Below are 69,296 nucleotides of genomic sequence, written 5' to 3' on the forward strand. Positions count from 1 at the left end.
TTTTGAGCAGCCCCAGGTCTCCTATTTTAGGACAGTTCATCCAGGTGGACATGCCAGGTGGACCAGGGGTGGGAGTGAGGGCCTGAGGGAGGGCAGACAGGGCACAGCTGCCCAGCATGGCCGTGGCTTAAGTAGAAGAATGAGGTCCACTGTTGAGGGCAGGAAGCTCCTCCTACCCACTGCGTTTGTCATGGGGACTCGGCTTGCCCAGGGCAGAGCTGGGGAGGGTGAGCTGGGCCTCCTGGCCCTCTGGGAAATCTGTAAGAGCTGAGACGTTTCTGCGGAAGGTCAAGAAGGGAAGGAGTTGAGCCTAGAACCCAGGGAATGCCCCCATCTGGGGAGAGTGCCGGCAGGGTCCCTAGGGAGGATGGAGATGGAAGGTGGAACAAAGGGAGGAGAGAAGCCAGAAGCGGCGGGAGCAAGGAGGAAGAGTTGGGAGCAGGGAGGAGGGAGGAGGGCCCTGAGAAGAGGCAGACCAAGGAGAAGAATTCGGCAAAGACTTTGAACCTGTCAAGACAACCAGCAGAGATGCCAGGACAACCATCTGCCCCGCGACAGGCTGGTCACACGTGGGCTTTAGGAGGGAGAGGCCAGGGAGAGCCTCGTGCTGCTGCCCTGGGAAGGAGGGCCCAAGGTTGCTGGAGGGGCTGGGTCTCCTTCCCTGGGCTCCTGCCCAGGATCTTCCCTCCTTGGCCTCTCCAGGCTCGCCAGCTCCTCCCAAAGAATGAAAGTTCTTTTCTCTAAAGCCAGAAGGTAGACATTGGGGCCCAGAGGGCACCCTGTGGTCACAGGGACCCTGAGGGAGGCTGGGAGAAGGGGGCAGGGAGAACTCGGGCACAGGTCAGCGGCCCAGCCCTGGCCTGGCTCCAGGTTGGGATCGCAGGACCCAGGACCAAGGCGGGGGCAGCTTATCACAGATAAGAACGAGCCAGCTGAGACCAAAGTTCCCTTGGCCCTGCCCGCCTGGGACAAGGCAGTCAAAGAAATGGCTCGTCCTCCCCTGGCCTGTCCCTGCCTTCCTGCATCACCTCTTTGGAGCTACGAGGTGGGCTGGACAGTGAGCAGAAGGACACAGACAGGAGCCCAGATTAAGAGGCGGGGGAGGGGGGACATCTCCTGGGGGAAAATGAGGGGAGCCCGCTTCTGGGCACCGCAGAGGAGGAGGGCCCCGCTCCCCACTTGGCACCACTAGCAGCTCTGCCATGAATGTTTCCTGTCCATTTACTGGCCAGTAAAGAGAGGCTTTGGGCTGAAGCACTTTGAGGATCACTAAGCATGTCAAAGATAATAGTTAATCCTCATAACCACCTGTGAAGTGAGTGCTGTTATTATCCCCATTCTATAAATGAGGAAACTGAGGCAGACAGAAGGGACTTGCCTTACAGTGTTTGGGGTAGGATTTGAACTCGGGTCTTTCACACTCCAGACCAGTGCTCCATCTAGCCTGCTGCCCTGCTGCCTCAGGGCTCCCTGCGCTACATGCTGGGGTTACAAGGAAAAGCCAACACGTGGCCTCCACCCTGTCTCTTTCCTGCTGGCGAGGCTGCTCCAGGCCTCTCTCTGGTGGGCAGTGCCACCCGGGGCCCCTGAAGCCGTTGGCCCTGCTCTTGCGAGTTTGAGCCTGCTCTCCCGGGCCAGGGACAGAGGGTTCAGGGCTCCCTCCATCACTGTCCCCTATAAAGGCCAGTGGCCGATGCTCAGCCACTCATCTCGTTCGGTCGGGCCTGACTGTGACCCTGGGGGGGGGGGTTCTCTGGGCAAAGTGGTTTGCCATGGCCTTTCCCAGCTCGGTCTATAGATGAGGAAACCGAGGAGGCCAACAGAGTGAAGTGACTTGCCCAGGGTCTCACGGCTCAGCAGGGTCTGAGGCAGGATCTGAATTCAGGAAGAGCAGTCTTCCTAACTCCAGGCCAGCACTCTACCCACTGAGGCACCTCGATGCCCAGAGAAGCATTTACAAGATAAATACGAAGCAACTGGGTGGGGGGGGGGGAGGGGGACAGGAGAGCAGAATGCCAGGGAGAATCAAGGAAGACAGCCTGGGAGAGGAAGCCATGGAGCTGACCCTAGAAAGCAACTAAGGACTGACTGCAGAGGCTGGGGGAGGAAGGAGAACAAGGTAGGCACCAGAGGAGTGGGGCAGCCCATAGAGAGGGGGAGATGTGAAAGGAGAACCGTGGATGCACCGGCAAAACAGAGCACAAAGGGAGGCAAATGGTCTGCAAGGAGCCCAGAAAGAAAGTGGAAGCCAGCGTGGCTGCTAAATGCCTCACCAAGAGGTTTGAAGTTATCCTGGGGGGAATAGGGAGCCACAGAAGATGGCAGAGCTCATATATATTGGGGGTAGGGAGGGCGGGAGTGAGGAGGAAGAAGCAGAGACAGAGGGAGGGTGGGAGTCAGAGGAGAGAGACAGAGAGAGAAGGAGAGAGAGAAGGAGAGAGGGAGAAAGAGAATGCTCAGATCTGAGTCTCAGGAATGCCGATTTGGCCACTGAGTAGAGAGGAAGAGTCCGACCTAGAAGCTCTCACTCGTCAAGGGCCTCCCTGTGCCCAACCTGCGCTGGGCCCTGGGCTGGCAAATGTTAAAGGAAGCTGATCCCTGCCCCGGAGAGAGCGGCCTAACTGAAGACGGGCAGGAGGGGAGAGCAGAGAGCTTCTCTCAGAGAAGTCGAGGGGGCCGGAGGAGGCTCCTTGGAGGGAGAGTCTGCAGCTGAAGCTGAAGGAAATGGGGCAGCCAGGAGGGGAGAACAAGGCAGCAGACTCCCAGCAGGGGCCAGGCTGCCAGGCTACGGAGCCCCTTGTGACCCTGAGGAGCTGCCTGGGCACTGGGGGCCAAGAAGCCCAGAGGGGGGCCGAAGCCAGGGACCTTTAGCTTGAGTTTGGGGCTGGGGTGCTGGGAGCTGCCCTGAGAGGCTGCCTGGGGCTATTCCAGTGGCCCAGATGGCAGGGGGAGGGTCTGTGGCATGGTGGTGGATGTAGGGCTAGAGGAGAGGAGGGGGCAGGGATGAGAGGCCCTGGGCACCCCTCCTTACTCTTCCTCTTTTCCTCCATCTGCTCACTCACTTCTTGAGGCTCCTGTCGCCTTCCCTCCATTGAGGGAGTGTGAGATGGAGAGTGCGTGGAGAAAGGCCCCTTGTGCCAGAGCCCAGGGAGGCTCAGGCTTCCCCTGGCCTTGCCCTGTGCCTTTGGATGAGTTCCAGCAGCCAAGCGGACACCTGGCTCCCTACTGGGAGGCTGGAGATAATCATAACTGGCTTATCTGGCTGAGGCTCAGGGAACTGTGAAGTTGCCTTGGCCTAGAGCTGGGATTGTTTTTCAGGTAGGAGGGGGCCGAGGGGGTGGGGCTCTCAGAGCCCTGAGCTGTCCTGTTTCTTGGCTGACAAAGCAAGGGGCAGGCCAGTTAAGCTCTCCCCGCCCTCCAGTAATAAGTCTGGCACAAAGCAAGGCCGATAGGACCATTGAGATCCCAGACACTCTCTTGTCTAGAGGCTCAGCCAAGAACAGAGGCTGTGGGGCCACTTGGGCAGCACCCTAAGAAGCTGGTCACCAGGCCAGGGGCCCAGGCACACCTCATCTGAGACATTCCAGGAAGGCCTTCCTTGGATCCCAAATGGCCTCCTCACCTTCAGGAGCCCATGGGACCCATTTAAAAGGGCCCCATGTTAGTAACACCACCCTCCACCCCAGCCCTGGGCAGCCCAGCATACACCCTGGGCTCACTTTTCTTAAAAATCAACTTGGCAAACGCTCTTTGTGGTGGCAAAAAAATTAGAAAATGAGGGGGTGTCCCTCGATTGGGGAATGGCTGAACAAATGGTGGTATCTGCTGGGGATGGAATACTATTGTGCTCAAAGGAATGATGAACTGGAGGGATTCCATGTGAACTGGAATGACCTCCAGGAAGTGATGCAGAGCGAAAGGAGCAGAACCAGGAGAACATTGTACACAGAGACGGATACATTGTAGCACGATCGAATATAACTGACTCTGCTACTAGCACCAATGCTCCTCCTCCTGGGCACCCAGCTCTAGAAGCTCAGGCATCCTAGCCTTGCCCCATTCCCCAGGCCCACAGCCAAGCAGTTCTCAAATCTCCCTGGGCCATAGCCTCTATGCCATTCCCTCCCTTCTCTCTGCTCACATAGCCCCTGGCCCACTTCACTAGGACTATGCCCCCCCCCCCGCCCCAACCAGACTTGAGGCTGCACCCAGGGACCCGAATCTTCAGCCTAAGGCTGAAGTGGATCAAGTGGTTTCCTCAGGAACCTCCATGGTCTCAGCCCAGCATGTGGAGTCTTCTGGGCTGGGAGGAGGGGGGGGGCGTCATTTGTCCTGGGCAGGACTGTGCTAAGTTCTGCAGGTACAAACAAGTCAAACCAAAGTGGCTGCCCTCAGGGAGTTTCTGTTCTAGATGGAGAGGCACTCCTGGGAGGTAACAAAGCTGAGGGAGGATCCTGAGGCAGGTCCAGCTGTGAGTTGGGAAGAGGCCCAGCCTGCAGCTGTCCAGGAAGTCCGAATCTGGGAAGCTTGGGAGGGGCTGGGCCCACGCAGGTAGAGCCTCACCTGGGGAAGGAAGGGGAGGAAACAGGCAGCGGTGGGGCCCCAGTGCTGACCCAGAGAAGTTTCTTCAGGGTCTTGCCTGGCCCCTTGCTGAAGTGAGACCTCGAATCCGAGGCCAATTTGGAGAAAGCTGGCCAGGGGACCCTGAATCCAGAGCCTGAAGGCCGCCTGCCCTGGCTATTTTCCCAATGAGGAGCTATGTAGAGTGAGGGAGGGGTCAACCTAGATGGCTGGGGGGGTGTGGGAGGGGGGGGGTTCCTTCCAGCTCTAGATGCCCTTGAAATCCCCTGAAGCCAGCGGGTTCCTGGTTATAGCGCCCCAGCGGGGAGGACCCAGGTCAAGAGAAGCTGGGCAAAGCGGCCTTTGGGGTGGAGCTGGGCAAACTGAAATTTGCAAACAGCTTCCTTCCTAGGGAGGCCTGGACCAGCACAGCTGGAGGCAGGCTTCCTGTTCCAGCCCTGTAAGCATCTTAGAAGCCTATCTGTGACCTTCCCCACAGGCGCCTCGGTGGGCAGCCTCGCTCGGGGCTCATCCAGAATTGGGGGCTGCTACAGAGCTCTGGAGTTTGGCAAGGGGCCTCTGACCCCTGGCTAGCAAGACGGAAAATTTAAAAGTGAAGCGAGAAGATTGCAGGGGGCAGCGGTGAGGGGATCATGGGAAGGAGGGAGGGAGGGGGAAGGAGGGATTAGAGGAAGCACTCTGACAATCTTGGAGTGCTTTTTAAAAAATTAAATATATTTTAAATTTTCTTTATTTTATTCCAGTAACAAATTTATAGATGAGTTTTCCAGGGTTACATGATTCATGTTGTCTCCCTCCCCCCTTCCACAGATGCCGGGCATTCAAGCTGCGTTCTACATGTGTTATTACTCAAAACCCATTTTCATATTATTCATCTTTGTAAGTGAATAATCTTATAAAAACAAAACCCAAATCATATACCCAGATAAACAAGTGATAAATCATATGTTTTCACCTGCATTCCTACACCAATAATAGTTCTTTCTCTGGAGGTGGAGGGCATTCTTTTTTATAAGTCCCTCAGGGGGCAGCTGGGTAGCTCAGTGGATGGAGAGTCAGGCCTAGAGACGGGAGGTCCCGGGTTCAAATCTGGCCTCAGACACTTCCCAGCTGGGTGACCCTGGGCAAGTCACTTGACCCCCATGGCCCACCCTTACCGCTCTTCTGCCTAGGAGCCGATACACAGAAGTTAAGGGTTTAAAAATGTAAAAAATAAAAATAAGTCCCTCAGAACGCTCCTGGATCATTGCACTGAGAGTAGCCAATTTTCTCACATGTGATCATTCCGCAATATTTCAGTTTTCTATACAATGTTCTCCTGGTTCTGCTTATTTCACTCTGCATCAGTTCCTGGAGGTCTGTCCGGCTCTTTCGGAAATCCTCCAGTTCATCCCTCTTATAGCCCAATAGTATGCCATCACCATCACGCACCACAGTGTGTTCAGCCATTCCCCCAGTGGAAGGACGTCCCTTTCGTTTCCAAGGCTTTGCCCATTTTTGTACAAACAGGCCCTTTCCCTTTTTTAAAAATCTCTTTAGGCTACAACCCAGCAGTGGGATGGCTATCTTTTAGCACTCTTTGGGCACAATTCCAAATTGCCCTCCAGAACGGTTGGAATCAGTTCCCAGCTCCACCAACAATGCATCAGTGTCCCAATTTTGCATCATCCCCTCCCATTTATCACTTTCCTTTGCTGCCACATTGGCCAGTCTGCTAGCTTTGCGGTGGTCCCTCAGAGTTGTTTCGATCTGCATTTCTCTAATCGGGAGGGGTTCAGGACATTTTTCCACATCAGTATTGATAGTTTTGATTTCTTCATCTGAAAACTGCCTGTTCATATATTGGGGTGCTTTGAGAAGCACGAGAGTGCGGGGTTTGAGCCGTGGCCTCTGGAGGCCTGGAGCCTTGTGGGGGATCAGTGGAGGAGGACCCCAGGACCCTGCCCATTGCACTGCAGCGCCTAAGTGACTTGCCCAGGGTCATCTACTGCTTAGAGGCAGGACTGGGACTGAGAGCCAGGACTCCTGACGCCAGAGCCATGTTTTTTCCATTCCACTGCTCTCTGCCCCTCCACAATGTCAGTCAGTCATGGGCTGCCCGAGCTGGGCTGCTTGAGCCTAAGGAGGGAACCTCCGAGGGTGGGACTTCAGGAGGAAGCGGCCCACTGGCGCCTGGGTTGTGGAAGCCTTCTAGAGGAAGTAGGAAAGCTCCCGACAGATTAAACTGACTGGGGCCAGGCAGCCGAAGCTTTGGGAGGGTCCCGGCGCCCCCCATCCCCCCTCACCCTCTGACAGTTCAGCTGGATCCAGGGCATCCCTGGGGGCGTCCCTTACTCTAATCTAACCAGAAGCATCCCACCCCGCACAAACACTGGGCAAGGCAGGGCCCGGAGCTGACATACCTCAGGCAAGCCTAAGCCTAGAGAAGCCCAGAGAACTGGGCACGTAGGCCCCTGTACATCAGGCTTGGTCAGCTAAGAGTCTACCTTAAGAACAAGGTCATTGAATCCTAGAGGGCCTCAGAGGTCATTGGGCCCAATCCACTTGCAGATAGGGAAACTGAGTCCCAAGGGGGAAACTATGAAATCTCAGCTCTACAAGGGAACTCAGAGGTCATCCAGTCACATTTTACAGATGGGAAAACTGAGGCTCAGAGAGATTGGAGCTTTGGCCCATGGTCACACAAGAATGCAGGTATGATCTCTCTCTCTTGTACCCAATAGCCTTCTGGGGACTCTGTTCCCTAAGGACTTACCCAAGGTTACGCAGGCAGTGCGAGCTTACATGGAAGACTGCTTGGACTCTGATTAGAGCCATATGGCAGGGAGTAGCAAGGTGGATCAGTGATTGAGAGCCAGGCCTGCTCAGGAGGTCCTGGATTCCAATTTAGCCTCAGATACTTCCTAGCTGTGTGACCCTGGACAGGTCACTTGACTCCCTTTCCCAACCCTTGGCACTCTGATTCTAAGGAGGAAGGTAAGGATTAAATAAAAAGAACTACACAGCCCGATGGAGGGCTATGGCCAAAAGAAAGACAAAGCCTTGGACTCGAAGCCCCTTTCCCCAGGGGTGCTGGCCAGGTGCCCTCTGGAGCTCTGTACCGTCCTCGGTGACTTCCTCCGTCCTCTTCCACTGATGTGTGACTTAGAAGGTGGCCTCTGAGCACTGCTGCAGCCCCAAATGCCCCCCCGAAGCCATCCCGCCCACCCTCAGTCCAGGCCCTCCGTGGCCTGTGGTCGAGGCTGCCAGGGTCATGTTGCCCCACTAAGACCAGCCAAGAAGTCCCACCCCGTTGGCCCCTCTGACAGCTGGGCCCTTTTTACCCGGCAGCTTCTGACTTTCCCCGGAGCAGGCGCCTTCGTGTCATGACCAGCCTGGGTTCAGGGAAGCCTCAGGGCACCGCCAGGGGGTCCCCGTGCCGTGGGCTGAGGGCTCGGGCCCCCCCCGGGTCCCTCTGGGCCCCCCGCTGGCTCACATTGCCGATTCCTGGCTTTCTGAACAGGCCCCACGCGAGCTCCTTCACACTTCCCTTTCTGCGGTTCAAATGCCAACCTGGCCAGGATGCCCGTCTCAACGAGCCCAGGGCCCGGCCCTCAGAACCAAAGGAGAGCTGGAGAGCGTGACCTCACAATGGCCCGGGGGGAGTCTCCCCAGAGGCAGGCCAGAATAGGCTGATTCTCTCCCAGGAATCAAGTGTCTTCACCCTCACACAAGGTACCTCCTCCTCCTCCTCCTCCTCCCTGGGACCTCCTGCTGGCTGTCCCGATAGAGGCTGCTCAGCCCTAGAGAGAGGGGCCTCCCTGCCACCTCCCGCAAGGGCCAGTTGGGGATGACCCTGGGCCTCCCTCACAAGGAAGGCCCGAGAGGGCCTCTCCTGTCCCCTCGCTGGGGGCTGGGGGGAGGCTGGCCCTGGCCCCGGAGCCCAAGAGCCCAAGAGCTCGGGCTCAGGAGGAGCTTCCCCCATCTGTTTCCATTCCAGACACTCTTCTGGTCCCCGAGACCATGGTGCGCAGCCTAGGGAATCGGGTCACTTTGGACGCGTGGAGGTGGCTCCTGGCAGAGCCCAGGAAGCCCAGGCTCAGGTAGAACCCCTTCCCGTGGGCAGGAAGGGCACTCCTCACACGGGGGCAGAGGACATCAAGCAGGCTAGGAGAGTGGGGGCAGAGGTGCCCGGCAGAGGGAGCCGGTGGACCTGGACTCATTCTCAGCCTGCTCACTGTCTCTGGCCACCTGGGTGACTCTGAGTGTGTCCTGCCTCAGTTTCCTCCTCTGTAAAATGAGTGAGGGCAGTGGAGTGGATGGCCTTCGAGGCCCCTGCCGGATGTCAATAGACATGGCGCACGACCCCCAGAGTCAGGTTTCTCAGTCTCAGGGTCCTTCCCTTCTGAGCAGGGAAAACATTCCTCAGCCTCCGCACAATTTCCCATTCATCCTGAGACGACTGAGTGACCGAGGCCTTCTTGGACACCGCCGAGCGCTGTTGGGGTGCAGGCGGTTGGGTCTGGGCGTTCTGGGGACATGGGTGAACCGGAGGGCCCAGAGAAGGACAGCCAGGGCGGGGCAGGGGCTGGAGGTCACGTGGCGTGGAGATCCATCAAAGGAGCTGGGCCTGTGGAGCCTGGAGAAGAGAAGGCTCAGGGACAACTTCCGGAGAACCGGACACAAGCCCGCCCAGGCCTTCAAGCTGAGGCCCAGCGGGGCCCCTCCCACTGCCCCAGGGAGGCCTCTCAGGCCCTTCTAGCTCAGTCTGAGAATTGGTGCCTCTGAGAAGGGGCTCTGTTGACGCTTTTGTTTTAGAAGGAAACGCATCCTCCATCCCTCTTCTAGCCCGTCCCTCGGGGCTCCCCGGAGAGGGCGGCTGCAAGTCCAGTGTCCCTTCTTTTACAGAGGATGGAGCTGAGGCCCAGGAGGGTGACCTGCTTGCCGGTCGGCAGCAGAGGCAGGATTCAGGAGGCCTGGGCTTGAGCCCTGGCCGAAGCACCTCCTCCGGGTGACCCTGGGCAAGTCCCTTCCCCGCTGGCCCTCAGCTTCCCCAGCTGTAGCTAGCCGTTCCATCGCCTGGACCAGGAAAGCTCTCCTCTAGGAGCCCCGGCACATCTTCAGCCTCTCTGCTGACCCAGGAAGCAGGAAAGAAGAGGGATCAAAGAGCTCCTTCCCTTGGCGGGCTCAGGCTCAAGGCGATTCCCGCCCTTCCAGCTCGGAATTCGGATTTTCCCAGGAGTCTGAGCCTGCCACGACATCCCTAAGGAGGGGTCGATTGTCCAGCCTCTGCTGAGGGGCCTCCCCATTCTTGTGGATGGACGGTTGCCCCTCCGTTTGGGCAGATCCCCGATTCTTTGGAAGTCACCTCTTGACTAGCCCCAACGCTGTCTCTTTGCCACTTGCCCCAGGCCAAGCAGAATGAACATGAGCCTCGCACCCAAGACGTCCTTCAAGCACTTGATGGCACCCTCCCTAAGCTCTCCTTCTCCCAGTGACCCGCAGCCAGAGCTTCCGCCTGATTGTCCCAGGGGCCCCCTGCTCCTTGGCTGGCTGCCTCCTCGGGCTCTCTCCAGCCTCCCTCTGGCCTTCTTGAGGGGTGCTGCCTAAGAAGCGCGCAGAAACGCATCACCTGCGCTCCTCCTGGTGCAGCCCAACTGGCTGGCAAGAGGGCCCCGTTGTCTGGCCCCTTGTGGCTTCGGACTGATGGTCGCCATTCCACCCTGTGAGGGGCTGGGCCAAAAGTTCAGAGGGGGGAACGGAGGCTCCCAGGCCACCCAGCTAGCCTAAGTCAGTGTCCATTCTGGAACCCAGCCCTGAGTGCGGCTCTGACCTTGCAGGACTTCCGAAGGGTCTTCTCTTTGCTGGCTCCCCTCCCCATGCCGTGGGCCCTTCTCTGTCCTCGTTACCCCCTTTGGATCTCCATTGCCTGGAACACAGCCCTCCAGTGTCCTGAGCAGGAATTGGGGGGGGGAGGGGAAGATGACCTCCTCGCACTTTGATGGGGAGCCCAGGGGCTTCTCTCGATGCACCCCAACTTCAGCACCCCACTAGGGCCTCATGCTGAGCTTGGGGTCCACTAAAACCCTCAGGATTTCTTTCCTCAACAAAGGGACATCAGGCCATGCTTTCTGGGTCTTGTGCTCATAACGATGAGTTTCTTGAACCTTGTCCAAGTGAGCTTCATTACCTTCAGCCCCCCCGCTGGCTAGGCTGCAACATGCGAAAGGAAGGGCTAACCTCAAGGGTCCATTCCCTCAGCCATCACATCTGCCAGCTCTTTGATGGGAGTCAGAACGCTAGTTTACTCTCTCTCCTCACTTCCTAGTACAGGTACTTGTTCTGTCTCCTGTCCAAAAGCCATTCTCCTTGGCAGAGAACTCTCTGGGAGTAAGAGAACAGCTCTGCCTTCTCTCTGTCACCAGCTATCCCTGTCTCGCCCACCCTGGGCAGCGATCAATCCTTTTGCCTTACCATCCTCTCCTCCCTTTGTCCTCTGCCTTTTCTCACCAGCCTCAGCTTTTTTTTTTTTAAATTCAAAGATATTTTATTTGCCCAATTGTGCATAATAACCACTCTCAGCGTACGTTTTCTGAAATTATAAGATCCAAACCAGCTCCCTTCCTCCCTTCCCTTCCCCCTCCCAGAGATGGTAGGCAGTTTGATCTGGCTGGTACATGTGTTATCATGCCAAACATACTTTCATATGGGTCATTGTCGTCAGAGAATACTCAGAGAGAAGCAAACCCCCAAATGCAAATACAAGTAAATTAAAGAGCAAAATAGATGAGTGCATTGATGCATTCTGACTCCCACAGTTCTTTCTCTGGAGGTGGATAGCATTCTTCCTCCTAAGTCTCTCAGAATTGTCCTAGGTCATTGCATTGTAGTTAGTATCAAAGTCAGTTACATTTGATTGTGCTACAATGTATCCATCTGTGTACATGTTCTCCTGGTTCTGCTCCTTTCACTCTGCATCAGTTCCTGGAGGTCTTCCTGGCTCTCTCTGAAATCATCCTCTCATCATTCCTTATAGCACAATAGTACGCCATCACCAACATGTACCACCACGTGCTCCTTGTTCAGCCACTCTCCAGTGGATGGCCATCCCTTCAGTTACCTGTTCTTTGTCAGGTGCTCCTCTGAAGGAGCTCACCTATTTATCCTATCGTCGTGCCTTCCCTCTATCTCCTGTACATATCTTTTAAAAATCCAAGTACACCCTGCATGCGTACGCGCGCACACACACACACACACACACACACACACACACACACACACACCAGTCCACAGCTCTTACCCTGACAGATAGCACGTATCAAGGATGAAGTAACAAATTTGAAATCTGAAACTCTTGGGTATGCATCCTGTCACAGGCCAGAGCTGTGTGACTTTAGTATGCGAGTCACTTAATCTCTCTTCTTCTCAGTTTATTCATCTGTAAAATAGGTTGACTACAACACATATCTTGCAGTATAGTCATGAGCCTGCAATGGAATAACATATAGAAAGCCCGTTGTAAAACTCAGAGCGCCCCATCGATGCCAGCACCTCTCAGCTGGAAGGGGCTTCAGAGCTACGGAGTTTGGCCCATGCGTGACCCAGAATGCCCTCTCTAGTGTACTCAAATGGCTGTCCTCTGGCCTCTATTAGTAGTGGGAACCCAGCTCCTTCAGCTCTTGGACAGCTCCTCCAGCCACAGAGCATAGACAGGGGTCTGAGGCCATTCAGCCTCTTTGAAAGCTGAGGCAACCTTGCCTCAAGTGTCTTGTCCAGTAGGGTCAGTCCCAGCTAGCGGGTGTCTGAGGCAGGATTGTGAAACCAAGTGTTCCTGCCTCCAAGTCCAGTCCTTGACCCATGATGGTGAAGGGAGGGGGATGGGGTGAAGAGAGCCCCGGATTTTCAAAGCCACCCAGAAGAAGAAAGGTCCCAGAGGAGGAGTCCAAAAGCGTGACCCAGTCCTTTCAAAATAGCGACAGCTTCTTTGCAGAGGTGGGGGCCTATGGCTGGGGAACGCTGCATACTGCCCATGAGGTCAGCCTTTTTAGGTAGATGTTGCTTTGTCTTGCTGAACTTTTTTCGCTCTCCCTTGTTCTTTGTTCTAAGGGACTGGTCTCTGGAAAGGGGACATAGTGCACTGGGTAATGCCAATGATGGAAAAACAGTGGTTATTAGTACAGCATTTATTTTATTTGAAAAAGAAATAATAGTGCCAGCAATGCTAGAGACCGCAGTGACTTGCCCAGGGTAACACAGGGAGTGTCACAGGCACAATTTAATCCAGGTGTCTGACTCCAGAGGCAGCACCTTCCGTGGCACCATGCTGCCCGGGCTTGCTGGCTATTGGGAAGCTTTTCTGCCACCCAGCTGGACTTTGCTTCTTAGCCCTGGTCCTGCCCTATGAAGCCCAGCAGAGCCGCTCGAAGACAAAGCCCAGTGGCCGGAAAGGACAGACCCAACGTGGCCATGAAGGGGTAGAAAGCCGTGATGAGCAGGAGGATGTAGCTGGCGGCAGAGGCCTTTTCTGCGGCAGCCCCCGCTTTTGGGTGGCCACATTCCTCGGCTTTGCCTCTTAAAGCCAACATGTCCCGGGGTCCAGGGGAAACACGGCTTCTTGTCAGATTCCCGCGGGGCATTCAGTGCCCCCTGGGAGGTGCCTCGTGGCTTCCGTGACCCTGGCCCCTGGCCTCTGGCCTCTCATCTCCTCTGACTCCACAGGCATCCCTCCTCCCTCCCACCCCAGACGTCCTCGGATCCCTCTTGGCTCTGCCCCTTCTGCCCATGAGCCAGCCCCTCTTCCCAAGCCTCTCTGCTGCCATCTGCCGAGCCTGGCAAACCTCAGCTGGTTTGCCCTCTGCCTGCTGGCCCTGGAGGCGTATGTGAGGTGCGTGGATTGATTGAAATATGGGAGGAAACAAAGCGACTGATGGAGCCATTGCTTCCCAGCTTGATGCTGGCCTCGGGATACAGAGTTTGATGCATTAAACCATAAACCCGCCCGGATGGAGATGAGGCCATCCGAGCTGGAGGGGGAGGGCAGCAGACGGTGTCCCCCTCCCCCACGTGGCTGTGGTCAGTCAAAGGAACAAGCACACGGGGCCGAGGCCCTAGTGTGGGGCCCGTTTTCGGAGAAGCCATACAGGCTGCCGGGGATACCCAAGTCTTCGCCTCAAACTTCAGGCCGGCCTGGCTTCGGGGTCCCCAAGCAGCAGCTGGCGGTGGGCTGGGGCCACCAGTGCGGGGAGGTTGCCTCCCACTTCTCCTCCCTGGAGCACGCTTTCTCGCCATTCAACAGAAGACGGAGCAGGCCTATAATGGAAGGGAAGGGGAGCTGAGCTGGCCACGGAGTGGAATCACACGATGGAGCCCGTCACCACAGAGGCCCAGGCTCTTGCCTGGGCAATGGATCCAGGTGCCTGGAGAACGAGGCGCAGGTGTCTCTAGGCAGAGCGCCCTCTCCGGTCCCCAAGTGCTCACATGGGGCCAGTCTGGAAGGTGGTGTTAGCTGACTGACCGACCGAGATGGTCATCCTCCTCGTCCTCGTCCCCCCTTGCTGATAATGCTCCTCAATAAAACCAGAGGGTTGGACTAGCCCCTGGTTTCTCCTCCTAGCTGCACTGGGCCCCTGGGGCATTTAGGGTGGCCCTTCCTTCTCAGAATCCCATTTTAAAATGCCTAAAAGAACCCACGAGGATTACCTAGGAAACCAGAGGCGAGCCAGCACAGAAATAGAATTCTTCCCTCATCCTCCCTCCCGCAAGTGAATCCCCAGGCTCGTTGGTGGATGGTCTCCAGGCCCAAGAATCACAGTGGCTGGAACAGATGGCCCGAGCTCCAAATCTCTGATTCTCTGACCAGAGTTGGACCTTCAGTTAGTTAAGGGAAAGGGTTACAAGGGCAGGTAATGAGTTCCTTCTCAGGGAAGGTATTCCAGCAATGGCACCTCTCTGGCCCGAGTGGCCTTTTCAGTGCCCTCCAGCTGTGAACACGTGGGGTTCTGGGCCCAAGATGGCAGAAGGGCCCATGACCAGACCTTGCTCACACCATGGGGGGGGGGGGCTTCTGCTGCTATTTCTAGTCTTTGTTGAATTTCCTACTTTTCTCCAACAGACTAATTTCTTCTTTTTATTCCGCACCGATCCAGAAGCCTGATTTCTTCAATGTGAAGGTGAGCTCAGATTCCCCAGGTGGCTCTGCCCCTTGCTATGAAACTGGTGAATGTTTTGAAAATGCCGTTTCCAGAGTGGCTGCTGATTTGGGCCGTTTTTGTCTTTTTGGTCTGACCTCTATGAATGAGCTTTCCTCCATTTAAGAGGAGGGAACTTCCAGTGTGAAAATGCCACCCACCAAGGCAGAGTCCCAGCTATTCTTGTGACGAGGAAACTTCCGAGAGGCCTGGTTCTGGGCAGGGAAATCCACTCATTGATCAGGCTAGCGAGAAGCACTAAGTTCATTGGTGGCTGAGCTCTCTCAGGAGCCGAGGACAAACGGCATCTTGAGTCACTGAATACAACTTTGGAAGCTCACTATCCGGGCCTCGCCCCAGACAGCCGCAGGCAGCTCTACTTGCCAAAGAGCCAACGAAGCTCATGTGAGCCAGCGTTCTCTCGGGCCCTCCCTGATTCCTCCACAGTATGATTGCAAACATCACAGGCCTGTCGTAGGGTGCCAGTGCCTAGATGAAGAGGTCAGGGCCAGCCCAGTGAAGAGCAACGTCGTCCAGCCACTCCCATGGAAGGCTCAGGGATGATGTCCTCTCCCCAGCCGGCCCAAGCCGGATCTTGGGTACCAACAAGATGGAGTCCCCAGTGTGCCACTGTGATCCCCCCACCTTAGAAAGGGCTCTGGGCAGGGAAGGGGAAAGCGCTCCTCAGCTCCATTAGGAACAAAGCAAAGAGGACCCAGGCGGAGCCAAGCCTCCACTGGACACTTTGAAATGAGAAACAGACCTTCCCAGTGGGCAGCGTTGGCTCAGAGAGTGGCCAGGGACCCTCGGGGTGGGGGGGGGCAACAAGGCTCAGAGGGAAGCCTTGAACTTGAGGCGCATCTTCTCAAGTCCAGGGCTGGCCCTCTAACCAATGGGCCAGCCAGCCGCACTGGGCCAGTTGTGACTGGATTCCTTAGCGGCAAGGGTGTGGGAGGAGACGGTCTCGTGTGTGTGGAAGTATGTGTCCGAGGACAAAGGCAGCGGTTGGGAGGGAAGCAAGATGGCAGGCCAGGGGACGAGCTCCTGGGGAAGGACACTGCGGGGAGCTGATGGAGATCAAACCAAGAAGTCCTGGAGCTCCAGCTGAGCTGAGGAGACTTTGAGCCAAGATCCCCTTCACGCCGGAATCCCCAAGCGAGGAAGCTCCCAGGGGAACTGGGAGAGAAGCCCCTGGCTTGGAGCGGCAGGAGGGCTGGCTTGGAAGTCTCCTGCGGGGAGCTCCACAGAAGCAAGAAGAGCGGGGCGCCAGGGGCCTGGGGAAGTTCCGGCCTCGTCTGGGCCCGGCTAGCCCCATGTCGGGCTCAGAACCTCATAGTCTGCCCCCACCCCCACCGGCCCACTTGTGGAACTTCTCCAGGAGGCGCAGCCACAGCCAGGGGCTGGAGAGGGCCCCAGGCGGGCAGCCTTCCTTGGGGTGGCCTCAGGTGCACCCTTGGGGGCCATTCTGGAGATGAAGGGGGGGATGAAGTGTAGACGGGCCCCAGGCGCGTGCTTTCTTTTTCCTTCTTCCCTGTCTGCCAGGAGGCTTTGGGACTCTTTGCAGGCCTTGCCCTCCCCTGACCCTTCCCCTCCCCCCAGGAATCGACCTCCTTCGTTTCGAACATTTTCAAGGGAAAAATTGTCATGAAGGACGTGTTCCCCTTCCCATTAGGTAAGAAGTGGAGGGGGCGGGGCGGGCCCTTGGGGGCCGGGGTGGCCCCCCGCGGCTGCCTCACCGCCTCACTTCTGTCCCAGTTCTCAGTGAGGAGCAGTCATCCTTCCTGAAGTCGCACTACAATTCCTGCAAAGGCTTCTTTGAGGTGAGGCTGCCTGGGGGCGAGCGGCTCTCTCCAGGGTCCTGGAGGGAGGTCTGAGCCGGGCTCCTCCCCTCAGAGGGTTGGCCAAGGGGACAGATGGGGGGAGATGGGACCCCAGTACAAGGGGGCCCATATGACATGTGTGGAAACTGAGGCCCCGTGTGAACACGGCTTCTCTCTTTAGGAAGGCCTTGCTAAAAAGGCGGGCCGGCCTCGGGCGAGGTGTCAGCATTCTCTTAACCCTGGGGAGGCTGAGCCCGCTCGAGGGGAGACAGAGGGGCCACGGCCTGGGCAGCTGCTCCAGGCAGAAGGGGCCGGGGAAAGGCAGGCAAGATGGGGAGAAGAGGCTTCTCTCCACACATCCTTCTCTCCACTGTGGGACCGCCCTGACAGCGTGCCTTGAGGCTCTGGGGCACAAGCAGTTATCCCGGCTCTCAGATGGGGAAACTGAGATTCGAGGGGGGGAGCGACTCCCAAGCTCTGACTCTGCCCAGGCCCAGCGCCCGGGTGCTCACCATTTTCTCTGCGCAGAAAGTGAATGACATGACTTGGAATGATGAGAATGAAAAAATTGAGGCGGAGACTCTGAAAGGACTCAAGGGGCTGAAGCTGTTTGGGTTACAAGTGCCCGAAGAGCTAGGAGGCCTGGGGCTGACAAACACCCAGGTGGGCAGAGGGAGGAGGGCTGCTTCCTGCCTGGAGGAGGGGGCCCCAGAAGCATGGGGTGGGGGCCAGGCTAGAGCTTGGGAGCTTCAGGAAGCTCCAGGGGCCGTCTAATCCATTTACAGATGAGCAAACTGAGGCCTAAAGGACAAAAAGGATGACCCCGAAGTCCCCTCCCCCAAGCAAAGCTGAGACTTGCATTGTGGTCCCTCTCAGGCTCCAGATACCGCCCTGGTTCCCTCCCTCGGCCCCTATGGCTCCCCCAGTCTGGCTGGAGTCCTTCCTTCCTCGCTGGAAGGGTCAGTGGGCAGAGGAACCCCTAAAGTGAGAAGCAGACCCTGAATGCTTCAAGCCCCTCCCATCCTCTTCCCCCTCAGCCATTCTGGGGTCCCCTCCCCACTTCCCTGGAAGGCCAAAAGGCACCACCCAATGGGTGACCCTTTGTGCCGCTGTCACTCTCTGGCAGTTTACTCGCATGGTGGAGATCTTGGGCTGGCATGACCTGGCAGTAGCTGTCACTCTGGGGGCCCACCAGGCCAACGGCTTTAGGGGGATCCTGTTGTTTGGAAACCAGTATCAGAAAGAGAGATATATCCCTGACCTGGCCTCTGGTAAGGAGCTTGCCCTTCTCTCTCCTAGCCCAGTCCGAGCACCTCTCCTCTCCCCAGGGGTCAGCGGGCCTCAGCCTGCCATTCAAGGCCCCCCTCCAGTTCAGTCCCAAACTAACCTTTGCTTCTTTCGCTCGCCACCAAGACATCCAAGCTCCATGTTTCCCAAACATGCTTTACTCCCTCCCAATGGTCACCCTCACTTGTGCTGAGCTTCTCACCTGGGGCACTCTTCCTCCTCCTCTGTATGGTCTGGTCCTATGCCTACTTCCTCCAGGAAGCCCCTCTGACCAGCCCAGTCACCAGAAAGCCAACTCCTTGTTGTTTTCCTTGACTTTTCATTCACCTCAGCCTTATCTCCCGCCTTAGAGTATAAACTCCCTGAGGACAGGGACACATGGAGCTCCCCAGTACTTCCCTTGGGTCTATGTACCTAGAAGGGGCTCAGGAAAACCTTGGTGAGTGCATGCATGGGTGCAGAGTCTGCATGTCAGGGGGAATGACTGGAGGAGTGGAAGAATAGATGGAAGGATGGGAGGATGGATGGATGGAAGGATGAATGGATGGATGGATGGATGGATGGATGGATGAATGGAAGGATGGATGGATGGATGGATGGAAGGATGGATGGAAGGATGGATGAATGGATGAACGGAAGGATGGATGAATGGAAGGATGGATGGATGGGTGGATGGGTGGATAGATGAATGGATGAATGGAAGGATGGATGAATGGAAGGATGGATGGATGGGTGGATGGGTGAATGGATGGATGGATGGATGGATGGGTGGGTGGATGGCTGAATGGATGGATGGAAGGATGGATGGATGGATGGATGGGTGGATGGATGGATGGATGGGTGGATAGATGGATGGATGAATGGAAGGATGGATGGATGGGTGGATGGATGAATAGATGGATGGATGAATGGAAGGATGGAAGGATGGATGGATGGGTGGATGGGTGGGTGGATGGATGGATGGGTGGATGGAAGGATGGATGGATGGGTGGATGGGTGAATGGATGGATGGGTGGGTGGATGGCTGAATGGATGGATGGAAGGATGGATGGATGGATGGGTGAATGGATGGGTGGATGGATGGATGGGTAGATAGATGGATGGATGAATGGAAGGATGGATGGATGGGTGGATGGGTGGATGGGTGAATGGATGGATGGATGGATGGGTGGATGGATGGATGATGGATGGATGGGTGGATAGATGGATGGATGGGTGTATAGATGGATGGATGAATGGAAGGATGGATGGATGGATGGGTGAATGGATGGATGAATGGATGGGTGGATGGATGGATGGATGGATGGATCTCAGGCCAAACTTCAGCCTGGATTTTGCAAGTCCCACTAAATATTCAAGTCCAAGGAGAGTGGATGCCAGGAGAAAGGTGACCATAAAGAAGCCAGGAAAACACTAAGCCCTAGCCACTGGCCAACCTGCTCATGAGCCCTGATCTGCTCTATTCCCAGCCACCTGGGATGGCCCAGCCTTTGGCTAACTCTTGTCCTTAGCTCTTTCATTCACTTGGAATAGTCTGTATTACTGACTTAGCCAAAGGAAATGGATGGACTCTCCTTGTTGGGCTTTGAATACCTCCCAGGAAATTAAAGCCTTGAAGCTGGAGAGGCCAGGCCCAGATTCCCAGGATGCACCAAGCCTGTGGGCCATCTTCACTCTTCACCAAAAGCTGGGCCAGAGTCTCCTGAAGCACCAAGAGTCGGCTTGCTCGGGGGCCCCGAATTGCTTTCTAACTGTTGACTAAAGGACAAGGGAACCCCAACCCCTGGAGAGCACTGGCTGCATAGACACAAAACTGAGAGTAAAAGTCTAGATGACAAGGCACTCTCGAGCCACCAGCGGCACCCTGGTCCCCTTTACCTAGCCCCACCACTGTAGACTAGTCCCTGGAAGGGGAAGCTTTGTGCCTTTGTGGGGTGACAGATGATCCCCCTGATTTGTGTGTTCAAAGGAAAGTCTCTGGCTGCATTCTGCCTGACGGAGGCAACGGGCGGCTCCGACACAGCCTCCATCATGACCACGGCTGAGGTCAGCGAGTGTGGGAAATACTATACCTTGAATGGTAGAAAAATATGGATCAGGTGAGACTCTGTCGGACCAGGAGCAGCCTTCAGAGGAGGGACTGGGGGGCCTTTGGGGGTGGGGGCAGGCCCCTGGGTGCTCTGCTCTGCTCAGCCCCTCTCCTCCTGAGCACCCTGGTGCTAGAGCAGGCAGAGAGAAGGGAAAGGGCTTCTTGGGATCTCAGCTCCAGAGAAGGCAGGGGCCTCAGAATCCTCGTTCTACAGGGGGAAGGGACTCGTCCAATCTCACCCAGTCAGTAAGTCTCAGAGGCAGAATCTGAACTTGGGTCCTCTGGCTCCAGATCTAATGTAAAGTAGGAGAATGTGGTCTCTTGTACCCTCCTTCCTATGCTTTTCTGAGCTGCCAGCATGATGGATAGAATTCTGGGCCTGGAGTCAAGAAGACTCAGGAAATTCAAATTTGTCCCCACGAGGTCCTGGGCAAGTCCCTTAACCTCTGTTTGCCTCAGTTTACTCATCTATAAAATGAGGGTAATAGCCCCTACCTTGCAGAATTTTGAAAATCAAATGGGCCATGTGTAAAGTGTTTAGCAGAGTCTGGCACAGAGGAAGCCCTTTGGAGCCGCTCGCCCCCTCCCTCAGCCCCCAGTGAGCCCCCTACAACAGTACAGCGCCTTTTGCCAACTTTATGGGCATCCTCCTTCAGACTCACCAATCAGAATGCCCACCGGGACAGCCACAACAAGCTACGATTCCTCCTAGAAGTACTGGCATTTGGGAAGGGAGGGGCTGGTGACCCCACATGAAGGGATCTCAGACAGTGCAAAAGAGCATCAGGAGGGGCCCGCCTGGCAGAAGGCCTCTGCCTGCCCCACGTCTCTTCTCTGGGGCTACCTCAGAGCAGGGGCAGCTGGGTGGGGCAGTGGATAGAGAGCCAGGTCTGGACTCAAGAAGAGCAGAGTTTAAACCCAGCCTCAGACACTTCCTAGCTGGGTGATCCTGGGCCAGTCACTTCACCGTTTGCCTCAGTTTCCTCCTCTGTCAAATGAGCTGGAGAAGGAAATGGCCAACTGCTCCAGTATCTTTGCCAAGAAAACCCTAAATGGGGTCAGGAAGAGTCAGACTGAAGAACTCTCCCAGAGCCCCCAACTTCCGTAAAAGGGGCCGTTTGGGCATTTGCAGAATGGCTGTCACGGGCTCTTGGGAAGGGTCCCAGCCTGCTTTGGGGCCAGCCTAGCCCCGAGACCAGCCCCTCCTCTGCATACCCTGGCAGGGCCTGGGGGTGGGGGGTGGGGACAGGGAGAGGAGGAGGGGGAGGAGCACGGAGCATTGATTTCAATGATGTTCTTGGATCCCAGCAATGGCGGGATAGCAGAGATCTTTACAGTGTTCGCCAAGACCCAAGTGAAGGACTTGACCACAGGAGAAACGCACGGAAAAATCTCGGCCTTCATTGTAGAAAAAGACTTTGGGGGCGTGACCAGGTAGGACCCTTCTCAGCCTCCCATGGCGCCCTTCGGGGCCTTCGCCTGCCCAGGCTAGCTTGGGCCCGTTTTAGAGGTGGGTGCCCAGTGGGACGGGGGCAGAATGGAGGTGTGCTCAGGAGGTGATACCCGGCCGTGACGGCTGAGGAGATGCTGGTCTTCGGTCCAGTCTGTCGAGCATCGATCAAGCCGCTTCGTGCTCCCTGGAATTCCCGCCTGGCCTCGGCGTGGGCAGTAGCACCCTCTTCCCACAGAGGCCCCTCAAAGTGAGATCCCGCCTCCGTGTCCTGTCTGCCCACCCTTGGGAGTGCTGGGAGGCGGGACAGTGGAGACGGAGCTGCGGGGAGAGCCTCCCGTGCGCCGTAGGGCCGAAGGGCCCAGGCTGTTCTCTGGGGAGCCGGACGGTGGCTTCAGCTCTAACGATGGGGACAAAACGGGCTCTCACGGGCTATTGCTAAAAAGCCTTGGGGGGGGGGCATTCACCCATCAAGCTCTCCCGGCCCCGCAGCCCTTGGCATGGAGACCCCGTGTCTACCCAGTGCAGGGAAATGGAGCCTGGGAAAGGAGAGGCTCCCCGCGAGGCCCGAGGAGCTTCTGTCCTCATTCAGCTAGCTGCGTCTCCCCCCTGGGCCTCGCAGCCCCAGGGGCAGGAGAGGTCAGCCAGAAGCAAGGCTCTGGGTAAATGGAGGCAGAGGTCTCCTGGGGAAACAGATCCTGGGCTGGCTGGCTTTGAGGCAGCCGTAGGGAAAGGAGACGAGGAACGGCTGGCGGCTTAGAGGAAACGTGTGCGTGGCTCTCCCCAGTGGCCCCCCTCAGAAGAAGATGGGCATCAAGGCCTCCAACACCACGGAAGTCCACTTCAACAACGTGAGGGTCCCTGCCGAAAACTTACTGGGGGACTTCGGGGACGGCTACAAGATTGCCTCGAACATTCTCAACAGTGGCCGCTTCGCCATGGTCTGTGCCCTGGTGGGGACGATTCGCAAACTGATCATCAAAGCGGTAAGCTGGTTGACCCGTCGGTATGGCCGGGTTCCGGGCAGGTTCCTCGGGGAAAGGCTAGCGGTGCCCCTCCTCCGGGGGCACTGGGACCTGTCACGCCGTGGGGGATGTGGGAGCTGGAAGGAACCTCGGAGACCAGCGAGTTCCACCCTCTGGTTTCAGAGAGGAGAAGACTGAGGCCGAGAAGGGCAGGGGATTTCCCCCAGTCACTCAGTAACAGGCCCGAAGGCAGGGCCTCGAGCCTCTGCCTCCCTCCCTTGGATCATTCCTGACAGTCACTATAAGCGCGCAGGAAGTCGGGATGAGGGTGGGCATGGGGAGGTGCTCCCCGCTGCCTGCTCGATGGGCGATTCCTGACCCAGCTGTCGTTCGGTCATTTTTCAGTCGTGTCTGACTTTTCACGACCCCTTTGAGGGTTTTCTTGGCAAAGATGCTGGAGGGGTTGGCCATTTCCTTCTCCAGCTCATTTGACAGATGAGGAAACTGAGGCAAGCAGGGTGAAGTGACTTTCTCAGGGTCACCCAGCTAAGAAGGGTCTGAGCCCAGATAGCCAGCCTTGGCACTCTATCCACGGTGCCACCTAGCTGCCTTTGAAACAGCAGATGGGAGGATTCGGGGAAAGTGAAGGAGGAGCCCGACTCTTGGCCATCAAAGGCTCTATTGAAGAGAAGGTTCGGGGCCATGAGAGAGCCGCGGTGGGGGAAGGACTAGGCTCTTCCTGCTTGGCCTCAGAGGACCAGGAGCCATGCTGGAAAGCTGCAAAAAGGTGGATGTTAGGGGAATGTGAGCCAAGTCTTCCCCTGCGTGAGAACGGGCCCAGAGCAGGACGGGCGGCCTGAGGAAGTGGTGAGCTCCTTGGCCCTCCAGGTCTTCCAGGGGAGGCTGAACAACATGATCTCTTGTCAGGAATGTTAGGGCTGGGCTTCCTCTTCAAGGCCCTCTCAGCGCTCATGCTGTGATTCTCTAAGATGTTGGGTGGGCCTGGCTTTGGAGTTCGAAGCCTCCAGTCCAATTCTGTCACTACTTTGCAACAAGCTCCTTCTCCCCTCTGTGGGCCTCAGTTTCCTCATCCGTAAAATGAAGGGATTGGCCTTGACAACCTCCATGGCTGCTCCCAGCTGTGCGTCACACATTCCTAGAAGCTCAGGACTGGACGGCCCCTCCAGATCAGAGGCCACCGACCCACACCATCGGTGAACGAGTCCCTGCTGCTTTGATCTTGCAGGGCATCCGGGTGGGAGCCCCCTCCCTCCGCCAATCCCTCACAGCCTCTACTTTAGTGCTCCTCAAGCCGACAGAGTAGGGCGCTGGGGAGAGCTAGGAAACTGGCCGGCCCTAGCAGCCTCTCGCTGGGGGTCAGCAGCACTAGAACCTTTGGCCAGTGCCAACAGAATGGGATTCTCCCACTGGGCCAAGTCAAGCAAGGCTGGGCAGAATCGCCACTGGCCTTGGCTCTCAGCAGGACCCTGGCCAGGGAAGGGTGGCCAGGCTGGGGAGGGTGATGCTTCCAGCTTGCCGTGGTTGGGAAAGGAAGAGATTTGTCCAAGGTGGCACTGCTAGCTGGGGGGTCGCAGATTTCCTGCCGCCTGTTCTCTCTCGGGGGTGATGGACAGTGCAAAGGAGCTCCAGAGACCGTGTGGAGAGCTGCTCAGTCAGTCAAGAAAATGTTCTTGTGGCCCTACTACGTACAAGGGGCTAAGACTAGGCAATGGCACACCCAGCTCTGCAGAGAAAGAGGCTGCTCAGAGTGTGGTCCTACTGAGGGATGCTCAGGCTCATTCATGCTCACGTGCATTTTTTTAGTGAGGGGTGCCCTGAGCTGCTAGGTGGCCCAGAACACATCCTCCAGAAAGGGGGGAGGGGCTGATGACAGCCAATCCCCCTGGACCTCAACACCTCCCCCCAAGTCCCAGGAGTCAGTCATTCTAGGTCCACATGGGCCAGTGGTGGCTAGTGGCTCCCTCAGGGACTCTCCCTCTGGGATATAACCCAAAATGAATGGGAGCTGTCTGGAATCCTGATGGGGAGAGCTGCTCCTGTGACAGGCTGCTCTCTCTCCCTCTCCCTCTCCTTCTCCCTCTGTCTGTCTGTCTCCCCCTCTCCATGTCTCTCTCTCTCTGCTCTGCCTCTGTCTCTCCCTCCCTCCTCTTTCCTTTGCTTTTCTCTCCTTCCTGGGATGCCAGACTAACTTTGCTGCAACCCGGAAACAGTTTGGCACCACCATAAGCAACCACGGGATCATCCAGAAGAAGCTGGCCCGCATGGTCATGTACCACTATGTCACCGAGGTAAGCGCCTTCCTCAGCAGCTGCAGCTACCAGGAGGTGGGGATGGGCGGTTTTCACAAGAGCTTTCTACCAAGTGTGTCTCCCAGGATACTTGACTGACTGAGAAAAGGACTATTAAACACTTACTCTGTGCCAAGAGCTGGGGGTCCAATCACAAAAGACAGCACTGCCCTCCAAGGGCTTCTGTTCTAATGTGGCCGGACAGCCGGTGAGGGGAAGGGACCTTGAGGTGTGTGTGTGCGGCGGGAGCGGACGGGGCGTGCACTGTTATCACAACTCTTTATTCAGCAGCCCGATGAGGCATCTGTGATGTGTGCGTAAGACCCTGTGCTTGGCGCTAGGGAGGAAGAAATGACCAAGAAGCCATCCCTGACCCGTGGAGCTCTCATCTGAGATGGGCCAATGACACAGGGACCCACATAATAACCAGCCTCAGGGCAGAAGGAGGAAGGCGCCTTCCCAAAAGGAGGGAGGAAAAGCCAGGGCAGTTCAGACAGGGGGTCCATTACTCCTGACTGGGGCAGATCAGAGGGCGTTCATGGAAGAATGCCAGAGGGGCCTCGAAGGATGGCTAGGTGTCTCTAGGCAGAAGTCGCACAAGGAGGGTGGGCAAAAGGAGATGGCGGGGAGAGACAAGGGCACGAAGGGAAGCACAGAGATGGGGAAACTGGAAGAAGCCACTTTGGGAAAAGGGTGACCAAGTTGCTGGCCTCAAGTGAACTATTCCTCTTAGGAAAGAGCCCAGAACGAGCCAGCAGATGTGAGCACTCAGGCCCGGGCAGGGACCTCCAAGGGACCACAGAGAATAGGCAAAAGGCAGAGGTCGTCCCACCTTGCACATTCTACAACTCTAGATCCAGAATTCCAGGACATGGTTCCTGCCCTCCCAGAAAAGGAAGTGGCCATCCCAGAGAATCATCATGGCTTCCCCAGAGGGCGCCACAGAAACCTGGTTTCCTCCTTTGGCGGGATAACTAGACATAGACCCCCCCCCCCAGGACGCAGCGGCGAGAACTTGCCCTTAGGGTCCTCGTCTCAGTTGTGTCTGACTCTCGGTGAGTTTTCTTGACAACTTTGGCATTTTCCTGACAAAGATGCTGGAGCCTTTCCTTCTCCTGCTCATTTTACAAATGAGGAAACCGAGGCAAACAATTAAGTGACTTTGGGATTTTCTTAGCAAAGATGCTGGAGTGGTTTGCTTTTTCCTACTCCAGCCCATTTTACAGATGAGACAAACAGGGTGAAATGACTTGCCTAGGGCCACACTGCTAGTAAATGTCTGAGGACAGATTTAAACTTCCTGCCCCCAGGCTAGGTGCTCTAACCACTGTACTACCTAGCTAGGGCTCACGTAGGTTTTCTCAAAGCCCACAGGACAGTTTTTCCTGCTGTTTTTGTGGACAAGGCAGAGCCACATGGGTGAGATGACGGCGCTGTTGGATGCATCCAGGGTCTCCTCCTCAAATGGCCAGAGCTGATGACTTGCCAGGTCCACACTAGAGGACCTCAGGGCTCTGAGATGTTCAGTGCTTGGGACCCAGGCAAAGAGCCACACTCGACAAATTCACAGTCAGGACCCAAAAGATCTAAACAGCTGAGTCAACGGGCCCCATCCAACAAGTTTAAACTTAATAGGAAGCAATGGAAAATCTTCCACTCTGGCTCAAGAATGCCACCTCACTGGTACGAGGTTGTGGAGGAATGGCTGAACCGCAGTTCAATGGGAAAAGATCCTGGGGCCTGAATGGACCCCCAGCTCAGGATGAGTCAGCAGTGCCCCACGGCAGCCCAAAGGAGAAGGAGCCACCCAGACCCGGAGGCCCGAGTCCCTCTGACCTCAGAACCTCATCAGGCAGACCCCAGCACACAGGCACTTCCTGGCTGGATGACCCTGGATTAGTTACTTTGCCTCCATTGCTTAGTCCTTATGGCTCTTCTGCCTTGGAACCAATGCACTGTGTTGATTCTAAGACAGAAAGGAAGGATTAAAAAAGAGAAAAAGAAAAAGAAGATCAATAAGCTGGAGAATTGCCCAGAGGAGGCAGCCAGAAAGGAGAAGGGCGCCACCAAGCTCATGCCACACGGCCAAGAACTGAAGGAAGTGGAGCTGACGAGCAGCTTGAAGAAGATTCAGGGGGAGCCGGAGGCTGTATTTGGGGGGCTGCCGAGGGGAGCAGGCCTCGTGCCACTGCCTGACCTGGAACTGGGTGGCCTCAGTGGCTCCTGAAGGCACCTTCAGCTCTACAGTGCCATTTGTCCCCCGTCTCCCCCCAGGAGGGTAGCTTGGCTTCCCCGTGGGCATGAGAAAACCAAGGAAACGGAGCTCTTGGCCAGTAATGGGGATCAGGAGCCACTGCAAACCTAGAAGCCCAATAGGGATGGCTGGCAGCCCCTGGAGATGCTGCCAAGGGCCTGGCAGCAAGGCCTGGGCCTGCCCTGTTTTCTATTGCATTTTCTTGCCTGGGAAGCCTCGTGCCTTTGTTCGCCTATTTGCTCTCTCTGTCCGTGGCTCCTCCCCGGGGAATTCGTGCCACAGACGCCTTTTTGTGGAGTTCCTCGGAGCTCACAGGAAAGCCTTCCCCGGCTCCCATATTTAGCGTGGAGAAGTGGAGGCTCGGGGACGGTGGCCTCGAGAGTCTGCAGGACTGTCCTGCCCGGGCGGTGGCCCTTGAGGGCAGAACCAGGAGCAGCCATGGGGGAGAGTGCAAAGAGGCAGCCTCAGTTGTCCCTTTCAGAGGAGCGACTTCCCTCCCTGAAGGAGGCCTTCAGCCCAAGGCTGGACGGCCATCCGCAGGATCGTTGTGGAGTCCGGGATTCCAGGTGGGCCCGGGCTCCTGGCCAGCTCCGAGGGTCTGAGATTCGGCGGCTCTCTTGCTTTGTACCACCCGCCAGTCTGCCCCGGTGCCAGGCTGAGGCCAACACTGTCTTCTCCCGCAGTCCATGGCCTACATGATCAGTGGAAACCTAGACAGGCAAGTGTCCGACTTCCATCTGGAGGTGGCCATCTGCAAGATCTTTGCTTCCGTGAGTAGATTCACTTGGGAGGGGACGGGATCCGCTTTAGGCCTCCAGCTTCATGTGGGGCACCAGGGGCCGGGGGGAAAACGGGCCGTGGCCTGTGCCCTCCAAAGTGCCACGGGGCAGCCTGGCCGTCAGAGCCTCTGCCTGTCTGTGGATGGCGAGACCGAAGGCTAGGCATGACCTGGCTCTTTACAGGGAGCCCGAGGCAGTGACCGGACAGGAGCCGTTCAAGGAGAGCAGCCACAGAAAGATGGCGGAGGGAGCCAGCGCTGGGCTGAGCTGGGGGGCGAGGGGGACAGTGGCAGTGGTCTAGGGGCCCACCAGGGCCCAGGATAAGACTCAAGACTGCTCACCAGCCGCCTGTTGCCACGGCCCAAGGGGAGGCTGGGAGGGGCTCCCTTGCTCCAGGGAAATATCTTTTCCATTTTCCCACAAGGGTGATTGGATTTCCATTAGAGTCCGAGGTCCTGTGTTCAAGTCCAGAGGCCGCATGACCTCGGGCTTCTTGTTCTTCACCCTAAAGATGGGGGGTGGTCAGGCTAGACGATCTAAGCCTTCAGAAGGTGCCCTTGGGATGGCTGGTGACATCTCAGGGCGGCGAGGCTGGTGTTTGAGGGCCAACTCTAGTGCCGAGCCTACAGGAGGCACTGGAGAGGCCACCAGGGAGTGGGTGGCATTGTGGGACCCCAAACTGGGCATGGGGACGGGCACAAGGAAGGGCTGGGGCCTGGGAGGCAGGCTCGGGGGCCCTCTCACGCGCCCTTTGAATTTTTTTCCCCAAGGAGGCGGCCTGGGAAGTCATCGATGAGTGTATTCAGGTCCTCGGAGGAATGGGCTACATGAAGGTGAACCCCCTGTCAGCAGCCATGACGGCGCTCAAGGACGGCTCCTTTGTTTGCCATCCACACACATGCACACGCGTGCCCAGGCGCGCACAGCCATAGAGACACACCTCGCTCTACTGTCCATCCCTGCTCACCAGCCCTCACAGGACCAGACGGTCAGACACCCCCTCCTCTGGCCGGCGTGGAGGGGAGCTTCTTCAGAGGGCAGCCGGGAGGGTCGGGCATAGCTAGACACAGGAAGAACAGCGTCCCCGGCCAGCTCACAGGCTAGAGTGGGGAGAGGCCAGAGCCTCGGACAGGATGCCAGGGGCTCGATGCCAGGCTGCCCTTGGTGGCCGGCCTCCTTTCCCATCCCCCGCCCACCAGCTTCCCCAGGGATGCGGCCGTGGCTGCTGCTTCAGAGAGAGAACACGGAAACCCTGGAGTGGGGCGGGCGGTCCAGGGAGCCTCTAATGGGCAGCTCTGGTGTCCTGCCACGGCGGGGGGGGGGGGGCCGCTCCGCCAGGACAGTCGACTTTCCCTCCCTGCCGTCTCATCTCCTGCTACTCGAATCTTTGAGCTGTGAGGAGGCAGGGAGGGCCCAAGCCCTGGTGAAATGCCGGGAAGGTCCGGATCTGAGAGAGAGCAGAGGAGAGCCAGGCCGAGTCTCTGCCAGTCAGAGGGGCCTCGGAAGGCCGGGCCGGGCCCCCTCCCCTCCCTCACGGCTCCTTCCTGCCCTCAGGAAGGCGGAGTAGAGCAGATCATGAGGGACCTCCGAATCTTCCGCATTCTCCAGGGCACCAACGACGTCCTCCGCGTCTTCATAGCTTTGGGAGGCCTGCAGGTGAGTGTGTTCTGGGCCCCGGCCTGGCACTCAGCAGTGTGCAGACTGGGCCCAGGAGCCCGCCTTCCCCCCGGAGATCAGCACCCCTTCTAGGGCCCCGAGGGCTCAGCAGAAGTGTGTGGGGCCCAGCACCTTCTCTCCCTCCACGACGCTGCAGAAACCATTAGGGGCAGCTTTCTCTCCCCCCCAGGGAACCCCAGACTTCCCTGGCAGGGCCTCGGGGCCCCTCGGGCTCGGACATGCCTCTTAAGTGAATGCGATGGGCACCCTGGGCGCAGAGAAGCTCATTGGAGGGAGCCTGTCTGGAGCTCCGGCTCGCTCTGCGCTTTAAGCCCAGCCCAGAGAACTCTTGTGGGTTCACTTTAACTCCACAAGCATGAATGAAGCGCCTACTAGGAGCCGGGCCCGGGCTAAGGCTTGGGCGTGCCCCGGCCTCTCCTAGAGGAGCCTCGAGCCCAGAAGGTCCCTGCTGAAAGCTCTGTCCAAAGACACGATCAACGAGCATCCATAGCTCTCGCAGAGGGCCAGGCCCCGTGCTGGGCACGGCAGGCCCAAGAGGGGCAGAGCCAGGACGCTGCCTTCCCTCCCTCTTTATGTCCATCAGCACGCAGGGGCCCAGCTGAAAGACCTTCAGTTCATCCTGGAGAACCCCATGGACAACACCTCGATCCTCTTCACCGAGCTTGGCCTCAGAGCAAGACGGTAAGCCTGCGGGCCGACATCGGTGACCCGGGGGACGGCTTCTGCGAGGCCAGAGGGCTGGGGCTGGCGGGCTTCGGGGAGCGGGTCCTGGGGAGCGTCACGTGACTGCCACGGCCCCCAGCCCCCCGGAAGCTGGGGCGGCCGCGGGCGGTGCCGGGTGGGAAGGCTTCCCCCTCTGCCCGCTGGAGGGAGAGTCCCCGGCACACCCCTGGGGGACCTGCAGGCGCTCTGCTCGGCTCGGGGAGGGCCTAGCGGGTTTTCAGCCTCATTCTCTGACAGGAAATGCGGGGTGGTTTCCTGAAAAAATAACCCACCCTGGGCGGCTGCCGCTTGTTAGTGTGTCCTCTGAGCTAACCCGCCTCGTACCAGGCAGTGGGCTGCCACGGCCTGCCCTCGCCTGGCTTCCATCCCAATGAAAGGCTGACTTCAATCCGTGGAGCCCCCGCTGCCTACCGGGGGGCAGTTAGGCTACAAAGAGAGACCGAGGCGCGGTCCCAGCCCTCCTCGAGTCTTTGGTCCAGCCCAGATAACTGTAGCAGAAGCCTGAATACCCCAAGTGCACGCAGAGATCCGACAACGGATCCCGGAAGGCTTCCGAGGCGTCGTCGGGCCTCCGGACCCCAGAAGCCGAGGGAGTCGGGAAATGCGGGGGGCTGTCGCAGCCCCGTTGGGTGAAAGGGGACTCCAAGCCTGACTTCGGTGAGAATCGGAAGAGCCGCGCTCGCCCATGCTTGGGTTCCTCCCCTGCTTTCTGCAAGGCCTGCTCAGAAGCTGCTCCCACGTTGGGCCTGGGGGGTCTGGGGGGCCTGGGATTCCCACAAGGCACAGAGAGGAGAAGAGAGACCCGAGCCTCCATCAGCAGAGACGGCCCCGAGGAGCCGCGCTCCGGTCCGCTGGAGTCTGGGCCCGGTTCCCCAGAAGCACCTGGTGCCGGCAGGGCTGCCGCGAGTGACCGCCGGGGGCTTCCGATGGCCCTCCTGAGCCGGCCGCCGGGATGGCACAGCGGAGGAGGCTGGCCTGAACTCCTCGGGACCTCCTGGGCCGTGCCAGGGCTCGTCCGGGCATCTCCTCCTCTGCCCCGTGTCTGAGATTGCAGCGCTAGCCACTGAGGCGGACGGTTGCCTTTTGGGATTCCAGGCACTAGCAGGCTAAGGGCAGACGGCCTTCCATCTGCCTCTGGTGAGGCGCTCAGTGAAGAGGGAGCCACGCCTAGCGATGGGAGGGTTCCCATCTAGCCTCAGACACTTCCTGGCTGTGTGACCTTGGGCAAGTCACTTAAGCCAGTGATATGTAGCATCAATTCTAAGACAGAAGGGAAGGGAAAGAAGAAGGAGGAGGAGAGGAAGAAGAAGAAACAATCTTGTTTTCCCTCCATTCGCTTGAGGTGAAGCCCCTCCCCCAATGCCCCCCCTTTGTAGCCGGCTCCCAGCTCGTTGGATCCCCCGGGAGCTCGGCTCTAGATGCCGGAGACCCCTTTCTAGAGCTTCCCCTTTCACTGTGGGACATCTAGAAGGCGCCTCCCCCGCCTCGCGTGGCCTCCGTGGCTCTGGCATGGATTCATCAGGTCTCCTCCTCTGAGCCTCACCCGAAAGCCAGCTATGCCTATCGGCACGGACGCCCCCCAGCAGTCATCGTGGCCCCCCGGAACTCGGGGTCCTGGCCGAGGGATCCTGCCCGTCTCCTGATCTCGGGCCAATTCAGGGCGCCCCAGAGCGGCCCACAAGAGCCTGGGGGCCCCAAGGAGCCCCGGGCAGCCGCCGTGCCGCGCTCAGGGAGGCGTGAGGGGGCCGAGCGTGGTTTGGCGCCTGAAGATGCTTCGGAGCTGCCGGAGCGCCTTTAACCTCTGCTTCCTTCTTCCAGCACGATAGGGCTGCCGACGGGCCTCTCTCTCGATGGAGCGGTCAGCGAACACCTGGCGGACACGGCGAGCCTGGTAAGACGGTCCTTCCGGGTGGGGCAGCCTCGAGCAGAGCAGGGGAGCCCCGAGGGCCCCCGCCCGGGCCCCCTTTCCTGGCCCCTGAGCCCAACAGCAAATCGAAAAGCCAAAGTTGCCGGGGGGAAGCCGGGGGGCACCGTGGAAAGAGAGACCTTAGACGCGTCCTCGCTGGGGGGCCCGGGCGGGGCGCTGCACCCCAGCTCTCTGGCCACGGCTCTTCGGCCTTGGAACCAACACACAGGACGGAGTCTGACCTGGAAGGGACAAAGTTGTGTCGAGCCATTTCCTTGGTGTCGTCCGTCCCCGTGCGCCCCGCAGAGGGATTGGGGGCCTTCCCGCACCCTCCTCCCCTCCCGGGGGGCCCTTCTCCATCCCGAACCCTCTTGAACATCCGCTTTCTGAGGCCATCCTTAGAGGCTCGGCTGGAAATCCTCAGAGGAGGCCAGACTGAGCCGCCTGGAGCACTGCATTGTGGGTGCCTCCTGAGCCCGTTTCTTGGTTTGGGACTTCAGTGCCATTCGCGCCTCATTTTTTTAAACCCTCCCCTTCCATCTTCGAGTCAGTACTGTGTATTGGCTCCAAGGCAGAAGACTGGTCAGGGTGGGCCATGGGGGCCAAGTGACTGGCCCAGGGTCACCCAGCTGGGAGGTATCTGAGGCCAGATTTGAACCCAGGACCTCCCGTCTCTAGGCCTGACTCTCCATCCACTGAGCCACCCAGCTGCCCCTCTGCCTCATTTTCCATCTGCCTCCTGGCTTTCATCTGCAGCTTTCTAGTCCCTGGGGGTGGGTGAGCTCCTTCGTTGACTGACCATTAACCCCGCTCTGCCTGGGCTTTCCATGGCACACGGAGGACAAGGATGGAAGTGGCCTAAGGGAAAGGCCACCCTCGGGGAGCGAGTCCTCCCCCTGAGCGCAGGCGGGCTAACGTGGGGGAACCAGGGCGCCTGGTGCGCGGGTCACGGGAGGGAAGCTCCTCGCCCTCGGCCAGGCGGGCCCTCCCGGTCAGTCGCCCTCTCAGAGCCGCCCGGGGGGGCATCTTTCCATCCTGCCCAGCCGCCCGCCTTCCCTTCCTCCTCTGAAGGTGACTAAATGTGTGGACCTGTTCTCGGAGGCCATCGAGATCCTGCTCATCAGATTCGGAACAGAAGTGAACTGTACGTCCTCCGGCCTCCTCCCGGCCCTCGGTGGGGCACAGCTCCAAGCAAGGGGGCAAAAGGGTTCTTTTCCTTCACTTCGAGAACTGTTCCGGGCCTCGCCTCCTCCTCCCCAGAGACCTGACTCCTCTGGGCTCCGGGCTCCGGGGGGCCTGCCGAGGCCGGGAGAGGGGCGGACAGGGAGGAGGGAGCGAAGGGGCGGACGAAGGAGAGAAAAGAGGACAGAGGAGGCCCGAGGGAGAGGGGGCAGCGGGGGGGGGGGCCTGTGTCTGGCCGCTCTCTGTCCCCCCAGTGAGGCAGGGAAGCCCCTCTGACCACATCCCTCTTTCAGACCGGCAGTTCCACCTGAAGAAAATCGCTGACACGGCTATCGACATCTACTCCATGGGGGTGGTGCTCTCCAGGTAATGCTGGAGGGGAGGGCTTGGGGGCAGTGGAGACCCCCACGGGAGCAGCTCTGCAATGGAGCCGAGCCCTGCTTAGGCACAGACGTGAGAACGAAGGCACGCACACGCACACGCACCCCCCCCCAACCAATATTTGGGGCTGGTTTTCAATCATTTTATTCATGTCTGACTCAGTGACCTCATTTGGGGTTTTCTTGGCAGAGATACCGGAAGGGTTTGTCATTTCCTCTTCCAGTTCATTTTACAGATTGGGAAACAGAGGCAAGCAGGATGAAGGCACTTGCCCAGGGTCACCTAGCTAGTGAGTGTTTGAGGTTGAATTTGAACTCGGGTCTTCCTCATTCCAGGCTACCTGGCCCCCTACTGTGGATGACCCCTTTTTCATGTCCTCAGCACTGTACTCACTCAGGGGGGCTACAGAGAACAACCCGAATGCTCCTGCCCTTCTGCCCTTCTGCCCTTCAGCTCCGCCACTGCAGAGGCGTAGCCAGAGTGAGGAAGGGCTGGGGCCACTGCTGACATCCGTCTCGGAGGGAGTGACGCCCCCGCGGGCCCAGCCTTGTTTCTCCCCAAGAAGCGAGATCCTAGCACGGGAGATGGGAGTTAGCGCAGGCTTGTGCAGGTGTCGCCGGGCCTGGCTGTACGGCCCGAGCCCAAGACTCTGTCCCCGACGGGGCTAACAGGGCAGACTCTGTCCTACCCTCCTCTTCCGCGTCCTCACAAGTCTCCCAGAAGCACCATCTTCATTCCTCTTGGGCCAAACTCAGAAGGAGCGGGCTTTCGGGCCACTCCCAAGTCGTGTCCAGGGTGGAGGACCCTCCGGCCTCGGGTGCCACTAGAGCTGACTCTTGCAAGGATCCAGTGCTTCAAAGAAAGAGAGATGAGGGAGGGCATGGCAGGTATGGAAAGCCACTGATGCAAAGACCTGGAGGTGGGAGATGAGGCATCGCACATAGAAAACCGCAAGAGGTCAGGTTTAGCAGAAAGTAGAGGATGAGAGAAAAAGTCACAGGAAACCAACTGGGAAAGCAAAGTGGGAGCCAGAGTGGGAAGCGCATTAAAGACCAGAGCAGAGAGCTGGCATTCCCCCTCCAGGAAACGGGGAGGGAACAGCACGTTGAGCTCTGAGATCAAGGAGAATCGCCTTGGAAGCTGTGGGGAAGCTGCCTGGAGCCAGAAGACCAGTTCAGAAGCTGCTGCCCAGGCCAGGGGAGAGAGGCTGAGGGCCCGAACTGGGAGCCAGGCCGACCTCACTTGTTCTTAACAGAAACAAGGATAGTCTCTTCTTTTCTGTTTTTGGAATGTTTGTACTTGTGACTAAATTGGCAAATTAGGAGAATCCTATGCAAGGAGTCTTCCTAGTTTTTGGCAAAATGTGATCGTCTTTAATGCAGTTCTCTGGCAAAGATGGAGAAGATACAGGCTAGTCAGCTGGGCATTTGGGTGACTTCAGAATTCATTGGACAGGGGCAACTGGGCTGCTTCGTAGGTAGCGTGCCAGGCCTGGAGATGGGAGGTCCTGGGTTCAAAACTGGCCTCTAGCTGTGTGACCCTGGACAAGTCACTTAACCCCCATTTCCTTGCCCTTACTGCTCTTCTGCCTTGGAATCAACACCCCATATTGATTCTAAGACAGAAGGTAAGGCTCTAAAAAAAACAAAACACAACAGAACTGGTTGGATGCCTGGATTTAAAGAACTAGCTATTAATGGTGCCTTAAAGACTTGATACACAGTCTCCAGTGGAGTGCCCCAGGGATCCATGCTTGGCCCTGTTTGGTTCAATGACTTGGTTAGAGATACAGCTGATATATTCATCATATTGGCAGCTGGCAGCCAGGAGGGGGAGATAAGAATGGGGCCTGGAGACTCTTGTTTTTATACATTCTATCTTACATATTTAAATCATTATTCTAGAAATGGCCCATGAGGCAAGGCTGTCAGAGGTCTGGGACACACCAATTCCTCTGAACCCCTTTGCTGGATGAAGAAATTAGGACTCTCTGAGTACTTCAGGCCAGTACCTGGGTCTAAATTGAATCAGATGATAGGTTGAGATGCATGGACACATGCTCAGAAAGTCAGTCACACATTGGAGGTGGCGGATGTGGCCAGAAGTGCCAATTCGTGAGAAAGGGTAGAGGAACTCCAGCGGACTGAAAACTCGACCAGAATGCAGAGAGTAATACGGCAGCCAGAGATGCTTGGATTGCCTCAGGAGGGTTCTTAGCTTCTAGGACCAAAGAGGGAAAAGAGCCACCATACTCTGCCCACTCAGCCTCCATGTCGAGGCCGCATGTAGGCAACCAGGGTGCTGAAGGACCTTGAATTCTTGCTCTCCAAGCATCAGGTGAAGAGAAGGAGCCCGGATGAGAAAAGATTCGAAGGGGCTTTTCTTCAAGAATGTGACGGATGGTGGTATGGAAGAGGGATGATCTTGTTCTGCTCTTCCTCATGGAAAGAATGAGAGGTGATGGATAGAAATTGCAAAGAGGTAGCTTTTTACTGGATGCCCCCAAACTTGTGAGTCTTATGGAATGATTCAGGTTATAATGGGCTTCCTCCTGAGGTAGTGAGCTTCCCATCACTGCCATATCCAAGCAGAGGCCAGACCACACTTCATAGGCATGCTGTACCGAAAAGGCTGGATGGTCAGACACGTTGGGAGGTCTCTTATTGCATCCAGCAACGGGCCTTTTCATTGTCTGTGAATTCCCTGAGCCTTCCCCAGGACAACCATCTCTGCAATCACCTGCAGGCGTCCTTGGGGAGCAGCACTCGCCTCACGGACTGCCTGCCATTCAATGCTCCTTTGGCACCTTTCAGCTTGAACTGGGGCTCTGGGGCACTGATGCCCACAGCTGCCTCTCAGGGCACAACCTCCTGCTGCTGGAAATCTGGCTGGGCACAATACTCTGCCTGGAGGGATCTGGGCTTCATCTCCCCGGCAGAGGAGGACTAACCGAATGGTACAGAGGAGAAGCTTCACTCTGGGAATTCGATGAGCCAATGGAACCCCACGGACGGCCGAACCCCCTCGGGGAGGCCATCCGCAAAGGGGTTTTGGAAGGAGCTAGAGTGGAAGGTGTGTCCGCAGAGATAGAGAGGGCCTGAGACGGAGCCAGGCGGAAAGAGGGGGAGAGAGACTGAAACAGAGGCAGAGAGAGAAGGAAGGAGACAGACAGAGCCAGAGAGGCTGCCCCCCTCACACACGCACCTCACTCTACACTCCCCTGGTCCACCGCTTGCTCTGAGAAGGAGCAGCAAGTCTTTTGTTTGTATTTACTGTTTATCTACTGTAATTACTGTACAAAGCCCATCCCAAGGGAGGGGAGGAGCCCACACATCCCAGAACCACTGAGGATGCCTCCATCCTCTTGTTCCACCCTCCAGCCTCCCCTCGCCATCTTCCCCACGAGGATACTCTGAGCAGTTAGCAAATGCTCTGCTGAAACACTTGCCTTTTGCAATCTGGTTAATCTGATTCCTTCAATGCAAGGAAATCCTTCCTTTCGCTCACTGACACTCCCCCGAGGTGGAAAAGCCAATCTCTATCCCACTCCGATGGTTCTAGCCCTGATGCATTAGGGTGGACCACAGGGGACACCGGCCTCTCCCTGCCTCTGAATACAGGCAAAGGAAGGAGAAGTCGGCTGAGGTCGGAAGCTCAGTCTAACCAAATGGGAGGGGCGTGAGGAAGCCCACCATAGGAGCACCAGGGGCTGGGATCTCTGTTAGCCAATGAAAGTCCAGAACTGTGGAGACTGAGGCCGGGAGAACCACCCCACCCTAACCAGACCTGGGTCTCTCTTGTTCCTGCCAGGACAACCCATTCATTGAAACACAACCTTAGCTCTGCCGAACACGAGAAGTTGCTGTGTGAGTCCTGGTGCCATGAGGTAGGACAGGCTTCCTTTGCCTCAATCCCACCCCCTCTCATTTCATCCGTCCCTCTGTCAAATGGGGTTCGTGCTTTGGCTTCTTCCAGAAAACAGCCCCAGTTCCTCTAATTCCAAGAGCAGGGTGCAGGTCAGTGGCATCTCCTCTCTAAGACATCCACAGGGCCCCTCCGATGTGCCAGAAATTCTGCTGAGTGCTGGGGACACAAAGACAAAAGGGGAAGGTCCCTGACCTCAAAAGGCTCCCCAAAGGGACCCCAGGAGCCAACCTTACATAGAAATAGAGAGTGAATACAGAGACTACAAGATAACTAAGTACAAAGTAACTCAGATGTGTTCTAAGGAAATAAGGAAATAAGCAGGAGCTACTGAGAGGCAGAGAAGCAGGAAGTTCCCGGGAATTCTGGAAACTTCTTGCTTCTCTGCCTTTCAGCAGCTCCTGCTCAGGGAGGGAAGATGACGATGGCTAGGCCAGAGCAGCATCTTAAGCAAAGAGGAAGAGCTTGTAACAGAGGTGTCAAACTCCTGGGCCCAAACACTCCTGTAGTACATTCCAATTCAAATGGCCTGGGGAAATGCTTAACAAAGTAAATAAAAATCCAATAGGACAGAGATGATATAAATCTGGAGTTTTCCCAGCTGGCACATGGCTAGAGGGGAACCGAGTTTGACCCCGCTACCCTTACTGCGTGGAAGTGAGGAGTGAGTGCTCCCCAGAGATGGAGGGCCCAGGAGTGTATTCTGGGGGAGCAGAGAGAAAGTCAAGTTAGCTGACTCCTGGGAGGGGGAGTCATGGCCAACGAGGCCGGAAAGAAGGGTTGGGGACAGGCTGGGCAGCCTTTTATAAAGCTGCTCTGAACCCAGCTGTGAGAATCCCTACCATAGAGAGCCCAAAGTTCTGAGCTGGCTGCCTTCCCAAGGAGAAATGGGTGCCAAAACCTTTCGAAATCCAGATGGCGGAAGGGGCGTGCACTTCCATGCGATCTGTGGGTGTGTGAGTGAAATGGTGGTTAATGCTCACAAGTGGCTCCCGCTGAGCTGAGACGGGTGCCCCGTCCCTTTCCTCTAGGCCTTTGAACGAGTTATATGGAATCTGAAGACAATGAAATGTTCCAACTGGAGCCTCCACTATCAGAACCTGAAATTGATCTCTGACGAAGTTGTGAAAAATCGCGGAGTCCTATATTCTCCCCCTGTGAGTTTCTGAAAAGGGATTCCCGCTGGAGTGTACCCGAGTCTAGAGCCCACTCCAGAGCACTTAGAAAGAAGTTAGAGTCCTAATAAATGACAGGCTTCTACTGTGCCGTTGGCTCTGAGAAATGCCTCAGGAGGACCTCAAAGGTCAGCTGGTCGAGGAGCACGGAAGCTTGGGAAGTGCCATTCCAGGTGCTGGAAATGGGGCTCATTTTGCCCCTGCCCAGGGCTGCCCTTGGGCACGAGGAATTTGACTCCAAAAGAAATCCCCAAAAAGCCATTCCCGGGAAGGGCCTGAGAGGCATGGCTTGTCGTTCCTCCTTGCAGCTGGATTCTGGGTTTCACCCCATCTCCGACTCCCGCTCGGCCTCAGCTGCCTTCTGTTTGGTCCAGATGCTCCCTCCCCTGCCTCCCAGAGAAATAAGCCTTCCCATACTTGACCAGCCACCCTCTATGGCCAGTGCCTCCCAGCTTGCTCTCTCTCTAGCTCTCCAATGTCCAGCTCCAAGAGGAGCCATGATGAAGGGGGTGGTGGAGCCCCATGGCTTGGGCTCAGTTCCCAACTCTGCCATTGCCTTCCTGAAGGATATTGGGCAGCAGGCATGATTTGGCATCGAAAGATCTGGGTTCCAGTCCCACCTTGACTGTTCCTTCCCTATGTGTCCCTGATCACATTGTTAGCCAACCTGAGCCTCAGTTTCCTCATCTGAATACGAAGGAATATATGTGTGGCCTCCTCAATCCCTCCAGCTTCTCATCTGATGGGGAGCCTGGGGTGGGGCACTCAGGTTCCTAGAACCTCTAAAGTCCCTCGGGCTCCTCTAGGCCTTTGCTTTCTTATCAACAAAAGCAGGGGAAGAGGAGACCAGAAGGCCGAGCGCCTGTGGTTCTTTGCTCTAAAGCACTTCTTGTTGCTCTGTGGTTTCATGCCCATGACCCCATTTGGAGTTTTCTTGACAAAGATAGCCAAGTGGTGGCCATTTCCTTTTCCAGGGGATTAAGGCAGCCAGAGGTTAAGTGAATTAGCCAGACACACAGCTAGTGAGTATCTGAGGCCAAATTTGAACTCGGTCCTCACCTAGCTGCCACCTCTAAATCAGCGATCCCCTGCTATGTTTTCATTCATTTTGCCTCCTTACCACGCCTGAAGTGTATCTCTGCCTCCCTGGCCTGAGGCTGTGACCCACAGAGTTGAACTGCTATAGCCCCCTCTTTGAGGGTCCCTGAAGGGAGTCCCTTTCAGGATTTCAGAACCACCAAACCATCTCTGGTCTCTATTGTTTCACTGGTCCACAAAGAGCCCCACACGGCTCAGCCCTCTGAAAATAAAAGGGCCTTCTCCGGAGGGTCTGAGGGATGAGCCCCCCCATCCCACCCCGGAAGCTGCTGAAGCCTCGTCCCTTCTGATCAGCAGCTTTTCTTTTGTCCAGGAGAACTGAGAGCTCTTTGAGGGCTCCTGAGGAGGCCGGGCTCAGCAGACACCGGGGCAGACACTAGGGCCCTGTGAGGGATGCCCTGCACACTGGCCCATTCTCTGAGACATCTGAGAGCATAGCAGAGGCAGCAGGGTGACAGCTTGGTGATGTGCTGTGAATGGAAAGATGAATTTCCAAAGAGCAGATCGCCTCCTCAGGTCTTTCTGCCTGACCTCTGTGGAATTGGGCCTCTACCTATGGTGGTCCTTCCACCCACTTCAAGTGTCAAAAAGTGTAAAGTCAGTCAAGAAACCTTTATTAAGCACCTACTATGTGCCAGGTAAATTGTTAAGTGATGGGGATACAAAAGGAGGCAAAAGAGAGTCCCTGCCCTCGAGCTTACAGTCTAATGGGGGGGAGGGGGCAAAATGCAAATATGTACAAAGCAAGGGATCTACAGGATCAATAGGAAATAATTCACAGGCTTCCTATAGAGAATGGAGTTTGAGTTGGGTCTTGAAGGAAGTCAGAAAGGTCAGTATTTGGAGAGAAAGAGGGAGAGTATTCCAGACACTGAGGACAGCTTGAAAGAATGCCCTGCAAAAACTGGGCCACTAATGCATTATTGGTGGAGTTGTGAGCTAGTCCAGCCATTCTGGAAGGCAATCTGGAGCTATGGCCAAAGGGCTATAAAACTGGGCAGACCCAGTAATACCACTTCTAGGCCTGTAGCTATATCCCAAAGAGATTAAAAAGGGGGGGGGGGTAGAGAAACTAACTTGTAAAAATATTTATAGCAACCCTTTGTATGGTGGCAAAGAATTGGAAATGGAGGGGGTGTCCATCCCTGGGGAATGGCTGAACAAACTGTGGTACGTGATGGTGATGGAATGCTACTGTATTGTAAGAAATGATGAGCAGGATGATTCCTGCTGGAGCTGGAAAGACCTTCATGAACTGATGCAGAGTGAAATAAGCAGAACCAGGAGAACATTGTACACAGTAACTGCAATATTGTGGGATGATCAAATGTGATAGACATGATACAATGATCCAGGACAATTCTGAGGGACTCATGACCAAGAATGCTCTTGATCCACCTCCAGAGATAGAACTGCTGGAGTCAGATCAGATGAAAACCGAACATTTTCCTTTTATTTGGGTTGTCATTGGGGGTTTTGGTTTTCTAGGAGTGTTCTCTTAAAACAATGAACAATATGGAAGTATGTTTTGAATGATAATACATGTATAACCCAGATCAAATTGCTTATGATTTCCAGGAAGGGGGAGGGAACAGAGACAATTTGGATATTATAATTTTTTAAAACGAATGTGGATAGTTATTACGTGTAATTAGTAAAATAAAATCTTTTTTGAAAGAAAGAAGGCCAAGAGCTAAGACACAGAGAGTCTTATTTACAGAACAGCCAGGAAAGTGGTGTCGCTGGATCAAAGAGTATGGGGGGAATAAGGTATAAGGAGACTGGAAAAGGATGAGGGGGCAGGTTAATATGGGCTCTGAATGCCAAATAGAGGGTTTTGTCTTTGATTCTGGTAGCAACACAGAGCCACTGAGTTTACTGGCTAAAGGATGACATGATTGGTCATGAGCTTTAAGAAAATCACTTTGGTGACTGAATGGAGGATGGCCTGAAGAAGGGAGAGATTTGGGGACAGGCAGACTCATCAGCAACAGTCCAGGAGTGAGATGGGGGCATGCCACAGGGTAGGGGCAGGATAAGAGGGGAGAAGGGGGCCTATTAGAAGCTACAACAGGGAAATCAACAAGAGATGCTGCAGAGGTGAAACTGACAAGGGATGCTGCAGAAGTGAAATCCACAGACCTTGGTACCACATTGGCTATGGGAGGATGAAAGAAGGTGAGGGTTCCAGAATGACGCCTAGGTATGAGACTGAGGGGCTGAGAGGAGGATTTCTCCTCTGCAGTAAGAGGGAAAGGAGGAGTGGGAAGTTTAGGGGGAAAGAGAATGAGTTCTGTTTCGGATACATTGAGTTCAAGATGTCTGAAATTGAACATCCAGTTTGAGATGTCTAAAAGATGTAAGAATGGAGGTCATTTGAGAGGTTAGGTAAGAGAAGGAGATTTAAGAATCACCCACACAGAGATGATAATTAAATCCATGGGAGCTGAGGAAATCCCCAAGAGCAGTAGTATGGAGGGAGAGGAGAAGAATGTCCAGGACAGAACCGGAGGAACACCCAAGGTTAGAGGGTATGACCTGGATGAGGCTTCTGCAAAGGAGGCAGAGACAGAGCAGTCAGAGAGGGAGGAGGAGGCCCAGCAGAGACTAGTATTCTAAAAACCTCAAGAGAGTCAGTTTTTATTTTGTATCTTTTGGTATTTTGGATCACTTAAAAAACCAATTCAAAAGGCAGAACCTAAGAAGGAAGTCAAAATGGAAGGAAATATACAAACAGCAATCATAACTGTGAATGTGAATGGGATGAACTCACCAATAAAAAGGAAGCAGATAGCGGAATGGATTGAAAACAAGAATCCTACCATATGTTGTCTACAAGAAAAACACTTGAGGCAGGTAGATATACGCAGGGTAAAAGTAAGAGGGTGAAGCAGAATTTACAGGGCCTCAACAGACAGAAGGCAGGAGTAGCAATTATGATCTCAAAGCTAAAGCAAAAATAGATCTGATTAAAAGAGATAAGGAAGCTAATTACATCTTGATGAAAGGCAGTATAAATAATGAAGAAATATCAGTACTCAACATATATGCACCAAATGGTACAGTAGTCAGATTTCTATAGGACAAACTAAAGGAGCTTAAGGAAGAAATAGATAGTAAAACCATACTAGTGGGGGACCTTAACCTTCCTCTATCAGAACTAGATAAATTGAACCAAAAATTAAAAGAGAAGTAAGGAAAGTGAATGGAATACTAGAAAAATTGGAGCTAATAGATATCTGGAAAAAAATAAATAGGGACAAAAAGGAATATATCTTCTTTTCAGCAGCACATGACACATATACAAAGATTGACCATGTACTGTCATAAAGACATTGCAAGCAAATATAAGAAAGCAGAAATAATAAAAGCAGTTTTTTCAGACCATAATGCAATAAAAATCATAAGGGCTTGTAGAAGGACAGATTTAAAACTAACTGGAAACTAAATCTAATTCTTCAAAACTGGTTGGTCAAAGAACAAATCAAAGAAACAATTCCTGATTTCGTTGAAGAGAATGACAATGAGGAAACAACTTATCAAAATCTATGGGATGCAGCCAAAGTAATACTTAGGAAAATTCAGAGAGAGAAGAGGTCAATGAATTGGACATGCAACTTTAAAAAACTGAAAGAGAACAAATTTAAAATCCCCAAATAAACAAATTGGAAATCATAAAAAAATCAAAGGAGACATTAATAAAATTGAAAGCAAAAGAACTATTGAACTAATAAATAAGACTAGCAGCTAGTACTTTAGAAAAAATAAAATAGATAAAATACTGGTTAATCTAATAAAGAAGAAAACCAAATTAACAGTATCAAAATGAAAAGGGTGACTTCTCTAATGAAGAGGAAATTAAGGTAATAACTATTTTGCCCAATTATATGGCAATAAATATGACACTCTAGATGAAATGGATGAATTTTTACAAAAATATAAACTGCCTATGGAATAGACGGGGTTAATGACATCAGCAAGACAGTGTATGATAAACCCAAAGAGCCCAACTTTTGGGACATGAATCTACTATTTGACAAAAAGTGCTGGGAAATTTGGAAAACAATATGGGAGAGATTAGATTTAGATCAACATCTCACACCCTACACCAAGATAAATTCAGAATGGGTGAATGACTTGAATATAAAGAGGGAAACTATAAATAAGTTAAGTGAACACAGAATGGTATACTTGTCAGATCTCTGGGAAAGGAAAGACTTTAAAACCAAGCAAGAGTTAGAGAAAATTACAAAATGTAAATGAAATGGTTTTGATTATATTAAACTAAAAAGCTTTTGTACACACAAAAACAATGTAGTCAAAATCAGAAGAGAAACAACAAATTGGAAAAAAATCTTTATAACAAAAAATTCTGACAGGGGTCTAATTACTCAAATATACAAGGAGTTAAATCAATTGTATAAAAAATCAGGCCATTCCCCAATTGAAAAATGGGCAAGAGACATGAATAGGCAATTTTCAGGTAAAGAAATCAAAAGTATCAATAAGCACATGAGAAAGTGTTCTAAATCTCTAATAATTAGAGAAATGCAAATCAAAACAACTCTGAGGTATCACCTCACATCTAGCAGATTGGCTAAAATGAAAGAAGGGGAGAGTAATGAATGTTGGAAGGGATGTGGCAAAATTGGGACATTAATGCATTGCTGGTGGAGTTGTAAACTGATCCAACCATTCTGGCTGGCAATTTGGAACTATGCTCAAAGGGCTATAAAAAGATGCCTGCCCTTTGATCCAGCCATACCATTGTTGTGTTTGTACCCCAAAGAGATCATAAATAAACAGACTTGTATGAAAATATTTATAGCCACGCTTTTTATGGTGGCAAAAAACTGGAAAATGAGGGTATGCTCTTCAATTGGGGAATGGCTGAACAAATTGTGGTATATGCTGGTGATGGAATACTATTGTGCTAAAAGGAATAATAAACTGGAGGAATTCCAGGTGAACTGGAAAGACCTCTAGGATCTGATGCAGAGCGAAAGGAGCAGAGTCAGAAGAACATTGTACACAGAGACTGATATACTGTGGTAAAATCGAATGTAATGGACTTCTGTACCAGCAGCAATGCAATGACCCAGGACAATTCTGAGGGATTTATGGTAAAGACGCTACCCACATTCAGAGGAAGAACTGCAGGAGAGGAAACATAGAAGAAAAGCAACTGCTTGAACATATATGTTGAGGACATGATTGGGGATGTAGACTCTAAACTACCACACCAATGTAACTATCAACAATTTGGAAATAGGTCTTGATCAATGACACATGATAAAACCAGTGTAAATGTGCATCGGCCATGGGTGGGGGGACAGCGGGGGGGGGGGGTGAAGGGGAATGTAGGAGCATAAATCTTGTAACCATGTTAAAAGTGAATATTAATAAATGTTTAATAAAATTAAATTAAAAAAATAATACATGGGAAAAAACTAAAAAAAGAATATTAAGAGTATCTGTGGTAGAGAAAAGAAGGAAGTGGAACTTATATTTTATATAAAGTAGTGGTTGTTAAAATTATGGATTAATAATGGGGCAACAGAATAGACTAATTATTATCTATACTCAAATGCATATAATAGATTAATGTTAAATAAATACTATCTCACAAATTGGCAATATATATATATATATATATATATTTATATATATATAAATTGCCTAGATTAACAGAAGAGGAAATAGAATATTTAAACAATCCCATCTCAGGAAAAAAATTTGAATAAGCCATCAAGGAACTCCCTAAGAAAAAATCCTAAGGGCCAGATGGATTTACAAGTGAATTTTATCAAACATTTAAAGAACAACTAGTCCCAATACTATACAAACTATTTGACAAAATAAGCAAAGGAAGAGTCTTACCAAATTCCTTTTATGACACAAATATAGTACTGATTCCAAAGCCAGGCAGACTAAAAACAGAGAAAGAAAACTACACACCAATCGCCTTAATGAACATAGATGCAAAAATCTTAAATAGAACACTAGCAAAAAGACTCCAGCAAGTTATCATGAGGGTTATTCACTATGATCAGGTGGGATTTATGCCAGGAATGCAAGGATGGTTTAATATTAGGAGAACCATCCACATAATTGACCATATCAACAACCAAACCAACAGAAATCACATGATTATCTCAATAGATGCAGAAAAAGTCTATGACAAAATACAGCATTCATTCCTATTGAAAACACTAGAAAGTATAGGAATAGAAGGGCCTTTCCTAAAAATAATAAACAGTATATACCTAAAACCATCAACAAGCATCATATGCAATGGGGATAAATTAGAAGCCTTCCCAATAAGATCAGGAGTGAAACAAGGATGCCCATTATCACCTCTATTATTTAACATTGTACTAGAAATGCTAGCAGTAGCAATTAGAGAAGAAAAAGGAATTGAGGGGATTAAAGTAGGCAATGAGGAGGCTAAGCTATCAGTCTTTGCAAATTATATGATTGACTACTTAAAAAATCCTAAAGAATCAACTAAAAAGCTAGTGGAAATAACTTCAGCAAAGTTGCAGGATACAAAACAAACCCACTCAAATCATCAGCATTTCTATATATTTCCAACACATCCTGACAGCAAGAGTTAGAAAGAAAAATTCCATTTAAAATCACCCTAGACCAGTGATGGGCAACCTTTTTAAAGAGGGGGCCAAAAGAAAGGAAATGCTCATCTGTCAGTCTGTTTCTAAGGCAACTCTTTCGAAGTTTCATTGTATTGTATCCTACTCATTACATTCATCGTATTAGGAATAATGCTGAGCAGACGGACAGAACATTTCAGGGGGCTGCATCTGGCCCACAGTAGTTTGCCCATCACTGACCTAGACAATATAAAACACTTAGGAATCTATTTGATATGAACACAACTACAAAACACTTTCCACACCATTAAAACTAGATCTAAATAATTGGAAAAACATTAATTGCTCATGGGTAGGATGAGCTAACATAATAAAAATGACATTCCTACCTAAATTAATTTACTTATTCAGTACTATACCTATCAAAGTACCAAGAAACTTTTTTACTGAATTAGAGAAAATGATAACAAAGTTCATTTGGAAGAACAAAAGATCAAGAATATCAAGGGAACTAATGGAAAAAAAAATGTGAAGGAAGGGGGCCTAGCAGTACCAGATCTTAAACTATAAAGCATGGTCATCAAAACAATATGGTACTGGGGCAGCTGGGTAGCTCAGTGGATTGAGAGTCAGGCCTAGAGACAGGAAGTCCTAGGTTCAAACCCGGCCTCAGCCACTTCCCAGCTGTGTGACCCTGGGCAAGTCACTTGACCCCCATTGCCCACCCTTACCAATCTTCCACCTATGAGACAATACACCGAAGTACAAGGGTTTAAAAAAAAACACACACACAAAAAAAACCAATATGGTACTGAATAAGAGACAGAAGCGGGGATCAAAGGAATAGACTTGGGGTAAAATGACCTCAGTAAGATAGTGTATGATAAACCCAAAGATACTAGCTTTTAGGACAAAAACCCACTATTTGACAAAAACTGCTGGGAAAATTGGAAGACAGTATGGGAGAGATTAGGTTTAGATCATCATCTCACACCCTACACCAAGATAAATTCAGAATGGGTGAATGACTTAAATATAAAGAAGAAAACTATAAGTAAATTGGGTGAACACAGAATCATATACTTGTCAGATCTCTGGGAAAGGAAAGATTTTAGACCAAGCAACAGATAAAAAAAATATTACAAAATGTAAAATGAATAATTTTGATTACATTAAATTTAAAAGCTTTTGTACAAACAAAATCATTGCAACCAAAATTAGAAGGGAAGCAACAAATTGGGAAAAAAATCTTTATAACAAAAACATCTGACAAAGGTCTAATTACTCAAATTTATAAGGCACTAAATCAATTGTACAAAAAATCAAGCCATTCCCCAATTGATAAATGGGCAAGGGACATGTAGGGATTAAATGTTATGTCTGGACTAAATATAAGAGAATGTGGTCGCTGATTTAAAAAATTAATACAACACAAGTGAAAATGACTTTTTAGAAGCTTTATTTACAAAAAGAGGGAAAGAGTGAAAGTAGAAAAAATGTGAGAGAGAATAGAGTAAGAAGCCTAGATTATCACACTAAATGTTACTCCAAGTCTCTGGCTCAACCCACACAGGGCTCATTAACCCCTCAGCCAAAGGGCTTGGTGTTGAATTAAGGAAGGATTCAACTCACACAGTCTCCTCTAAGGAGAGGCCTCTCAGAAACTAAAATCTCCAGGGGGCAGCTGCATGGTTTAGTGGATTGAGAGCCAGGCCCAGAGATGGGAGGTCCTAGATTCAAATTTGGCCTCAGACACTTCCTAGCTGGGTGTAAGGGGGGAAAAGGGGTTTTATGGGTTCAATATATTAAAAGATGGTCACCAGAGGATTGAACTATTATCAATCCTCAATTAAGAATAATCTCAAGTCAAAATTGACTCTTATGGAAGTTTATTTACAATTAAGAAGAAAGAGAGGAAATAAGGAAATAAGAATCTAACCAGTAGGTAATTTATTACAATCCTCTAATTAATCCAGGTAGATCTTAACCCTCAGCTGAGAGTTAGAGGGCCAGAGGCCCGGAGGTGAATGGAGCAAACTTCATTCAGAGTCTACTAAAAGAAATTTCTTAAGAGAAGTTCAGGAAGATTCAGTCAGTCTTTAAACTCACCATGTGGAATTCAAAGAAGATATTTAAAGCAGTCTCACCAGGGTCTCAGCATTCCAACACTCCTCCATGAACCAGAAGAGGTCCATCACCAGATGCCCTCTTCAGTGAAGACCTCTCACTCACTCCACTCCCTCTTTTTAAAGGGGTCACTTAGGCATCACTTCCTGTGCCTTCCCCTAGCTTGTGTGTCCAATCACAATAGACACTTTCTCATAGAATGCCTAGGGGGTGGTCAGTCGATTCTGATTCTAGCACACGTGGGTTACAGACTGCCCAGAATTAGAAATGTTCTCACCTTTGGTGATTAAATCTAAAGATGGGCAGTGTAGACTTAATCCAATTATCACATAGGTAACCCTGGGCAAGTCACTTGACCCCCATTGCCTACCCTTACCACTCTTCTGCAATACACAGTATTGACTCCAACATGGAAGGTAAAGGTTAAAAAATTTTAATTAAAAAAAAGAAACTAAACTCTCCAGAACCAAGGAAAGGAGGATCAGCTTTTTTCACTCACCCAATCTGAAGTCCAAAGGGAGAAGGTCCAAGAGCAGTCTTACCAGAAGCAGTTCAAGTCGCTAGCCCCAGGTCCTTCATGCTGAAGGTTCAGGCCAAAGACCAAAGACCTCCTGACAGGAAGTTTAGGCCCTTTTTATGGACCTTTCTTTACATCCCTTCTTGTCCCTTCCTCCACTTAATGGGGATCAATTGCAGTCTTTAAATTTGCTTAGTACTATCTGTCAGATCTTTGAGAAAGGAAAGATTTCAAGACCAAGCAAGAGTTAGAAAAAATTACAAAATGTAAAATAAATAATTTGACTACATTAAATTAAAAAGGTTTTGTACAAACAAAACCAACCAAAATTAGAAGGGAAGCAACAAATTGGGAAAAAAATATAACAAAAACCTCTGACGATGGTCTAATCACTAGCTAAATAAAGGAGCTAAATTTTTTTTATAAAAAATCAAGCCATTCTCCAATTGATAATGGGCAAGGGACATGAATAGGTAGTTTTCAGATAAAGAAATCAAAACTATCAATAAGCACATGAAAAAGTGTTCTAAATCTCATAATCAGAGAAATGCAAATCAAAACAACTCTGAGGTACCATCTCACACCTAGCAGATTGGCTAACATGACAGCAAAGTAACAAATGTTGGAGGGGATCTGGCAAAATAGGGACATTAATGCATTGCTAGTGGAGTTGTAAATTGATCCAACCATTCTGGATGGCAATTTGGAATTATGCCCAAAGGGCTTTAAAAGATTGTCTGCCCTTTGATCCAGCCACTGCTGGGTTTGTATCCCAAAGAGATAATAAGGGAAAAGACTTGTACAAAAATATTTATAGCTGCACTATATGTGGTGGCAAAAAATTGGAAAATGAGGGGATGCCCTTTGATTGGGGAATGGCTGAACAAATTGTGGTAACTGATGAGGATTGTTGTGAGGAGGATTGCTTAGTTATTATTTAGGAGACCTAGCAGGAAGGGCTGGAGAATTCTAAATAGAATGGGGAAGCAGGAAGTGTGCTCTCTCTCTCTCTCTCTCTCTCTCTCTCTCTCTCTGAGACAGACTCCATGGTGGTTGGGACAAGTTGTAACTGACCCTGGGAGACCTCAAAGGAAGTGGAGTTTGTACCCTGATTCCCTGGGATCCTGAAGGAAGACTGTCATCTACTTGTGGGAGATTTTGGTAGAGACTATTTTGTTTTTGTTTTAATTTTAAACCCTTAACTTCTTTGTATTGGCTCCTAGGCTTCTAGAAAAGTGGGAACGGTAGGCAATGGGGGTCAAGTGACTTGCCCAGGGTTACTCAGCTGGGAAGTGTCTGAGACCAGATTTGAATCTAGGGCCTCCCGTCTCTAGGCTTGGCTTTCAATCCACTGAGCTACTCAGCTGCCCCCTGGTAGAGACTATTAATTCCAACCTGAGTTACAGGTTAACTTGGGCTGGGTTAGCTCCCAGAATCTACCCACCTGAAAGAGTACAGCAAGTGGTCCTGGAAGAACTGCAACATTGCTGGAGTGTGTCAGGACTCTGCTGTAAGGATTCCCACTTCAGTCCTGCTATTCTCTGGGCCCTGTTTTGCTTAGGTCTCAGTTGAGTGTAGATAAGTCCCTCCCCTGACCCTGTGGTTTGCTCTTAGTCTGGAAGTGTAGAAACCCCTATTCCCATCCTTTACCATAGTTCCCTTAATTAAATTTGTTACAAACCCTTGTCATTTGCTTGCTAGCTTCCATAGGCCCCTTGTCTAGATGGTGCAGGGTGACAGTTAGGCCTAACTGTCACTTCTGTCACCAGACATTTTCCTTTAACAGTTAAACCCAGTCTCCCTAACTTGTTTGGTCCCCACTACTGTTCATTACTCTCTCCTACACACCCCTCTGGATCCACATATAATATTTAAGTTAACTCCCCTGGTTTTCCCCAAAATTGGATGGAATACTATTGTGCTAAAAGGAATGATGAACTGGAGGAATTCCATGTGAACTGGAAAGACCTCCAGAAAGTGATGCAGAGTGAAAGGAGCAGAACCAGGAGAACATTGTATACAGAGATGGATACATTGTAGCATGATCAAATGTAACTGACTTTGCTACTAGCAGCAACGCAATGACCCAGGACAATCCTGAGGGACTTATGAGAAAGATACTATCCATATCCAGAGAAAGAACTGTGGGAGCAGAAACACAGAAGAAAACACCTGCTTGATCACATGTGTGGATGGGGATATGACTGGGGATGTAGACTCTAAACGATCACCCCAGTGCAACTATCAATAATATGGAAATAGGTCTTGATCAATGATACATGTAAAACCCAGTGGAACTGCATGTTGGCTATGGGAGGGGGTCGGAGGAGGGGAAGGAAGGAACATGAATCATGGAACAATAGGAAAATTGTCTTAATCAGTGATGGGCAAACTTTTTAAAGAGGGGGCCAAAGGAAAGGAAATGCTCATCTGTCAGTCTGTTTCTAAGGCAACTCTTTCGAAGTTTCATTGCATTGTATGCTACTCATTGTATCCGTCAGATTAGGAATAATGTCAGCGAGGCTAGATAGAACATTTCGGGGGGCTGCAATTTGCCCATCACTGGTCTTAATCAATTTAAAAAACCTAACTAAATCAAGGCAAAGGAGCAGGAAGGGCTAGGCAAATGGGGTTAAGTGACTTGCCCAAGGTCACCCAGCTAGGTGGTATCTGGGGCTGGATTTAAATTCAGGACCTCTCACCTCCAGGCCTGGCTGTCTATCCATGAGCGGGTCTCTTAGATTCAGCACATCACTGCAGACTCCTAAGGTGTGACTCCCAGCCAAGTGCCCCCGCAGATTCGGCAAGTACTTCCTATAGATCTAACCTCACCTCACCGATCAAATGTAAAGCAATGAATGTAAGATCAAAGAGAGATCCCTGTGGCACTTCACTGAAGACCTCTTTCCAAGGTGATGCTGAAGCACTGATCCTTGTTCTTTGAATCCACCCATTCAGCCCACTCCAGTTCCAGCTCCAGTTCCCTGGGCTCTCGTCTGCCGCACAGACGCCCGAAAGGACGAGGGTCTTCATCAAGTCCCCCTTGGACACGCAGAGAAGAAGTTCCTGTTGTGTGTGGGCTCCTCAGCAAGGTTCTCGTGTCCACAACGCGCACCAGCATCATCTCGTCACTGTCCCATGTCCTGCTTTATCTCCGCCCGGTTATTGGCTAGCAATAGAGCTAAAGGGAAAAACAAATGCCAGATGTCTGCAAACAATGAACTCGTCTCATGTCACAGCCTAGAGATGTGGAATCACAGCCAAGGCCCCATGTTGGGAGGATGCCTGGCGCCCCCAGAGCAGAGCAGAGGAGCCCACAGAGCAGCCCTTTGTTCTCCCTCTAGGGAACAGCTGTGAGAGAGAATGAAAAGGGGAAGGTAGAAAAAACAGGGACCCTGTTCTTGGGTTCCTGACTAATCGGAGGAGGAGGAGGGCCCGGCCCGCGATCTGGCAGAGCTTATAAGAGGAGGGGCCTGGGCACTGCCCCCGAACCAGCTTCTGCACCCCGGGTCGTGGCGAAAGTCCTCTGGGACCATCTCGAGGATCCCAGCAAAGGTAAATACGTGCAGGAGGAGAAATGGAGGCCTGCTGCCAGCTTCCTGACCTTTCCTTTCCCAAGAGATGGGGACCCGCGAAGGCCCTCACCAGGCAGAGGGATCTTTGGCTGGTCCTGGCTGGGCGGTTCACTCTCTGTACAGCTAGGGAAGCCCAGCTGGGAGAGGAGAGCTGTTGGGCGATGGAAGGGCGTGGGGAAAGAGGGCGGCTTTAATGCCTCTGATACAGAGGCAGTGCCGGGCAGCTGAAGCGGTCCTGGCTCAGGAGCCAGAGGTCCAGGGTTTGAGTCTGGCCTCTGACATCTACTGCCCCTGTGATCCTCAGCAAGTCAGAAGCATTTGTCAAGCACCTACTGTGTGCTAGGTAGGAACTCCCAGGCTAATGGGGGAGAAAAAACCAGACCCATAGGAGCAGGAGAAATGAGCCATGATCAACCCAGGAAAAGCACAAGAATGAAGGATTGGCAAAGGCTTCCTGGAGAAGGGGGCCTTTTAGTGACTAGGAGAGAGGGTGTCCCTGGCAAGGGGGACAGCTGAGAGAATGCCTGAAGCCATGAGGGTGTTGATTGTTTGGGAGAGTCAGCAGGTCAGTGCTTCTGGATGGAAGAGTACTCAGGGGTGGGGCGGGGGATGCAATAGAGTGCCAGGAAACTAGAAAGGCTGGGCTAGGTTCTAAAGAACTTGAAAGGCTAACTAGAGGATTTCGTATTTGTTTTTGGAGGTAATAGGGAGCCACTGGAGTTGATTGAGTGGAGGAGTTGCAAGGTCAGACACTGTGCTTTAGGAAAATTGCTTTGGTGGCTGCATGGAGGGTGGGCTAGAGGCGGGGAGCCCTGGGCCTAGCAGACCCTGACCCCTGCTCAGCAACTATTGCAACAGCTTAGGTGTGAGGCGATGAGAATCTGCCCCCGGGTGGGGCAGGATTAGAGGAGAGGAGGAGGCTCACTGGAGAGGTCCTGCACAGGGAAATCGGAGGGCCTTGGCAATAGCTTGGATATGGGGGGTGGGGGCGAGTCAATCAGTCTTAGATGCCTCTTGGGTGGCGAGCCTGGGGCCTGGGAGGACGTGGAGTGCCCCCAACAGTAACGGGGGAATTTGGAAGAAGGAAGTTTGCCCCATTTCAGACATGTTGAACTAAAGTTATCCACAGTTCAAAAAGTCTGAAAGGAGAAGCGAGACAGGCCATACGAGAGTGAGGTCAGGCCTGGATAAACAGATCTGGGAATCCTCAGCATCAATGGGAGCTGATGAGACCCCCGAGGGAGGGAGGTCTACAGGGATAACAGATGAGAGCTGGACAAAGATCCAACAAAGGACACAGGAGAAGGTGTCGGACAGCGAGGGAGAGAAGCAGGAGAGGGCTGGAAACCTGGAGAGAAGACGTCTCCAGGAGAGAGTGAGCCACAGCATCCAAGGCTGCACAACGAAGAACTCCCTGGTCCCTTGGGGAGGCGTGGAGGGCGGCTCTCAGTGGGATGAGGAGGCTTTTAGACAGCTGAGAAGAGAATGAGAAGAAAGGGAGTGGGGCACCAACCGTAGCTGACTTTCTCAAAGAAGGATCAAATGAGAGATTTTTGAGGATGGGGGAGCACGGGAATGCTTGTAGGCAGGAGGAGTTACTCCCTCTCCCTGGGGCTCTTAAATGAGAGACTTGACGGCCTTGGAGATCCCTTCCAGAGTAAGTCTACAGTCGTGCGCCCAGCACGATGAAATCCCTCCAAGCCTCCTCAGGCACGCCTGCCCTCTGCCCAGCCAAATGTGCAAGCTGGCCTTGCTCCTCCCCAGTAGGCCCAGCACGCGACAGAGGGAAGAGCCCATAGAATGAACGAGTTTACTTTGAGCAAAGAGGGAAGTGCGTCAGCATGCAAGGTAGCTATGAGGCCGGGGAAAGGCAGCATCTCCAGATAATGGGGGGCGCTTCCCTCTCCCATGCCAAGGGTGCCAAAGCGTAAAGCTTGCTTTGTAGAAACTTGTTTGCTAGTTTGTGAGCTCTATGAGGGCAGAGGCTGTCTTTTGCCTCTTTGGGGATCCCCAGTGGTGTCTGCCACATAGTAGGTGCTTAATAAATGTCGACAGATTGATTCTTCAGAGGGGTGGAGTGTCAAGGGCTTGGAAGTCCTTTCCAGGGACTCCTCCCCCGGCACAGAACAAACAAATGCTCTGGGCCTGGGGAAGGAAGAGGGCATGGGGCTAATGTCCTCTGCCCTGCTGGGGTCCCCTGGGGAGCACCGGCTCTGTTCTGAGCCTCGCCAATGAGAGAGGGGAGTGCCCAGGGTGGGGCAAGGGTTTGAGCCCTTGACTTTGGAGCATCAGTCGGAGCTCCTGGGGGTGCTTAGCCTAGAAGGGAGAATGTGGGGGAGGGAGGGAAGGGACGCTGTGATGACACCGACCAGGGCCAGACACTTTCCTCTTTGCCAAGTACTTTACAGACCCGATTCTGGCCACTGGCTCAGAGACCCTCAAGGTGACCTCACAGCGACGTGGTCTCAGAGGCAGAATTCAAACCCAGGCCTCTCCTAACTCCAAGCCCAGCACTCTTCCCCCCCTGGTCACATTGCCTCTGGTTGGGCCAATGATCCCACAGAGATATCCAACAGGGGAAGTTTCTAGATCTGGGAGGCCTAGAAGGGCCTTTGGAGATCAGTGGGCCCAAGCTCCCACCATCCATGAGCTCTTCTCTGATGAGCTGGGTATCAGCCCCAGGTTCATCCCCTAACAGCATCCCCCAGCCCTGAGCGTGCCCTCAGGCACATCCCCCTTAACAAGGTCAGTGCTAATAACTCTGGGACTTCACAGGTACTCAGAGGCATCCAGATTCTTCCAAGCCAGGTAGGCGGTGGGCAGGCAGGCAGCAAGCTGAGGGGTTTGGGCTTCTCTCCCTTCTCCATCCTCCCAGGGGCCTCCCCTCATGGCCACCCCTTAGCAGGTTCAAATGAGCTCACCGGTTGTGGGTCTTCTCGTCAGCTCTGCTCCTTTCTGGGACAACACCAGACCAAGATGGCGGTGCTGCTGCTTCTCTCTGTCCTTGTGGGCCTCTCCGGAATGGCTGATGGCCAAGGGGTCCACCTGGGATGGTGTCCTGAGCCCCCTGTCCAGGAGAACTTTGATATCAATAAGGTAGGAGTGAGTCCCTGCGGCCCACCACACAGCCCACCTTTGGGGGCAAACTGCCAGGGCAGAAGGGCACATTTCCTGGCCCAATCCCAGGGGGCAAGGCCAGCCTCTAGAGTCGAGATGACCTCCCTATAATCTGACTGTTGCTCCCCATCTCCTGTGGACAACTTGGGGCTTCCCCAGGTTGGGAGCTCTCTTGCCCTTCGTGGACTCTCTCTGCCTTCTCTTCCTAAGTAGCTCCTGCCCGAGCCCTCACAGAGCCTTCCCCAGGGGCTGCCTCCATCTGCTGGCTCCTCACCCCCACTGCCCTTTCTCTCCACTGGCACTTCCATTAGCCCTTGTAGCCGAGGTGTTCAGATCCTCATCCAAAAGGGAACAGAAACCCCGGGGAAAAGGACACTTTGCTCCAAATATGCTCCTATTTTACAGATGGAGAAACAGAGTCCCAGAAAAGTTCAAAGGCTTCACCAAAGGCAATCCAAGATAGGGAGGGAGTTTGGAATTAGAACCAGCCTTCTTGGAATCCATTTCTAGCTGCTGGCTGAATCCCGTTTCCTCAGGCTCAGATGCAGCATGTGCCCACTGGCATTGGTTGCTGTTGTCATTCGGTCATTTTGGTTGTGCCTGACTCTTTGTGACCCCATTTGGGGCCTTCTTGACAAAGATCCTGGAGTGGTCTGCCATTTCCTTCTCCACAGATGAGGAAACTGAGGCAAACAGGGCTAAATGACTTGCCCAGGGTCACATAGCTAGTGTCTGGGACTGGATTTGAACTCAGGTCTTCCTGACTCTAGGCCCAGTGCTCACCACCCAGGATACTCATAAAGGCTCAGAGAGGGGGTAGCTGGGTAGCTCAGTGGATGGAGAGCCAGGCCTAGAGACGGGAGGTCCTGGGTTCCAATCTGACCTCAGACACTTCCCAGCTTGACCCCCATGGCCCACCCTTACCACTCTTCTGCCTTGGAGCCAGTGCACAGTATTGACTCCAAGATGGAAGGTGAGGGCTTAAGAAATAACATAAAATAAAATGAAAAATAAAGGCTCAGAGATCTACTAAATGGAGGCCCATTCTGAGGGCCTTCTCACGGACCCCGTTTGGGCATGACCTTCGAACCTCTCTATCTGATGGCAAATTCACTCAAATGCTCCATATTTAACATTCCCAACCTCCGAGCTGGAAGGGACCTCCGAGGCCAGCCAGGCCAAACCCTGCTGCAATCAGGCCCACTGCAGAGATCAGCAGAAATCCAGTCGCTAACAGAGCTGACTGAGGCCAATGAGTAAGACGGACGCTCAGTGGTCAGTCCTTGGAAGGTCAGGTTTCAAGGCCGACTCTGCCACCCCCGACCCTAAAGCCGTAGCGGAAGGCCGGGGGACGCCCCCCAACGCGTTCTGAGCCTCTCGGGGCCTCGGCCCTCTCGTGCTCTACAGGAAAGGGTCGGCCAGTCGTTCAGCCTTTCCGCATCCCCCGCCCTTTCACCTTGAGCAAGCCTTGGCAGAATCCCTTTTTTGGGGGGGTCCTACTCGCCACAATAGCCCCCACCCGCGCCACCTTCCGATCTTGCCTCTGCAGTACTTGGGAAGGTGGTACGAGATCGAGAAGATCGCCGTCAGCTTTGAGAAGGGGAGCTGCATCCAGGCCAATTATTCCTTGAAAGAAAACGGGAAGATCAAAGTGCTCAATCAGGAGATCCGGTAAGTGACCGCGCGCCGTCCCACAGCCGCCTGGCAGTCTGGGTCCGGCACTAAGCCTCCTCCCAGGGAGCCCGTGGCTGGCAGCTGGCTGGCTTGTTTGCTGGAAAAGGCCACTCGGAGCGATGCCCCCTGGGTGCCTGGTCTGAGAATCACCCGGGAGGCCGCCCACCGTGTCCCAACATCCTTTGCTGAGGAGTCGTTGAGAAGCTGAAGGAAAAGCCTTTCTGCCGCGGGCAATCCCACAACGTCCAGCTCTGGGGAATGGTTCGGACCCCCGGTGAGAAGAGGCAGCTCGAGGAGGAGGCTGGGGAGGGGCTGACGGCAGGGGTCTGGGGGAGGCCCGCCAGGCCAGGAGCTGCCCCTGGGGTCCTGGGAGAAGCAGACACGGCCAGCCCCGCTCTCGGGGCCAAGTGACGGAGCAGGAAGGGGTCCGGGAGGGCCCCGAACACAAAAGCCACCATGAGCCCCGGGGCAGACCCGGTCCTTCTGGGGCTCCCCGTCCGCAGCAGCTCCGGTAACCTCCCTTCTGCTCCCTTCACAGGCCTGACGGGAGTGTGAACCAGGTGGAGGGGGAGGCCACCCAGCTCAACCTCACCGAGCCCGCCAAGCTGGGAGTCAAGTTTTTCTGGTGTAAGTCAAGTCCATCCTGAGCAAAAAGAGGCGGCGAAGGGGCTCTGACCCGGCGGGCTCCGGGAGGGCGCCGGCTGTCCCTCCAGGGGTCCCCGAGGTAGCCTCCACCGCTGGCTAGGATCCAGCCACGGAACTCCTTCTGCACCATCTCCTTCCTTGCCTAGAGAGGACCCTCCGGCTGGGGGCCCCGGAGGGAGGTGGCAGGACAACAAGGGCACGTCCTGCAGGCCTAGGCCAGCTCTCTTGCCTCTAAAGCAGGAAACCCTTGCGGATGGGATGAGGAGAGGCGGGCAGAGGTGGTTACGGAGTCACCGAGAGGCAGTGATGGCGCCGGGGCCCGTCTGCCTGCCCGGCCAGGCCCCAGCACCCCCCCCCCCCGGTGAAGTCCCTCCGGCCCCCTCCGAGAGGCCCCGTCCCGAATGACTCCCTCCCGGTCCCCTTAGATGGAGGGACTCGGACAAAGGCTGCTTTGGGCAGGTTGAAGCTCCCACCTTGAACGCTTTGTGGGATTTGGCTCTGTTCTTCTGGGGTCGGGAGCTTGGGCTCGGCCCAGCAGCTCGGCAGATCTGCGCTTCCCCCTAAGAAGTGGGCAGCCTGGGAGGGCCCCCGAACTTGGCCTGGGGCAGGGGCAGATCGCTCACGCTAGAGAAACATGCAGGAGGAAAGCGAGTGAAGAAGGACGGCGTGTTGGCATCCGTGTGCCTCCGGACGCCGTCTGGGCCTCCACGGTGGAGGACGGCCTTGTTCTATGAGCGTCTGGCCTGGCTGATAACAGTTCAGTCATTCCCAGCTGATCCCGACGCATCATTGGCCCCTTTCATAGCTTCTCCTGTCCAGGGCCTTGCCAGCGGGCAGAGGCCGGGGGCAGAGGCCGGGGGCAGAGGCTGGGGGCAGAGAGGCAAAGATTCTCTGCTGCAGATCAGCCACATTAGCAAAGGCATGGGGTGGGGGGGGAGCACGGGGGGCCGACGAGCTCGTGCCTGCCTGGGCCCCCACGCTCACACCGTCCTGCTCGTCTCCCTTGCAGTGATGCCCACTGCTCCCTACTGGGTCCTGGCCACAGACTACGAGAACTTTGCCCTCGTGTACTCCTGTACCACCTTCATCTGGCTTTTCCACGTGGACTACGCCTGGGTGCTGGCGAGGCACCCCCACCTCCCCCACGCTGTGGTGAGCCAGCTGAAGGGCATCCTCACGGCCAGCGGAATCGACACTGAGAAGATGATACCCACCGACCAGATGAACTGCCCCGAGTTCCTCTAGCGGGGAGCCTGGCGCCCACTGACAGCCCGCAGCCTGCCTCTTGCTTCGCTCCTTGTAAAGAAGACGGTGTCTGGGTGCCCCCTGGACGAGGAAGCTGCGATCCATGGGGGTGGGGGGAGGACCCTTGGGAGACACGCCAGCCCGGAAGCCTGGCTGCCCCCCTCCTGGCTAGTCGGGGCCTCCAGGGCGTCCCACCAGAGACTTGGCCAGCACATTCCACGTGGCAAACCTCGGATCAGCTCCAGACTCGGGCAAACCCGGGCCTCCTGGGTCTGCCCTCCTGGCCTCACTAAGGAGGGCACGAGCAGCCCAGGTGCTTAGCAAGGCTTCTCAATAAAGCTCCAGGCCCAGCTTTAACCCGCCTCTTGCCTCGCGATGCCCATCCCGCCCTGACCCTCGGGCAGCCCAGTCTTGGCATGAGAGCTGCCGCCCAGTGACGGGAGAGCCAGATGGCAGAGTCGGGAAGCCCTGGCTTCCGGGCCTGCCTTCGACTCCCCCGGCTGTCCACACAGCACGTGAGCGTCACTCACTTTGGGGAGCCGCAGCCTGGCGATCTGTAAAATGGGCGCGAGCCTCCGTGTGACAGGCGCCTCCGTGGAGTGCGCACCCACCTGCTGGCAGCGACGCCACTGACCGCCTCCAGGACGCGCCTCGCCTTCCACCCCAGAGCTCCAAAGGCGAGCCGCTCTCCTTTGCTTCCTTCCAATGCCCCCGCTCCGGGAGAGGCACCCCGTGCCCCCGAGCGCCCTCAGCCGAGCGCCGCGGCCTCTACCCTCGTAGCCCCCCTGCCTTCCCTGTCCCTCCCGCCGCCACCCTCCCTGCAGCCCCCATCGGCCCCTCTTGCCTAGATTACTTGAGCAGCGTCTGTTCTCAGGTTCCAGGCTGCACCCCGGCCTTCCCTCGCCCCAATCCATCCTGGTCTGAACTCTAGGATGGCTCCCAGGTGCCGCGGGGAGAACAGACGGAGATGGCCTCCGGGACTCCCCTTTGTGCTCACCATATTCCAGTCAAAGGGGTCCACGTCCAGCTCCCCAAACTGGATGCACCATCTCCAGCCAGGAGGCCTTTGCACAGGCCGTCCCCTTGCCAGGAACGACATCCCAAGGCTTCCTGGGGCCCCCTCCTGCGGGAGCCCCTGCCTGGCCCTCAGCTTCCCGGCGCTCCCTCTCTGTCTCTCCCCGCCCCTCGCTCTAGATGGGCGCGTGCATGCAGGAGTGTTGGGGCAGAGATGGGGAAGGGGAGAAGATTCTTCTCTCTGGGGAGACCCTGCCTAACCTGGGCCGCCGCAGATGTCCAGCCTGCAGTTTCTATGTTGGCCACCAGGTGGGGCTCCGAGGGGGAGCTGCTTCAGCCTGGTTTTCAGTCTCGCGAAGGGAAGCATCCCCCTCCGGAGCCTTGGCTGGCTTCCTTGGCATCTCCTTTAGGCAAGGTGGGCAGAGCTCGGTGAACAAGGGCAAAATGGCTCCGCCTGCATCCCGCCAACGGGCTCCACTGCTTCCTGCACCCACCCTCCCTTGTGGGTGACGGGCACTTCCTGGGCAGCAAAGCTCTCCCAGAGAACCCCAGCAGTTGGGGCCAAGGTCTCTGTGGCCTCCCTGCTGGCAGAGGCAGCAGTTCCTTGGTAGACTGAGCCCCAGGCAAGCCTCTCGGGACCCCCCAACATGCACCAGCCACCACCGAGTGCCCCCAGTCTCTGGGCTTCCTTGGAACCCCTTGGGGCCGCGGCGGGGCCTCCTAACCCATCCTACGTGGGCACTGCCCTGGCTACCACTTCCGGCCAGGCTCCCTCTGTGTTCTGCTCTGGACCTCACCAGGCGGCTGCCCACTCTGACTCAGGAGACAAGGAGGGTGCAGCACGCAGCAAGCTCCTTGTCCCAGCTGGAGTCCTCCCTGTGTGTGCTGAGAATCTGCTAAACATTTGACTCTTCTGGAACCCTCACCTTTTGGCTAAGAATCAGTACAGAAGGTGGTTGTCAGGCAGAAGAGGTAAGGGCTAGGCAATGGGGGTGAAGTGACTCACCCAGGGTCACCCAGCTAGGCAGGGTCCGAGGCCAGCCTAGAACCTCTAGGCCTGGCTCTCCAGCCGACCCCCACACAACTGCCTCTTGTTCACACATATCTGACCAGTCACCAAGTCCTGTTCTTTCTATCTTCACGACATCTGCCCCATTCGTTCCCTCCTCTGGCACAATTTCCCTGCTGGCAGAGGCCCTCTGGGTTTCCTCCAGGATCAAATAGCAAGGCTTCTTTCTGACTTTCAAACCCTCCCAAACCTGCCCTGCTCTTCTCCTTCTGAGTCTTCTTACTCCTTTCACCTCCCCACATCCCTTCAATCCAGGGATTGGCCTCCTTGCTCTTTCTTGTATGAGAGCCTCTCTTCTGCCCCGTACCCTGATCCCCATTTCCTCTGACGGTTCTCCCCCCTTGGCTTCTCCCCCCTCATCTTGGCCTCCAGAATTCCCAGGCTTCCGAGTCCCAGGTAAAGTCCCTCCTTGTCCAGGAAACCTCTCCCAGTCCTCCTAGTTCTGTGCCTTCCCGTTGTTGGCCGTTTCCACACGAACCTTTCGACAGCTTCTCTGTACAGGGTTGTTTGCCTGTTGTCTCTTCCTTCTTCGTACAGCGCCTGGTCTGTAGTTGGCCCTAAATAAGCACTTGATAACTGGCAGCTAGCTAAGGCCAGCCCAAGGGGATTCCAGGCTACAAACCAGAAAGATAGAAAAGTCCCGCACAAATCATAGCAACAAACACGTCTGCATCAAAGCCCCTAAGCGGCCCCTAGCAACGCTAGAGAGCCATGATAGGGAAGGCCACCCAGCTGGGCCAAAAGCCTTCAGAGGAGACCTACGCCAGAGGGAGGCCCTGGAGGGGCCAGCTGACAAGGTATGTGAAGGAGGAAGGACACCAAGGATGTGAGGGGAACCCAAGTTGGATCTTATTAATACCAAAAAAGGGGGCGATCCAGGGGACCATCCACAGTAACCCCGCTTTGAACCTACTTCCCCACCTAGGCCACATTTTCTTGAGAATCAGTCACATGCACGAACGAAGGCCATTCTCAAGGAGGCTGGGAGTAGACCACAAACCATGGGGCACCTCGCAGAGCATTCTATCCGGCTCTGAGGATGGAGCTCCACTGGCCAAGCCGCCATTACACAAACGGAGTTAGCGAGTGCCAGAGGCACGCCTAGGGATGGCCGTGACCCTGCAGATGGAACCCCACTGACCAGGCCACCAATATAAATGTGTCCAGAAATGGGCCGGGCCATTTCACATGCCAAATGGTCCTGCTGAATCACTAAGGGTCAGGGGGGTGCTTTGGGGCTGTTCTGCCGGTGGTGGCGAGTGACAGTGAGGAACCGTCCATCTTCTCTTGCCTGACTGCTGCCGAGAGAGACAGAAGTCTTGTAGCTGGGTGTCCGGTGCAAAGTGTCTTGGGGAGCTGGAGAGGGTTATACTGAAGGCCCACGGCCATGCCCTGCCCTTCCATTGATTGGCTATGCCCTGCTCTGAAAAGGGCCCGAGAGAATGGTGTGCTGCTCCCTTGGGGGCAGGCTGGCCGGCTTTCTGTCGAGGCCTTCCAAAGAGAGCCCCAGGAGCTGGCAGAGACCTGAACCCTGGGCTCCATCTGCTCCCCGAAGCCCCTCCCATCCAGCCCCTGGAGTCAGGAGGAAGATTCCTTTATCTACCGATGGCTGAAAGAGAAAAGGCAAGTTATAATAAGCGCAGAGCCTTTGCCGGCTCTGCCCCAGCCCCCAGCCCAGCGAGGCCAATCTGTTGGAGCCTAGCATGGCGCCACCGAGGAGGGAAAGGGGCCTCCAGCAGAGCATGTTGGGATCAGGGGAGCAGCCTGTTTATTCAGGCCGTCCCACAGGGGTCCCTAAAGAGCATTTAGGAATAAGGCTCCCCAGAGGGCCCTCTTGGGCCCTGACTCCCCTGATAGGCCTCATGATGGCCAGGACCAGAAGTGGGCAAATGCTGCCAGTCTGGGACAGCTCGAATGAGGGATGAGAACCAAGTCGAAACAAGACTGTCTTCTGCTCCCACCCAGCCAAACTGCTCGGAGGGCCTCGGCCAAACAGGTCCAACAGAATCCCTCCTCCATGGGCCAGTCCTTTAGATTGTCGAAGCCAGTCAGCATGTTCCCAGCCTCGGCCCTCCTCCCAGGTCTCTCTTCTCCACCCTGAACAGCCCCGGCTCCTTTGGCTCATCCCCAGCTGCCATGGACTAAAGGCCCTTCTCCACCTCAAGTGTGTCCTCAAGTGGAGAGACAGCTGGCTAGTTCATCAACGTCCTCCTCAACCTGCCGTGCTCTGACCGAGCTCCCTGTTGCCGGAGGAGTCGGACGGGCTGGAGGACGGCATCACCTCCCCAGAGCTTTGGCATGAGTTTCCTCTCTGTCAGGAGGTGGGGAGCACCCTTTGTCAGAGTCCTCTAGAGCCGTGACGGGGCATCACATTGACCAGAGTTCTGAAATCTTTCTGAGTTTTCTTCTCTTGCATCATTGCTATTCTTACAAGCATTTCATTCAGTATGAGTTCCAGCCACCCAGAATTGTCTAAAATCACTCTCTTGGGTCATTCTTATTGCCCAACTATTCCATCACTTTTGTATACCCCAGTTTGTTTAGCCTTTCCTCAGTTGTCGAAGAAGCGATCAAATGTCCTCCCTTGGGTTCCAGCTCTTCACTTTTCTTCTTCTTCCCTTTCAAGATCAAGAAACTTATCTTGGGGGCAGCTGGGTAGCTCAGTGGATGGAGAGCCAGGCCTAGAGATGGGAGGTCCTGGGTTCAAATCTGGCCTCAGACACTTCCCAGCTGGGTGACCCTGGGCAAGTCACTTGACCCCCATGGCCCACCCTTATCACTCTTCTGCCTTAGAACCAATACACAGAAGTTAAGGGTTTAAAAAAATAAAATAAAATAAAATAAAAAGAAACTTATCTTACTTGTGACTATCTTTCCTAATGCAACTCTCCCTTAATTCCACTCTATTCCCTTATTCCCTCCTTGATTCCCATCTGAATTTGTTGTATTTCTATATCAAAGTCTTTGAGTGTGGGTGTTCTTTGCCCATGGCTGATGCCTGCTCCCTCCACCCCTTTCTCCATGTTTGTCTATTCTTCTCACAAACCTCGGTTATGAGAAATGGAACGTTCCACCATCTTCTTCCTCCTTTCTATACTAAGTGTGTTCCTCCTTGTACCTTTCTCTTTTCCGTCTTCAGATCCTCAGAACAGAACCACTGCACCCCCAGGCTCTCTGTTTTCCTAATTGAACTCTATCAATACGCTTTGGAAAGATATTAAGGTTTTGCGGGGACATACTTTTTCTCCCTCATCATCATATAGACCCTTCTACTCAGATAAATTCCTCTTTCTAGGTTTCTCTAGATTCTTGTATTTGCATTTCAAGCTCTGGTTTTTTCACCAGTTAAAGAACTCCCCCTTATTAAGAGTCCAATCCTTCCCTCCACCCCTGTAGGATTAGACCCAACTGTGCAAAGCAATTTCAAGTTATTCTTTCTTGTAAGTTTGTATCTTTTGCCGGATGGAATATCGTAGTCCATGCTCTCCTCTCATTTGGGTTAAAAGCTATGAGATCTTGTTTTATCTTGATTGTGGTGCTGTGATATTTAAATTCGTTCTTTCTGAATATTTGTAGCATATTTTTTATTTCACATGGAAACTTTGGATCTTAGCTCTGACATTCTGGGAGCTTTGACTTCTTGAGTTTCTTTCAGGAGGCAATCAGTGGATTCTTTCCACCTTTATGATTTTTTGACAAAGTATCAAGGCTTTGATTTTATTATGGTTTTCAGGGAATCTATTGATATTTAAATTATCTTTCCTGGCCATGTTTTCCATGTCAGCTATTTTTCACTTAAGCTATCTTACATATTCTTCCATTTCCCCATCTTTTTATCTTCTTCTAATGTGTCTTGGTGCTTCCCGGAGTCATTGACTTTTTTTTTTAAACCCTCACCTTCCATCTTGGAGTCAATACTGTGTATTGGCTTTCCAAAGCAGAAGAGTGGTAAGGGTGGGCAATGGGGGTCAAGTGACTTGTCCAGGGTCACACAGCTAGGAAGTGTCTGAGGCCAGATTTAAACCTAGGACCTCCTGTCTCTAGACCTGGTTCTCAATCCACTGAGATACCCAGCTGTCCCCCAGATTCATTGACTTCTATTTGGCCTATTCTTATTTTCAGGGAGTCTGCTACTTGAGTACTTGACTACTTTCTTTTCTAAACTATTTATTCTCCTTCCAATTCTTTTACTCTCCATTTTTTTATTCCATTTTTAAAAAATCTCTGGCTCAATTTTTTTTAGGTATTCATGTAGTCCTTGTAGAAGACCCATTTCTTCTTTTGAACCTCAACTTGCAGATATTCTATTCTCCTTCTAGATGCTTTGTGGCATATCTGGATCTACAATAATTTTTTTAATCTTTTTTCAGTTACATGCAGAAACAATTTTTTACAATTGTTTTTTTGACATTTTAGAATGCAACTTTTCTCCCCTCTTTCCTTCTCTTTCCTCCTTGAGGTAATAAATAGTCTGATATGGTTATATCTGTCCTTTCATGTAATACATATTTCCATATTGTTCAAGTCAAGATAGAAGTCATGTATCACACATACAACAGAAATCCCATGAAGAAAATATAGTGGAAGATGACATGTTTTGATTTGCACACAGGCTATAATGGTTCCCTCTTTGGTTGTGGATAGCATTTTCATCAGGAATCCTTTGTATTATCTTGGAGATTTGCCCTGTGGATAATGGTTTAGTCTTTCACAGTTGATCATCATATGATATTTCTATTATACTATATACATTGTTCTCCCGGTTCTTCCCACTTCTCTTTGCATCAGTTCATATAAGTCTTTCCAGATTAAATTACAACCATATACCACAACTTGCTCATCCATTCCTCAAGTGATGGACAACCCCTCAGTTTCCTGTTCTTTATCACTAAAAAAAGGGGGGGCTGTTAAAAATATTTTATACAGGTTTCCTTTCCCCTCATCTCTGATCTTTTTGGGGATATAGGCCCAATAGTGGCATTGCCTGGTCCACATTGCTCTCCAGAATAGTTGAACCAGTTCACAGTTCCACCAACAGCATATTAGTATCCCAATTTTCCCATATCCCCTCCAACATTTATTATTTTCCTTTTTGTTCATGTTAATCAATCTGGTAGGTATAAGTAGCATCTCAGAGTTATTCTTCAATTGGTAGTGATTGGGAGCATTTTTCTATACAACTATGGGTGGTTTGAATTTCTTCCTCTGAGAACAGCCTGTTCATATCCTTTGACCATTTTTTTTTAAACCCTTACCTTCCATCCTGGAGTCAATACTGTGTATTGGCTCCAAGGCAGAAGAGTGGTAAGGGTAGGCAATGGGGGTCAAGTGACTTGCCCAGGGTCACACAGCTGGGAAGTGTCTGAGGCCAGATTTGAACCCAGGACCTCTCGTCTCTAGGCCTAGCTCTCGATCCATTGAGCTACCCAGCTGCCCCCTTGACCATTTTTTAAATTGAGGAATGCTTTGAATTTTTATGAATTTGTTGCAGTTTTCTACATATTTGAATGATGATTCTTTTTTCAGAGATACTGTTATAAGATGTTTTCCCCAAATTTTGTTTTTCTAATCTTAGTTATATTGGTTTTATTTGTACAACTCTTAAATTTAATATAATCAAAATTATTTATTTCATCTTTTGTAATGTTTTCTACGTTTTGTTTGGTCCCAAATTCTTCCCTTATCCAGGGCAGGCAAACGACTCCACCTTCCCCTAATTTGTTTATGGTGTCACCCTTTATTTCTAGATCAAGTACCCATTTTGACTTTACCCTGGTGTATGAAGTGAGATGCTGATCCATGTTATTCTCTGCCATACTGCCTTCCTATTTTCCCCGCAGTTTTTGCCCAATAGTGAGTTCTTTCCCCCAAAAGCTTAGATTTTTTTAGTTTATCAAACACTAAATCACTGTGGATATTAACTGACATGTGTTGATTGCCTCATCTATTCCATTAATCCTCCACTCTATTTCTTAGCTGGTGCCAGATTGTTTTGATTATAGCTTTATAGTTTTAATTACAGCTTGAGATCTGATACAGCTAGGCCGCCTTCCTTCATATTTCTTTTCACAAATTCCCTTGATGTTCTTGGCCTTTTATTCTTGCAGATGAACTTTGTTGTTTGTTTGATCTTTCTAGCTCTATGAAATAATTTTGGGTGGTTTGCAATAATTCTTTAGAGTAGTTGATGTCTTACTCTGTTCGACTGTCTCTCCAGCCTTGGTTCCTAAGTCAGGGCTGGTTTCATGCCCTACTATGCTTTGGGGCAGGATTGCCAGCCCTTTGGGGTCTTGACAAGGGTCACCTGGGTTCCTGCCCTGACCTCTGCTTCCTAGGGCTAGCTTCTCCTGAATCCTTAATGTTTGGGACTCTGAGTCGATGGGGATCTTTAAACCCTGAGGAATGCCAACCTAAGTGTGGCCATGCCCACGATGGTGGATGCCACTCTTGTTAGCTTCCAAAATCCCCAGAGCAGCTTTCCAACTCCCCTCGCCCACCCAAGATTTCTCTGGGAAGCTTTACTCACTGTCTCTAGATAGAATTTGGAAATGTTCTCTGGTGTCTGCAGACCATCTCTGGAAGACTGTGTGCTTGTTTTCCTAAGCTGCTCCTGGCTTGGGTGGCAGCCCCCTTTCCTCATGCCCATAGACTTTTGTCTGACTTTGTTGTTAGCTCTGGTAGGGGAAGCCCTCACCGCAGGCTCTCAATGGATTTCTCGACCATCCTTGAGCCGAGTGGAGTTTTCAGATGTTTGAAGCTGTGGGTATGTGTGAGCGCAGACGTCTGCCATTCCTTAGCCAGAACTCAAATAGGATGTGTTTTCAACACTAGAGCATTTCATTCAATTTAATAACCATTTATTAAGCGCCTACTTTACTATGCACCAAGCATTGGCGATCCAAAAAGAGGCCAAAGGCAATCCCTGCCTTCCAGGAGCTCAAAATCGAATGGGCGTTGGACACTGGTTTGCCTACATGTCATTTCTGAAGACGGAAAATATAATCTAGTGCAGATTTACTTTTAAAAAAATCCTTACCTCGTGTGTTAGAACTGATGTAAGTATTGGTGAAGAATTGAGAAAATTCACCTCCCTTCCTTCACTGGAAAGGTGGAGGCAATGAATGCCTAATGCTGTATGTGCTGTCACATGGGGCGGATACATTGATTAGTTTTACTGAACTGCTTTCTTTCCTCTTTCTTTTAAAACAATCTTTGCTGCAGATGGGGGCTCATCCCATAGAGGAGAGCCTATGTGTCTCTTTGGAAACAAATGTGACACAAAAGCAAGTTGTTGTTCGGTTGTGTCTGACTCTTCGGGACCCCATTTGGGTTTTCTTTGGCCATTCCCTGTTCCAGTTTGTTTTACAGAACCGAGGCAGAGTTGACTTGACCAGGGGCACACTGCTAGTATTTGAACTCAGGAAGATGAGTCTCCCTGATCTGAGGCCCCACCAGGCTGTGCCCCAAAGAAAGAGGGAGCAGTTAAAAGGAAAGGACTTTTTAAAATGAGAAGGTTGGCGTGCTGGACAGTAATTTGGAGTCATACTAAATGTAGCCAGTAGGTGGCAGTGCCTGGCAGGGTTGGAGTTTTAAGGTGGCATCAAAGACGATGTCCCTCCCTCACTTCTAGTCTCACCCCTGTAAAGCGGACCTGCCCCGATGCTTCCCAAACCCCATCCTCCTCCTCCTCCTCCTCCTCCCCAGGACCATCCTTCCCCGGAAGTACCGAATGCCTGGGGAGGAGACCACTGAGAAGCTGGCATGCTCTGGACTTCTGGGACTGGTCAGTTCCTTTTAGCCTGCGGGGAGAAGACAAGAAGACGCCGCCCCGTTTCCATTCGGCTGTGGGAAGCGGCTCAAAACAAATCCAGCCCCGGAATAGAAGATGCTCTACGGTTCTCCCCCTGGTGGGGGAGGAGGGTTTACCTCGGTTTAC

At 53.1% G+C, this 69,296-nt stretch overlaps 2 protein-coding genes across 2 annotated transcripts; both read left to right on the forward strand.

The window, feature by feature from the left end:
• The first annotated feature begins 13,562 nt into the window (after positions 1 to 13,562).
• Positions 13,563 to 36,518, forward strand: LOC123242000 (very long-chain specific acyl-CoA dehydrogenase, mitochondrial-like). The gene is made up of 20 exons (XM_044669496.1): positions 13,563 to 13,805; positions 16,347 to 16,419; positions 16,503 to 16,567; positions 17,096 to 17,230; positions 17,694 to 17,838; positions 19,824 to 19,953; positions 21,252 to 21,377; positions 22,181 to 22,379; positions 24,563 to 24,667; positions 27,605 to 27,691; positions 28,471 to 28,533; positions 29,255 to 29,356; positions 29,961 to 30,050; positions 30,428 to 30,520; positions 30,625 to 31,140; positions 31,569 to 31,834; positions 31,919 to 31,991; positions 33,078 to 33,180; positions 33,482 to 33,554; positions 36,383 to 36,518. The coding sequence occupies exons 1-20, from the start codon at positions 13,563 to 13,565 to the stop codon at positions 36,516 to 36,518; spliced, it is 2,823 nt and encodes a 940-aa protein (XP_044525431.1).
• Positions 36,519 to 52,533: 16,015 nt separating this feature from the next.
• On the forward strand, positions 52,534 to 59,634 carry APOD (apolipoprotein D). The gene is made up of 5 exons (XM_044667646.1): positions 52,534 to 52,576; positions 55,540 to 55,692; positions 57,263 to 57,384; positions 57,926 to 58,014; positions 59,042 to 59,634. The coding sequence occupies exons 2-5, from the start codon at positions 55,573 to 55,575 to the stop codon at positions 59,275 to 59,277; spliced, it is 567 nt and encodes a 188-aa protein (XP_044523581.1). The 5' UTR covers positions 52,534 to 52,576; positions 55,540 to 55,572; the 3' UTR covers positions 59,278 to 59,634.
• Positions 59,635 to 69,296: the final 9,662 nt, after the last annotated feature.

This window comes from Gracilinanus agilis, chromosome 3 (genome assembly GCF_016433145.1).
Source record: "Gracilinanus agilis isolate LMUSP501 chromosome 3, AgileGrace, whole genome shotgun sequence".
Lineage (NCBI taxonomy): Eukaryota > Metazoa > Chordata > Mammalia > Didelphimorphia > Didelphidae > Gracilinanus > Gracilinanus agilis.

Coding starts and splice junctions, on each gene's coding strand:
- LOC123242000 (XM_044669496.1), top strand. CDS start 13,563: ATGGAGATGAGGCCATCCGAGCTGGAGGGGGAGGGCAGCAGACGGTGT. Junction 21,378..22,180: donor GACTTTGGGGGCGTGACCAG/GTAGGACCCTTC, acceptor GGCTCTCCCCAG/TGGCCCCCCTCAGAAGAAGA. Junction 31,992..33,077: donor TGGCGGACACGGCGAGCCTG/GTAAGACGGTCC, acceptor CCTCCTCTGAAG/GTGACTAAATGTGTGGACCT.
- APOD (XM_044667646.1), top strand. CDS start 55,573: ATGGCGGTGCTGCTGCTTCTCTCTGTCCTTGTGGGCCTCTCCGGAATG. Junction 57,385..57,925: donor GTGCTCAATCAGGAGATCCG/GTAAGTGACCGC, acceptor CTCCCTTCACAG/GCCTGACGGGAGTGTGAACC. Junction 58,015..59,041: donor GGGAGTCAAGTTTTTCTGGT/GTAAGTCAAGTC, acceptor TCTCCCTTGCAG/TGATGCCCACTGCTCCCTAC.